Source organism: Mauremys reevesii, linkage group 2 (assembly GCF_016161935.1).
Source record: "Mauremys reevesii isolate NIE-2019 linkage group 2, ASM1616193v1, whole genome shotgun sequence".
Taxonomy (NCBI): domain Eukaryota; kingdom Metazoa; phylum Chordata; order Testudines; family Geoemydidae; genus Mauremys; species Mauremys reevesii.
In genome coordinates, this window is record NC_052624.1 from 190,201,625 (window position 1) to 190,273,713 (window position 72,089).

The 72,089-nt window shown below is 42.1% G+C and overlaps 1 long non-coding RNA gene across 2 annotated transcripts; it reads left to right on the forward strand.

The window, feature by feature from the left end:
- The first annotated feature begins 937 nt into the window (after positions 1-937).
- On the forward strand, positions 938-25,416 carry LOC120399164. Of its 2 annotated transcripts, none has more exons than XR_005595000.1 (3): positions 938-1,060; positions 1,285-1,393; positions 25,236-25,416. It is a non-coding gene; the product is annotated as an uncharacterized LOC120399164 (long non-coding RNA). The 2 variants fall into 2 exon arrangements; XR_005594999.1 differs by lacking the exon at positions 25,236-25,416 and adding an exon at positions 7,271-7,456.
- The last annotated feature ends 46,673 nt before the right edge of the window (positions 25,417-72,089 follow it).

The window sequence follows — 72,089 nt, forward strand, 5'->3', positions numbered from 1 at the left end:
ATATTTAGTGGAAATAAAAGAGGAAATTACAGCCATAAATTTAGCCATGGATTGATTTTTATGGAGAAATAATCCTTCTGTTTGTTCTCCATATATATCAGGGCTTACTTCTAATCTTGGAACCCAAAGCCTTTAAAATTGCTTTAGATTTATTTTTTAATTTTCTTTTGCAGATTGGCGTGGCTATCCAATATCCAACTCAATGTTACTAGAACTGTAATTTTATCGCTAAACATCTGAGAAAGATGAAATGAGATGTTCAGGTTCATATTTTCTTTAAAAATTGCAGTGGCAACATTCCCATTCTTTGTATTAGTTCTTTTGTCCTAATTTGCAGATTATTTGTTACAATATGGGACAAGCAGAAACTTGTAGTGGATAAGAAGCCAGATATTTAACATTTTGCCATCTGTGTGTGTGTTTTAATAAAGATGGAAATTACTTAGATAGTATTTTCATGACTACAGAATTGTAGTTGGTAGAAATTAGGACATTGTCTCCAGTTTAAATCCCAGATTATATATTTTTTTCAGAGTTGACTAGGGGATTTGGCCCCACACTCGCATTGTTTTTGTCCTATATTTAAAATGGACAACACATAGCAAACTCATCTCTTTTCCTAAACTAGCATCTGTTGCCTTCCTTTTCTCAGTTCAGTCAGGCAACTAAAATGGTGGAACTTTTGATTTTGAGACATAAACAAATCCCCGGATTATAGGTTGCCTTTTGTTACAGCACTTTCTTCCCCACTGTTCCCTCCTAAAGAGATTTTTTGAACTATAAGTACCACAAATTACAGAGCAGCCTATCCTTGGCTTCATTTCCATGGCAGCGGGGTGTGTACAAGAACCTCAGATTAGGCCCCACCAGGCTATTATTTGCCCAAATAGTGCATGTGTTAGAATAACTGACATAATTCTACTTCAGTACTTTTAAACTGTCATTTCAGCCTCCCTGACTGTTAGTCATTAGAGCAAGAGTGAAAAAGAATTAATCTCCTGTCATGTGTTTTACACAGCTTGTGATTAAAAGCCATAAAACCATTATATCTACACTTTGAGTAAGTACATCTGGCCCTTCCTTCAGTGTATTTATTTTACCGTGTGTTGGGAACATCTAATGATTGTTCAGTAACTACCTTATCAGTGTTAATAGTATTAAAACTATAGTAAGTGTATCAGTGTATAACCAATCTTTCTCCTAAAATAATTATATCCTAATGTGAATGTGTCCATTTCATGTCCAGTGTGAATTACTACTTTCCTTCTGTTTCCTTTCCTCTAGACATTTACATAGAGTTATATTTCATGCAGAAGGGTGAAGGTTATTGGAATAACAGGCATACCTTCAAGCACAAACAAATGTATTTACAAAACCAAGAAGAAAGGAACAGGTTTGAATCTCTAATTTGGGTTCATTTTAGGCAATATATTCTCTGAAGTCCCTTAGGGAATATCAAGAGACATCCATGTTGGATGCTTCTTTCAGGATTTGAGTTTCACAACAAATAAAGTAATGTTGTGTCGGGTGGTTCACAGCTGATCAGAAGGATATGCCATCTATGGAGTGGGATGAATGTGGCATAATGTGTTTATATATAAAAAATATGGGATTTGGGCAATATGAGGGAAGTGAGGGATGATGTGGAATTTCAATTCTTGTCTCTTGCCTCCTTGACAAGCAATTGACACTTCCTATGCATTTCTTATGTGTCCATGGAAGATTACTAGGACCAGTTCTGCTTAGCAATTTTGGTGTAAATCTCCATGACCCTTGTACCCACCCCTTTTCTGTTCTCTCTGCCAATCTCAGTTCCTTGGCCCCAGAACTCAGCCCAATTGCCCAGTCACATGCCACTCTCTATCCCTTCAACAGGATGACCACCTCCTTACACACTTAGCTCTAATGTGTAGGGAAAAAACATCTGCATGATCATGTGGGACTTCAGTTTGAGTGGCAGATGCTGGAGGTCTCATGCTGCCAACACTAAGCATCCTTAGAGTTTCTAAATATTAAAGATGACAATTTCCTAACTCAAAAAGTGCTGCAGCCTACACGGGGTGGGCGATACTTTAGTGGACCTTGTTGTAACAGATAGAGAAACTGATCACAGGCCTAAAAATTAATGGTAGTTTTTGGTATAAGTGATCATGACTTGATCATATTTATAATGTGCCAGCAAAATAAAGTAAAAACCAGCAATTCTATGTGTGCTTTCAATAGCCCCCTGAGGTGGCTTCTTGGAGCCACCTGAGGTAAGCACTGCCTGCACCGCAAACCCCCTCCTGCACCACAATCCCCAGCCCTAAGCCCCCTCTAGCACCCAAACTCCCTCCCAGAGCCTGCACTCCAACCCCCTTCCACACCCCAACCATCTGCCCCAGTCCTGAGACCCGTCCTGCACCCAAACTCCCTGCCGGATCCCGCAGTCCCTCCCGCACTCCAAACCCCTTGGCCCCAGCCCAGAGCCTCCTCCTGCACACCAAACCCCTCATGCCAGGCCCTGCACCACAGCCTGCACCCCCAGCCGGAGTTCTCACCCCCCATGCCCCAACCCCCTGCCCCAGCCTGGAAAAACCCCACACATACCCTGAACCCCTTATTTGTGGTGCCACCCCAGAGCCTGCATCCCCAGCCAGAGCCCTCACCTCCTCCTGCACCCCAACCCCCAGCCCAGCCCAGTAAAAATGAGCAAGGGTTTGGGGGAGAGGGGGATGGAGTGAGCAGAGGTAGAGCCTCAGAGAAGGAGCGGGGAAAGGGTGTTTGGTTTTCTGCACTCGGAAAGTTGGCAACCCTATCACCAACAGAAGTTGGTCCAATAAAAGAGATTACTTCATCCATCTTGTCATTCTAATATCCTGAGACCAACATGGCTACAACCATACTTCCCTAAGAGTCCTTTTGAGCTCTTAAGCATGGTATGTTTTATTCATTGCAACTGATTTTGGGAAGACTATACAACTTTTTATATTAACAAAGCCAACACTAAGGTCTATAGATTAATCAATGGACCATGTGTCTCTGTGTGCATGCATCTGCACATTTGTGTGTGTTTAATTTCACAGTTTAAATGAAATAATGCAATGTGTGATACTCAAAATATTTTCAATCCCTAGAAATCAGATTTGAATCTCTCCTGATTAGATTTGAAAGAAATATTTCTTTACTTGAATAGACTGAGTTTCAAATTTTGGCCTGTGCCAACTCATTTGCTTCCTGCCTTTTTAAAGACACCGCCAGTAATAGCGATAATTTAGCAGGCATCCATTTCCAGATTTTAACTATAGTTTAGCTTTTTTTCTCACACCAGAATTATTTATTGTGCTTCATTACCAAAAGGCACTGAATAATCAGCGTCACTTTTACAAGATGTTTGCACATGAAAGGGAGATGATAGTAGCAATCTAAGATAATAGAGTAGGTCCTACTCTCTCTCAGTAATTTTGAAGCAGTCGTCCTTGAATAAAATGATTGTTGTTCTTAAACTGGCCTGCAGAGTCTTATAGTGACTTTGAATTTAATTATTTAGCACACAAAGTAGGAATTGTAATTGTTAACCTATTCAATAATAAATGAACAACAAGAATCAGTGCAGAGATAGAGGTGGTTCCTTGTATTGGACTAACTAGAAAAGCTGATAAAGGCTACCAGCTTTAAAGAATACCATTCTCTCCATCAGGCCATAGGTATGTAGCAAAACAGAGCAGTGGATACAAAGATTCTATAGCTAGATGCTGCACTCATAAATGAAATGAGAGGAAGTTGATCAAAGGGAGTATGTATTCAGGAATAAATGCAAGTCTTAAGTGTAGCATTTCCTGAGCTACTCTGATTTGCAGTGGGAGGGGGAAGGCTAGACTCAAATCAAAATGAAACCACAGGTTAAAACAAGAGCCCAGATTCTGAATTCGTTACTGGGAATATTGAGGTCAGAAGGAATGGAAGATAGGGCCCTAGATTAGAATTTGATGGGCAAACCCTGCAAAGTTGGGGGATTCCTTTCATTTCAGGTAGGTTCCCAGAAGTTGGGGCCAACTTCTGTTGGTGAGAGAGTCAGGCTTTCAAGCTACACAGAGCTCTTCCTCAGGTCTGGGAAAGGTAGTTAGTGTCACAGCTAAATACAAGATTGCACAGATAGTTTATCATAAGTAGTTACTGCATTTTCTAAGGGAACTTTCAAGGTGAAGTGGCCTAACACCCCTCCAGTCATAGGACAAAAAGGGGAGTTAGTGGGTAACAGATTGTTGTAATAAGCCATAAATCCAGTGTCTTTATTATCACCATGATTTTTAGTGTCAAATAAAGTTATGAATTTAAATCCCCAAGCTCATCTTTTGAAAGTGTTGTGCAGCTTTTATTTGGGGATGAGGACTGATAGATCAGATATAGAGTGATCTCTTTGTGAAAAGTGTTCACGCACGGGTGACATGCAGACATGCCAAACCTGTGGGAAAAAACACAGAAATTAGGTTTGTTTTTGGCTTAATTGGCTTGTGAGTTGCTTGTTGGCTAGTTGTTTGGCTTGTAGCTTACTCCTTGTTGCTTTTTTTTTATCAGCTCCCAGCAAGCAGGGGCAAGTGGGGGAGAGAGTCAGGGGTACACAGCAGGCCCACCACAGTCCCAGACTACATGCCGGGGGGATCTAGTCACATAGATTGTTGGGGTTCTTAGGGGTTGGCTTGTTTTGGCCTTGTTTTGAAATGGAATCAGCTTGATTTTTAGCTTATTGTGAAAGTCGGGGTGCTTATTTACCATGTGAAAGTTTGCAGCTGTGGTGACATGTAGTTTTTTGTCTTTTATAATTTTCCTGTGTGAAGTCATTGAGAGCATAGTGGTCGTCTGGTTTCACCCACCTAGTTGATACTGGGGCACTTAGTGCACTGGGTGGGACATAAGATTTTGTGATAGGCATGTGTTGGACCCATGGATTTTGGAAGGTGTGGGGTTTTTTGGGGGGGGAGGGGAGGGGTGTTATTGATCATTTCAGCAGTGGAGATGTGTCTGCAACAATCCCTGACAAAATAGTCGGTCCCAATTGTTTCCACAGTTCCTCTGTAATAAAACACACAATTGCATTAGGAAAAATAAGACATGATTAATAATACTATAATAATAAAAGAGAGTATATTTCATCCAGAGAATGCATGGTAACATTCCTGCCCTTGATCAAATAATGCTGGTTGTGTATTTAAGGAAAAAATCTAGGCCATTATAAGGGATCCCTTTTCACTCTCATCTGAAGCACAAAGTAATAATTAAATTGCCTGATTGTGGATCTGAAAATTCTCCAGTCATGAGGGAATTCTCAGTGACCTAGTATCAGCAATGGGCGCATATAAAGTAGGATTAGAGGAATATTTCACTTTGATGGTCATTGGCTGATGTAACAGCCATTCAGAGCAAGTTAGAGCACCAATCAGGTTGCTCTAACTTGTGCTAGAGGCTGAACTCAGGATTGGAGAGGTATGAAGGTCATGTCCTGCACAAGCCCAGATTGTCTGGAACCAAGACCAAGATTCTTACCCTTAGGTCTTGTCTATATAGGAAAGAAATTCAGTATAACCTAAGGTGTGTGTTTAAATACTTATAATTATGTCCCTTTGTACATACTGATTCCATTATAAGAGTGTCTTTTTCAGTTTACAGAGTAGCAGCCATGTAGTCTGTAGCAGCTCAAATAAATGTGTTAGTCTCTAAGGTGCCACCAGTACTCCTGTTCTTTTTTCAGTTTAGTTTATGATGCTTGGAAAAAGTTTAAGCTAAACCAAAAATTCCCACGCATACTGGAATGAGTGTCCACATGGGGAGTAGGAGCGGGGCAGTTCATGCTTGTATAACTATACTTACTCAACTGTATCAGTAAACCTGGAAAGTTTTTTCCATGTAGACAAACCTTTAGTCTTCCTAATCAAAGGAATGAGATGTATACAAACCAATTCCTACTACCAAAACAAGAAAACGCCTTCTGTCTTGAGCCCTGACTAATGAAGAGGTTTTTCCTTCCCCCCACCCTCTTTCCCCCAGTTTGCAACCGAAAAAAGGAAAAAAAATATAGAGAGAAAGGAAAATAACATGGGGGAAAAAGAAAAGCCCTTCCCCCAAACAAAAGTATTTTCCATAAAAACAGAAAAATTTGAAATGTTATTTTTTCAAAATTTCATAATTTTGCTGCACAAAGGTTTTTACTCCTTCCACTTACAAGAGAACCCATTCAGCAAAGCACTTAAGCATGTGCTTAAATTCCACTGACATAAATAGAGTCAAAGTTAAGCAGATGCAATTATCTGTGCTGTCTGGCTGAAATGAGCATTTATCTTGAGGAGCATCCCATCAATAAAATCAGGTAGAATCTGTCTTCTACACTGGTTTGAAAGAGCCATGTTTAAATGTGATTTTGGCTAAGAACCTAAGTCTGCCTACTTGTTTTCTCTATCTATGAGTAAGTGAGTGTGGACCAGTATGTTCCATGGTGAGGTCAATGAGGTCCAAGAGAGAAGCACTTTACTGAGCTCCAGCAGTACTACATCACACTTCTCTGTTTATTATCCCACTATATGTGCTGAAGGTGCCTTTTGCTTGTTAAATTATACTGCAAGTTTCTAAAGAAGATACATACAATCATTCCTGGTGGCTTATCCAAACAGTTCAGACAAACTCCCTGAAGCCTTTTATATTGTACCGTCCTCTCCCTTTTGTTCTGCTAGCCATATATCACCTGATCCTTGAAGTAATTGTTCTATGAAGACTTGGCCTTATGATTCATGAAGCCCCAGGAAATAATTTAGATTGGCTGTTAGAGGGGAAATGTTTAATTTCCCTTAAATTCTGATATTGAAGGGAGAATACAGACCGCGAATTGCCAGCCTTGTGCTTCAGCTTGGCCTTGTTTCCACAAACTTGTCTCATGTCCTCTGTCTGTGTTGTCTATTTAGATTGCAACTCATTGGGACATTTACTGTCTCTTACTCTGTGGCCAAGATTTTCAAAAGTTGTTAAGGATTCTTGGTGTCCAATTTGAGATGTCCCAAAAGAGCGTGATTTTCAGAAAGTGCTGAGAATCTGCTTCTTGAAAATCAGTCCAGGACAACTGAGATACCCCAAACCACTAGTTCTTTTTGAAAATCTTGGTGTATATTTGCACTTTGCCTAGCACAGGGGGACCTTGATCTTGATTGGGCTCCTAGGTACTACTGAAATACAAATAACAATGTACTGCAAATAGTAATATAAGGAGCCTCACTCTTCTCATGTGGTCTCTGCTTCCATGTAGATTACCAGTGATGGGGAAAGAGTACGTAGGCAATTGCTGCCCCAGTACTTTGATACTTGTCTGCAAGCATCACATCCACCAAAAAAATGAAAATTGTGAAAGAAGATTACTTTAAACAAGAGAAGATAAACTGTAAAAACCATAAAGTGAAGTGGTGTGGTTAGTGTGTGTGATAATAGATTTAAATAGTCCCATGTGATAATTCAAAGTTCTTAGACAGCCCCAAATCAAGGCTTCCTTTTCTCTTTAATTGTCCTGTGCATCATATTTAGAGCTAATCAGCAACCTATAGTGCAATGTTTCATAAATCCTTGTTCTTTAATAATAATAATAACAATAATGATGTACTTATGTTAATTGTATTGATTTAAAAAAAAATATTCCCCAAATAAGTAGCAATCTAAAGGTGAAAAGGGGGCTATACTGACAAGCATGAGAGATGGGCAATTGCTGGTTAGAAAGTAATGGAGATATAAAAGCTTCCCTGTTTATACTGTTGATGGAGTTTTACAGGCTATTAAACCTGATGAAGGGAATGAGGCCAGACATCTTTGGTTTATGTTGTTTTTACTTGATTATGAACTCTGTTAATGAATTGGAAACCCTAGGGATCGTTTTTCTGCATAACACTGATCTCCTGTAAACTTTCCTCCAATGTTGGCCCTTCCAGAAAATTGAACATACGCAAGCAGAGGTTGAAAGGAATGGGGACAGAAAGTAATCAGTATCACTTTTTGATTTTCAACCCTCATTGACATGCCCCCAATCCAGCCTGGTAATCTATAATGTTCTGCCATTGAATGTGTGCTCGTCCTCCTCTCCTTGTTTTCTCTCCTGTTTCATCCCTTTGCACAGTCTTCCCCCTAAACTCCATGGGCAAACTCTTGGACTCATGGAAGTCTATGACAAAACTCCCACTGGCTTTAGAGGGGTAAGGATTTCATCCTCTGTCCCTCCCTCCAAACTTCCTGCAATACCTGAGTGTGCCTCTATCCATTCATGTCTGTTGTACATAGTGAGGACAACTTTCTCATGTTGCTAAACAGCAGAATGTCGGTCTCCACATTTTCTACTGATTCATATTCCAATTAGATTTGGATTTGGGTCTGGTTATCCTTCACCAAAAATTCAGGAGCAGAGCCCCATTTAAAGCCCTGCCATAATATATAGCAGTAAAGAAAGTAAGTGTGCAACCATTATTTTCCCCATTATTGCTATAACAGTATTTATTTCCTTTTCCGCACCGCTTTCTATTATGTAGCATGAGTGTACATAGCTGTTCATTGATAGTGACAGTGAGCTTTTTATTGGTAGCATCTCTGTTGGTCAAACACAAATAAACATTTATACAACTGAGAGTCAGATCTTACTTAAGCAGGGCAAACTTTTTGGGCCAAGGGCGACATCTGGGTGGGGAAATTGTATGCAGGGCCGGGGCAGGGGGTTCGGGTGCAGAAGGGAGTGCGGGGTGTGGGAAGGGGGTGCAGTGTATGGTGCACAGGAAGGGGCTCAGGGAAAGGGATTGGGGTAGAGGAGGGGTGTGGAGTGTATGAGGGGGCTCAGGGCAGGGGTGGTGTGGACTGTGGGAGGGGGCTCAGGGCAGGGGCTTGGGGTGCACAGGGGTGCAGCAGGAAGCTCAGGGCAGGGGCTTGGGGTGCAGGAGGGATGTGGGGTGTACGAGGGGGCTCAGGGCAGGGAGTTGGGGGGCAGGGTGCAGGAGGGGTTTGGGCTCTGGCCCCGAGCCGCTCCAGTGCTGCGGCCCCTGGGGGAGGAGGAGGGGAGAGGGCTCCACGTGTGCTGCCCTTGCCGCGCCTCCAGGTACCTCTCCCGAAGCTCCCATTGGCCACATTTCCCTGTTCCCGGCCAATGGGAGCTGCGGGAGGCGGTGCCTGGAGGCAAGGGCAACGCACAGAGAGCAAAGGCAACACTTCTGAGGGCGGGGCCCACGGCGCCACGGGGGCAATCCCACGGGCTGTGGTTTGCCCCCCCCCATACTAAAGGATGCTGCTGCATGCTGCTTTGATTTCAGTTTTAAGCTTTTCCCCAGTGCAAATACAGTGTCTTTCAGTATCCAGGGGCTCCTTTTGTATTTTGTGACTTCAATTACAATACATCAGCTGAAGGCTATAGGCTCCTGGGAATTTGCTGGTATATTGCAAGATTGTAGATTTAGTTCTAAAGTGGCTTTTTGATACTAGCAATGCCCTCAACATGATTGTTTAACTTACTTTAGCTGTAAATAAAAATCATGTTTGGGAAATTGTTTATCTGACATTTGAATGAAATGGCCATTGGCCAATTCCTCTCAACTGTGCTTTTCACTCTGTAACTTTGGGTATGGAACAAGTCCTTAATGCTGACAGTCTCTCTTGCCACTTGGTGTGCGGCATGAATGATTCCAGACAAAGCTGGGAAATGCAATTTTTCTTGTTGTTTGGAATGCATGTAGTGTCTTACATAGCCATAAGTTTCATATCCATGCAGGAGAGATGTCACAGTGGTTACCAGATATACTTTATTCTTAATATGGGATTTGATATCATGTTTATTCTATACACTTTCTTAGGATTTCACAAAAGCTCTGCATAGCTACAACTTCATAATTAATTATTATTTTGTTGGCAAATGTGGTGTTATTTCAGTGCTGAAATGCTATAAGCTCTGTGACATCTATGTCAATTGTAAGGATGACAAATTGCAGCAAATTAGCAAGTTAGCAGCAATGTACAAATGCTTTATATTATGGTACCCAGCTTTATCTGTGGTGCAAAGTCCATGGGAGTGTCTTGCCTACTTAAGCAATGAAGTGGTGACGGTCAGTTCCTGAAAGGGCCGGACAACTGAGGTGTCTATCCCTACCCCCAATATCTATGACTATGCCTAGCTTAATTGCCAGAAATAGTAGTCAAGTAATTGGGAATGACATAATGGTAAGCAGTGCTGATGTGCAGTGCTAGCTTTTTCCAACATCTCTGTTCACGAGAAACCTCATTGTGAGGGCCAAAAATTTGAGCTGGCAGCCAAGAGTAAGAGACAAGGCCAAACTTCCAGCTTCTGCATACAAGGTAAGAGTAAGGGACTTACATATCCACTCTTTTTCCTCACCATGAGAAGTTGCAAGAGCGCTTACTGCAGCTTAGTGCTCCAGTAAGAGAAGAAAGTGCGTTGGGAATCCATGGAGGGCTGCTTGGGGAAAAATGCTATTTACATGTATTTTCCGCTAACCCTTACCCATAGAATACTTCTCATTGGGTCTGGCCATCCTCAGGATCATATGACCAAATGTACAGTCAGTTTACTTAGCCTTTTGGGGCTTACATGCCCACAAGGTGCCTTATAAACCAGTCATGATTTGGCCCTGGCATTACACAGTGCTTTGCAGTTGTAGAGAAATGTTTAAGAACCTTCTGTCTATGGATAAGCTGTGTGCACTTCCACAGTCATTAGCAAAACATTCTTGGTAGATGCCTTTGTGTTGGCTTTGGCTTGCCCTTTCCAAAATTCACATAGCTCGGCATCTGAGTCACAGACAGCAGATGCACCAAGGTCTGATTTCCCTGCTATTTGCCAAAACTGGAGATATAGTAAACACAGGGCAATGCACAGTTGTGCTTGACACCACTGAGGATGAGTGTTGCCATTTAGATTTTTTCCTCTCAAAGATTACCTTCTCAAATATGCCATTGTAAAAATGAAAGACAAAACATATTGGGCCAGGAGTGTCCATGATCCTCTTCTGCTCAGTCTATCGAAAGCTTTTTGTCATACTGATAAATACCAAATATAGATTTGTGTTTCATTCTTGGCACTCTTCTTGAATTTGTCAAGTTTAATAGCTCTTTTCAATGCTGTTTCATTTATCTTGGAATCCATAATCATTTCCATGTGAAATGGCATGATTGAAGAATAACTTTAGCATTTACTCTGTATAAAATGTTGTCTGCTATTGATTAAGGAGAAGTGCCTCTATAATTACAGCAATCAGATCTATCAGCCCTCTTTTTTTAAAAGAGGCATCGGTCATAATCCTGAGGAGTAGTTTGTTCTGCCTGTTGGGGAGGGGACCTGGGTGTCTCAGAGAACTGATAATATGAAATAAAACCTTTTAGCGCTCCAACACTGGTTTGTTTGGCTCTAATTTAATGGTAAGCCAAGTCATTTTCCTTATAGGTGGTTATGTAAAATGAATCGGTAATCTCATTCTAGGCTAAGGGAACCCCTCATGAAAACCACCATGACCACATTTGATTACTTAGCACCTTGTTGGCAGTCTCCGTAGTGGGGTTGAATAAGCATGAAGATGAAGATCGCTTTTGTGCTGAGAAGCTGTCCCCACACCTCTCCCAGCTCATCATCCATAAGAGCAGGGATGCAATGTCACTCCATGGATTACCTATTCCCTCTATCTACAATGCAAAAATAAATAAATACATAAATAACCCACAGCTGCAAGTCTCAGAGCCTGGGTTAACTGACCCGGGCTTGCAGGGCTCCCGCTATAAGGCTATAAATAGCTATGTGGACATTCCCACTTGGGCTGGAGCCTGGGCTCTGAGACCCAACCACATTGCTGGGCTTCAGATCCCAGGTTCCAGCTTGAGTGGGAATATCTAGACAGCTATTTTTAGCCCTGTCGTGAGGGTCCTGGAAGCCCGAGTCAGTTAATCCGGCTTCTGAGACTTGCTGCCACTGGTTCCTTTTTTTTGAAGAGTAGACATACCTTATGCCTGTCCACATCACATCTTTCCTGTCGTATTTCATGCCCCCCTCTTCCTCATATCTCACCCACTCCGCATCTTGCTGGCCAACCCCAAATGGCTCAGGACTTGCTGCCTGCCAGGTAGCAAAGGCATCTACAGCAATAGAGTGGCCAGGCCTGCTAGGGACAACGAACCATTTTGGAGGGAGGGGAAGGAAAGCAAAGATAACAAAATGACAGGCACTTTAATCAAAATCAGCAGAATTTCCATAGCTGTGCAGCTGGGAGGAGATTTCTGTGGCATCAAGACCACAGCTGGCCAATTTTATGATCAGAGTTGGTGGAGGCCTGTTTTTTAATGATGATGGAGGATATAAAACTCTAATCTCCGGAAGGTGGAAAAGAGTAAAAAACTAAATGCTTTTCAGACTTATCTAAGCATTAATTAAAGATGGAGAATTTTAATTCTGTCATCTAAGGAAGCTATATTCTAAAAGTAACCTAATGCTGAATTTAATACATATAGTATTCCCACTAATAATAATCTCTTAATAGGGCATCTGTGTAGTACCCATAATTTTAATGTAATGGGAAAAATCTAATGAAGTATGTAACTTTATGAACTTCAACAGATGGCCTAATTTGATATCATTAAAGAGATTGTTAAATGGGTTAAATTGGAACCTTTCATTTACTACAAGAAACATGCCAATCAATTTAATAGGAAGCAGTTTTACATAGGAACAGAGACCTGCCCAGCAGGTAGAAAACTGAATCCACTTGTATCTGCACAGGTGCATCGTCTGCTCATAAAATATCCATCAAAAATTGGATCCAGTGCACATTCCTTTATGGGAGACCCATCTGCTTTTCTGAACACTTCTTTTAAAAAAATCCACGCCGTAGTGATCTCATGAGTGCTCATAATGACCATTCAGTGATAGTGGAAAAAGAAATTTCAAATAATATAATGACTAGTCCGAGCCCCCCACATGACCTTTTTTGGTACATGCTGACTGTGGCTCATGCACTATGCACTCACTATGTTGAAATGCCAGCAGTTGTACGATATGATCCACCATAAATAAGAGTCAGTATCGCTACATTTCATTTTCTGTTTCCTTAGCAATAAGAAACTCCGAGGCATCCCACGTCTAGAAAGTTGAGAAGGAGAAACACAGTTCAGGAACATTTTAGGATTTATTTACAGGAAGATGGGCTAGAGCTAAATCCTGCCTTATACTGTGACACAAACCCATAAATTGGTGCAGGTTTGGTTGAGACTTGGCCCATTAGCCTTAATTAATCTGTCAATGAACCTGGCTTGAGTGCTGAGTTTGTAATGAAACATGAATCCAGGTTTTCTTTTGAGTGGCAGTAGGTGTCACTGAGAACCCATTTATTTCTATTGCATATGCATTCCTCTGTACAAACTGTTAGAGCAAGAATATCATGCCAGATTGGGGGGAGGGGGAAAATATAAAGTACCCCATGAAACGTTGAAGTTGGGATGGTGGTGAAAATAGTGAGAACATATCTGGAAGGGATACATATTGGAAACATACAGTGGTTGATAGGAACCCAAGAAAGAAATGTGATAACTCTCCACCACCCATCAGTCTCTCTACTTCCCTCATAAACCCCCTGCTCCTGCCACCCCGCAACAAACCCAACGAAACCTTTGACTCCTGAATAATTGTTAAACATTCAAAATAGCAGAAGCATTTTAGTTCAGATCTAAATTGGCAATACTGGTGAATGAATCTTGCACAGGATTTTCCAGGTATCAGTTTATTTTAATACAGTATCAGAGTTTGAACCTCTTTCTCTATTCAGGTATATTACATTTAAAAAAACCAAATCAACCTTATTTTGATCTCCTATTATATTGGCCATTCTAAAATATGTATCTGCAATTTTCTTCTTTTTCTAAACAGCTGGCAGACTTTTGTTGAAAATTATGTCCATAAATATCAAACATTCACTGATTTCATAAAACATTATTTGTTTTATTACACATTTACAGAAGTTTGGGGTGGTGCTGGAGGAATATGTTTTTCCCTGACCAGCACATAATTTTGACTAACAATTAAGTAGCAAAGAATCCTGTGGCACCTTATAGACTAACAGACGTTTTGCAGTATGAGCTTTCGTGGGTGAATTCGGATGCAAGAATACCCACTTGCATCTGAAGAAGTGGGTATTCACCCACGAAAGCTCATGCTGCAAAACGTCTGTTAGTCTATAAGGTGCCACAGGATTCTTTGCTGCTTTTACAGAACCAGACTAACACGGCTACCCCTCTGATACTTAACAATTAAGTGTGTCTTCCCTATTTATCTAGAATTCCACAAACCTATACAATATACCACTACAATACAAACAAAAACCAACAACTCAGCCCAGTGTTTTATATAAAGCTAGAGAATGTTTTGGCTACTTTCATATTATTAATGATAACAAGAAACAATAAAATGTCTTCTGAACCTTTTCCATTTTTTTTCTGGATCTCAAAGTGTGACTCGAAGATAATAATCAATGTCAAAATATGCCTTCAACAAGACCTTAAACTCCAAGAACGCCTTTACAAATTCTAGCAGCACTGAATAAGAAAGTTGACAATAAATATGCAAGAACTTTTTTAAATGGTAGTTTTTAACCTGAGACTAGGAGCAGTTTTGATCAGAGCAATGTATGTTGTGTGGCCAACAATGCAGACATGCTGAAAGAAATTTGAAAGCTAGTAACTTGGAATATTATAGAAGAAAGGAGCCCTTGAGGGATGCTAATGGACCCATATTCCATCATGAAAGATTACTCTATTCTGAAGAGGGTGAGAGGCTTCTTGAAAACTTTCATCTGAGTGTTAAAATAAGGAGGTTTCTCATCCTGGGGATATATATCTTACTTCCTAGCAGGGTCAGAGTAAGTGTGCCAAAGAAGCATTGCTAATCTCCACTCATTTCCACTTCTCACTTGAGTAAGTGCAGGAAGGATGAGTTTAGGGATCCAGAGGAAGTTTGCAAAACATTGATGAATGCCTGCACTCTTAAACTCCTAGTGACTGCCTGGGATGCTTCCCGGAGCACCCAGGATTGTGAGGCACCTCACTACTAGCTGCCCTGAATGTGAGGAATCCTCTTTTGGGACTGCTGGGGGTCAGCTCCTCAACTCCACTGGCCACAAGTGAGACAAGCACTCCTCCTTCAGCCTATGCAGGCTCTTCTGTGCTTCTGCAGGGTAGCGATAGTTAAACTCCTGTTATTTTTTTGGTTGTGTTTTGTTTGTTTTTGTTGGCTGTTGGAGCTCTCTCTGTTTTGGGGCGCTTGATGGCTTTCTGTGTTGTGGCTCTCTCTCTGTTTTCTGGCTTGCTAGCTCTGTTCTCTGGCTGCTGCTTCTGGTTGCTCTCCCCACTGATAAAGGTGGAAAAGCTTGCTGGATCCTAAAATGGAGAGTGGTAAACTGCTAACAAAAAAAAGCTGAAACAAAACAAAAAAAAAAAAAACTGACAAGGCTGACTGAGCAAAAAAAAAAACTGTAAAAGCTGAGCTGCCCTGGAGCCAAGAGATGATGAATACAGAGAGCACAGGCATGTGCATAGTGAAATGTTGAGCTTTTATATTTGAACTGAAGAAGCTTATTGAGAATTTGAAGAGGCTGTTTAGTCTCTCTTACATGCTAGGCAATTAACTTAAACCTGTTACTTTCTCCCTGCACCCCTTAAGCCTTGGAACCTGTCCTACCACCCTCTGGGGTCTCTCTTCTCCCCTGAAACAAACCAAACTGAAGATTGCTGAAAAATATAAAAAAACCAAAAGGAAGATGAAAAATAAAGAAGAAACATTAAATATTAAAAAAGATAAAAAAAAGTGTAGATTTAAAACAATGTTAAGAGATGTTAAATGATGCAGCCCTGAGTGTGAGCCATTTTGCAAACTGCCTAGAACTGTTCGCCCACTAGGCTGCTGGCATTGTTGATATATGGACAGGCATAGCTGTGGCTACAGAACACTCTGACACAAGTCCAGCACAATACATGCAAACATCCCCTGACCCACAAACAGTGTTACAGTGCAGGCAGGACAGCTGCAGCAAAGTCACTGGTGTGTGGCTGGTGCAGCTGGCTCAGCTGCGGTTGTGAGCTGCAAGTGTGTGGTGTAACATGCTGGTGTGGGACAAAACAAAAAAAAAGAAAAACAAAAACTGGCAACAAAAGAAAAGGAAAAAAAAGGACCCTGGCCGACAACAAGAGGAAAAGAGAGGACACCTCAGCAGACCAAAAGGTGCTCAGGTGTGACACTGCACCACAGTCTCACATGGCACTGCATTTTTCTGCTTTCTAGACACCACTATTGGTGTACTGCCTTTGGGCGCACTGCAACTATGACCTGTATCTGGCTGCTGCTAGACGGCTGTGCAGCTGTCTGAAGACTCTGAGCATCTGCAAAAAAAGGCAGCAAAAGTTGTTCTGAAGGCGGCTACAGGTGAAGCTGTGAAGCTGTTGGTGAAGCTGTGCCCATGTTTGTATGGACAGAGCTCTAAATTGCCACTGTTTGTGGGCAGAGGTGACTGCCACTGAACCAGGTGTGCTTGTTGGTGGTATTGACTAAAAGGGGAACTCAAAAGAACTGGAAAGACTGAACTGGGCAGAAAGAATAGAGAAAACTACCTAAAGAAAGAACTGTAACATGCTACTAATTTGAACATTATTTTTGAAAGATGATGAAAAACTGAAGAAACATGAAACTGTACTGAAGCACATAAAAAAAACAATGACAGTCCATGGAAATATCTGCAAGCCCATGACATATAATACCAGTTACCCATAGCTCATGGGCCATGGACCCCCACCCAACCCACCAATGGAGCCATACTCCAAGATTTGTGGTCATTCCAACTCCTGGTCGTTCAATCGTGAAGAAAGATGGCTCTCTCAGATTTCAGCCCAGTTTTAAACCCACTATCATACATCGTTGTGTGCCTGACTGGATGACCTCGCTTCGCATCGATGACTGATCTGAGCAGAGCAAGATGAACAGATGCAAAGAAGATTGAGCATGCAGAAGACAAGATTTGCAAGACTATGAGGCAGAGAAAAGAGCTGATAACGGCCCTCTCGCCTCTCCTCTCGATCCTGTTCCTGTGCCCTTTCAGTCCAGATCCAACCAGATCTTCCAGATCTCCTGGATGGCAGTCTGGTTGATATGGATTCCAATCTGGTATCTGGAATGAATGACAAAGACTGGAACTGGATGAAAGAGGAAACTTATGGCAAAAAGAAGAGAGCTTAAAGACTGGCAAAGAGTATGAATATTTCAAGTGAAAATTTGATAAATTCTTGAAAGCCTGGGACCTTCAAGCAAATAAGCTCATGTCTCATTGATTCAAATAAAAATGTAAAAAGGCTGGGCTCTCCCTCTATGTGGGAAAGTCCCCCTGAATGTGAGCCAGCTGCAGCTGCCACACTTAACTAACCACTAAAGACTATCTCACGAAAAACCAAAGCCAACCACTATTGGGAACACCAAAGGACTGAGAAAGGACTGAACTGCACTTAGCCACTTAAAAAAGCTAGAAACAACTGCTCTGGCACTGCTTCTACTAGCACCTGATGCACCCTCCTCAATCTGAACCACTGCAATTGATGCTCCCCTCCCTGAGCATGGAGTCACATGTTGCTTCCATGCCTGAAGAGGAAGAGAGACCTATTGCTTTTATGCCTTACTCTAAAGCACTATAAACTAAGCTAACTCCTGCTCTGCTATGAGGCATTAGGACTTGCTCAATTTAACTGAGTTTTCATCAGTACCTGTTTGTGAATTGTTTCTTTTCAAATTGAGACCCCTACTCAGACATCACCCTTCTGACACATCAATTTTAGCATACATAGGGCATTCCATGCAACATTGGGCATCACATGTTCAGCATCACAATCTAGCATATGAATATGAATCTGGCAATCACAAAAATCCAATTTCGCAAATGCAGATGGCTTTGCCAGATGGCCTGGCCTCTGCGAAGTGCCTTTGCGGTCAAATATCAAGATAAACAATAAGAGAATACCCTATAACACACTCAAAGAAAATCAGATAAAGAAGCCTACTCGCCAAAACTGCATGACTGACTGGTGATGGGAAAAATATGGAAAAAACCCTCTCCGACCTCATCGACCTTCTCTCATCTCCATGTCCAAGGGAGTTTCTTGTTTTCCATGTTGTTTGTGTGTTGTTGGGGTGTTATGTTTCCACCACTGAGATCATCACATTACCAGTGACACCAACACAGTCAGACACTGGGAATAGACTTATTTGTGGAACTGTGGCTACTTTTTTATTTTGGAAATTGCTTTAAGCTATTGAAGAGAGAAAAAGCTGCAAAGTGTGAAATGTCAGTGGAGGGTGTCTTGGATGTGGAGGCACCCCTACACCCCACCCCATGGGCTGATGACCCACTGGCCTGAATTCACGTTGACTTTGCTGGCCCCCTGCGCCGCATGTTCTTGGTGGCAGCAGATTCTTGGTCATGGCAATGCCATGTTCTTATAATGTATCCCAAATCTACGAGGACTCAGAAGCAACTAAAGAGACATCACGGACTGGTGTCTGTCTTTGAACTGAACAGAAAAACAGAGCGACAACGGATGGTTCAGGTTTTTCTTCGCTTTTTCAAAATTTTATTTTATGAATGATACACCACATCCGCCCAGCTCCATATCATCCGTCCACCACGGATTAGCTGAAAGAGATGTGCAGACGCTTGAAAAAACGCAAGGAAAAAACAAAAGGACAAACAACCCATTCAATTTTTTACTACTTTTTTTTACCTTTCCTCATGCTACACACCTCGCCTTCCTACTGATGGGGGCCATGCTGCGACATGGGCTGATCTGCTTTGCTGCTGCCCTCTGCTGGAAACCCTGCTAACATCCAACATCAGCAGCAATATCAATCACAGGGCAAATATCACCAGATCAGCCCAGAGCAAAAGACATTTAGCCCAGTTTTGGCAGCAATGGTTTTGGCTTTTGCTGAATGTTACCCGCCACCGTCCTCACTCAAACAGGACCACATCCTACAAACACTGTTCAAACAGGCAGCAGGACTGCTAGAACAGCAGAATCAGCGACATCAGCTCATGCCAGATCACAGTCTGCCAGGTCAGGCCACAGCATCTGCAGGTCTTCTGAGGTCTCTGGACACTCTTCAAGTCACCTGTCACTTCTTGTCTCTGTCCTGTTTCTTTCTGACCTGCCGCCGGGCCTCTGCATGCCAGCACCCCACCCCACACTGGATACCACCACCTCACCTGACCCCCCCCCCCCCCCCGGTGGTGCCTGAGGGTGCAAACACCAATATAACACCTGCAAGAAGAGACAGAGGAGACAGAAGGCCTCCTCGGCTGATCTTCTTTAGCGCGGCCACCACGGTTATGGGGCAAAAAAATCCAAAGGTTTAGCCGGGGAGGGAAATGGAGGCCCTCCTCCTCCCTCTCCTTCTAGTGTTGTTTGTGGGATGTTCTTATTAGGGGGGGAGTATGTTTGTTATTTTTTTGTCATGGTTTTTTTTTTTTGGCAACTTGTTAGATTATATTGGGTTTTATCAACCAGTTTCCCCCGTTGAGAGAGCTCTCTCTGTCTCTGTAAAAAAAAAATGGAGGTTTTGGTTAGCTGCCTGCTCTCTGGCTTCAAGTGATTGCTTCCTACGCCGGCTGCCCCAAGGATTTAACAACTCCAACCTCTGAGCCTTCCAAGTGTCCCCCTGGAGTATCCAGCTCCTGTTCCCCTGGACACACACACAGTTTTGCTGCTCCCAAAGGAATAGTAAACCCTTGCTCCACAGTTCCTCTTCAGATCACTGCTCATTTATATCTCACCCCCATTTATAACTTCCAACGATCCATTGTCTTTACTTGTAAACAGGATCCCCGCCTGCTGTTTTCTATTCCTAATCTACTCATGAAGATTCTGCAATCTCTTGATTAGCATCAGTTTCAGTATGGAAATAGACTTCCATTGTGAAGTGGACAATACACAATGACCAGACATAGAAATACATGTGTGGTGTCGGAGAGAAGGCTTTGGATTCTTTGACCATGGGATGGTGCTCCAAGAAGGAGGAGTACTAGGCAGAGATGGGCTCCACCTAACGGTGAGAGGGAAGAACATCTTCGCAAGCAGGCTAACTAACCTAGTGAGGAGGGCTTTAAACTAGGGTCACCGGGGGAAGGAGACCAAAGCCCAGAGGTAAGTGGGGAAATGGGATACTGGGAGGAAGCACGATCAGGAGAGCACAAGAGGGGATGACGGCTGTCTCATACTGAGAAAGTGGGGTGATCAGCAAGTTATCTTAAGTGCCTATACACAAATGCAAGAAGCCTGGGAAACAAGCAGGGAGAACTGGAAGTTCTGGCACAGTCAAGGAATTATGATGTAGTTGGAATAACAGAGACCTGGTGGGATAAATCACATGACTGGAGTACTGTCATGGATGGATATAAACTGTTCAGGAAAGACAGGCAGGGCAGGAATGGTGGGGGAGTTGCATTGTATGTAAGAGAGCAATATGACTGCTCAGAGCTCTGGTACGAAACTGCAGAAAAACCTGAGAGTCTCTGGGTTAAGTTTAGAAGTGTGAGCAACAAGGATGATGTCGTGGTGGGAGTCTGCTATAGACCACCAGACCAGGGGGATGAGGTGGACAAGGCTTTCTTTCGGCAACTAACACAAGTTACTAGATCACAGGCCCTGGTTCTCGTGGGAGACTTCAATCACCCTGATATCTGCTGGGAGAGCAATAGAGAAGTGCACAGACAATCCGGGACGTTTTTGGAAAGTGTAGGGGACAATTTCCTGGTGCAAGTGCTGGAGGAACCAACTAGGGGCAGAACTATTCTTGACCTGCTGCTCACAAACAGCAAAGCATTAGTAGGGGAAGTGAAAGTGGATGGGAACCTGGGAGGCAGTGACCATGAGATGGTCAAGTTCAGGATCCTGACACAAGGAAGAAAGGAGAGCAGCAGAATACGGACTCTGGACTTCAGAAAAGCAGACTTTGACTCCCTCAGGGAACTGATGGGCAGAATCCCCTGGGAGAATAACATGAAGGGGAAAGGAGTCCAGGAGAGCTGCCTGTATTTTAAAGAATACTTATTGAGGTTGCAGGAAAAATCCATCCCCATGTGTAGAAAGAATAGTAAATATGGCAGGTGGCCAGCTTGGGTCCCACACTACAAGAAGGATGTGGAAAAATTGGAAAGAGTCCCGCGGAGGACAACAAAAATGATTAGAGGGCTGGAGCACATGATTTATGAAGAGAGGCTGAGGTAACTGGGATTGTTTAGTCTGCAGAAGAGAAGAATGAGGGGGGATTTGATAGCTGCTTTCAACTACCTGAAAGGAGGTTCCAGAGAGGATGGATCTAGACCAGTGTTTACCAAACTTGGGATGCTGCTTGTGCAGGGAAAACCCCTGGCGGGCCGGGGCAGTTTGTTTACCTTCTGCGTCCGCAGGTCTGGCCAATCGTGGCTTCCACTGGCTGCAGTTCATTGCTCCAGGCCAATAGGAGCTGCTGGAAGCGGCGTGGGCCGAGGGACATACTGGCCGCCACTAATCAATTTGTCAGTAGGCTCTAGGATAACCATTTCAACCACTGTACCTGCGGCTCTTTAATGACTGGCAATTTATGTGCTGATCAGAAAAATCCAATTTATTTGAGGAATCTTTTTAAAAATCCTGTGAAGTTTGATTTGGATAATAGGCATTTAATTGTTGTTTGGAAATCAGAGGCTAGGTTTTTAGATTTTTTTTTTCCTTCAGAAATGCAATGCCTGATAGAGACTCGGAAGGATTATTAATTTTGTTTGATAGATAGCAATTTTACAGCATGCCATGCACTATTAATCTTTAAAGTGCCCAGCAGCAAAAGGCAATGTTGTTGGACATCTCTGGAGGCTGCTGCATTAGCAATCAGAGGTATGAATGCTTTCAAAAATGACAAACCAGGAAAAAAAAAGAATGATGGTATCTGTGTCTTGGGCAATCAATGACAATCTGCTCTGCAATTGAGTATTTAGAAATACCAAATGTTTGTAGTTAAATGGGTAACTGATTGTTACCTTTACAGGGACTGTGGCTCACCCTGGTAGGGGGGAAAAAAGGGGGAAATGGTTATCCTAGAGCCCACTGACAAATTGATTAGCATGCAGCGCATCTTCCTGAGTCACCACAACCTGCTCTACAATTTCTACTTGACATTTAGGAGGAGGGAGAAAAAAGCAGCTTGTAAATGAACACTCATGTATTTATTTATTTATTGGAGTCCATGAAGAGACTGTTTTCAATTTGCTTTCTTTGTGCTTCTTGTCAGGCCCTAAGAAAGACTGACGAGGCCTCTGTGGGAGGTTCATGTTGATTAAGCTTTCAGTTTATCCACATGGCTCTACAGGAATGTATCTGTCTCATTTCTTCCCTGCAAGTAATTAACACCTGCCCTAAGACTGATAATGGCAAATCCAGAGTGGAGAATTAAGCAGGTGGTTTTATTATCCATTCCTGTGTTCTTGTTCACCTTTCTCTACATTTAGTGTCACAAAAAGATGTTCGAAATCATGGAACCAACAGCTGTGCTCTGCCACCCTATCCCAACTGTTTTCCACCTGTTCCAGTTGCAGGGAGACTGAGTTGAAAGAAGAGTGTATCATAATGTACAGACAAGAACCATTTCTATTCTACCTCTGAGTAGCAGAAGCTGATGCAGGAGAGCCTTTTTTCGGCAGAAAAGGCCTGGAAAAGATCTTCTGACAATTAGAGCCACTTTACCAACTCTTCCGTCTGCAGTAGACAGCTACCAGACAGCAACTATCTGCTTGAACTGTTGTGACCAAGTCAGCTGTGGAACCTACAAATGTGGGTGCCTCCGTCTCGCAAATATGCAGGCTCCCCTCCAACTTCTAACAGGAGCCACAGCAAAAACAAAGTAAAATCTGTGTTGGCTACTTCTTATTCTTTTGTCACCAGGGGTGTCTCCCAGAAAAACTGACACCATTCCACTCTGAAGTAGACCTAGCTATAGTGACTCACAACTTTGTAACCTCCAGGCTAAATTACTGTAACAGGACTTCAATTAGAACTACTGTTGAAAAGGTAGAGAATGTGGCATGGCATGCAGATTCTGAGAGCTCACTCCAGACTGAGGAGCAGCCTGGAAAGCATAGGGACACTTGTGGGAGAAGGACACAGGAGGAGAATGATGGGAGGTGGAATTTCCAGAATATAGGACCTGAAAAGGGCAGAGCTGTGCAGACAATTAAAAGTGAGGGAAGGCGGTTTGAATTTTTCTAATTAGAAGGGATTTATTCACTACTAAAATAGAGATACTTTGCATGCATTTTTTTTAAACATGAGAACAAATATACTAATGTTCATCACACCATCCTGTTTGTTTACTTTGAATTACCCATATATGCGCTTATGAGCTTCAGTTCTGTTCTAACTGATTAAGTCTGCTTGCAAAAAAGAGTAAATGAAAGTGGACAGTACATTTTACTATGGCCAACAGCTTGATACGCCCACTGCACATACTGGAACTGGTATGAGGTGCAACAAGCCTTCTGCACTTGACAGGCATAATATCAGTTTAATACTGCGTAGGAGACAGAGGGAGAAAAAAGTTCCTGTAACATCCTGTTTTCTATCACTCTGCTTTTTGCCAATTCAGATTTTAAGAGCTATAAAATAGCAGAAGTTGTTTTTCCTACGTTGGACCATAATGATTAAATTTTGGATCTATGTGAATGAAATTGGATTGCTGTTATAAATAAATAATGGAAGAACTTTGGTACACAAATAGAAACAAATTTTGCCCTCATGTATGGTGTGTAATTCTGATTGCTTTTAATGGAAGTTGTGTATGTATGTTTGAAGGAAAAATTGTCTGAAATAGCCATTATTGCTATTCATGTGTATATGACTGGAAGGCAGATTCTCAGTTGTAAACAAAATATTAAAGGCTGGATTGTTGCCCAGCCTATGTGCCTGTGCAGGGGCATAAGGGAAAGTAAGACTTGCTGTGTGCCTGATGGTCCCTCCCTAGAACTGACAGAGTAGAATTGGGGTGGTGGTGGGGAGGCGTGTGTATGTGGGTATATGCATGTGTAGTATGGACCAGTAGACTACTTCCCACTTTCACTCTCCAAGCTCTAAACGAATGGGGGAGGAGGGAGAGGTACAGTTCCTTCCCAGCACTGCTTCTGGGGCAATGCACCAATGAATCACCCCACACACAGGACTTGTGGCAGAACCACTATTTAGCCCTGAAACAAAACCTAGACTAGATTTTTATGAGACTAAAGGTCATTTATTCTCTTGTCCTCCATTCCTGAACTGCAATGCTTAAGGGAAAAAGTGGTTAACAACATTTTGTTAAAAGAGCTGGAAAAAACGGAAAGTGAAATTGATGAATCACCTAAACATTATTGCTTCTGAAATACATTTATCCTAAAAATATAATGTTTTGGCATTATTGTCTGCCCGGGCTTAAAACAAGAATGAAGCATGAAGACTGAAAGCATACAGAGGTACTGTATTATCCTGAATGTTTGGAATGTAATCAAATTAATCACAATGTTTCTGATTCCTCACTATGTCCAAGTGGTTTCCTATGCTATGTCCCATGTTCTCTGTGTTCCACCCCTATGCCCATACAGTAATGCCTGATCCTGCAGTGTATTGAGAACTCACTGACTTCCTTATTCATTCAGTGGGAGATAAGGATGCTCAGTACCCTTCAGGAAATGGCCCATTTCCTGATTATCTTCTTCATACCCGCTCTGGTTTGAGCAGCACCGGTGGTGCAAAGCAGCTGTAAAGACAGTTTAACAGACATTGGGTAGCGTAGAGTCACAATAGCAGCTCCTACATCCTCCTCTCCATTCCTTGCCCCAACACAGAGGATGTATTTGAAGGAAAGGGGGCACCCTGGGACGACTTTCTGGCCTTGTGAGCCCCAAATGACAGATTAGTCCCTTGGGGGCAGTTGGCAACCAGGGCAAGTTAGAACAGTCCAGAAGCTGCTCTGATTTTCAGCAAGGATTAGTCTGCTGTCAGATGGCCTCAGGATTAGAGATTATAGAAGTGGCTTAAAAAATTCTTTGCACGAACCCTTATGTGCATGACACGTTTGGTTCTTCCATTGCATCTCCTTTTCAGCCAGCTGGTCTTAGTGAATGTCTACAACTCTGACATCCCCTCTTCTTCACTTTCCTCTTCAGGCATTTATACAGCTAAACCTGTGGGATGATCCCAAGCCCAAGACTCCCATGCATATGGGCAACTCATGTTTGGGCCTGTCAGGCACGTGTGTATTCTACTCTCATGGTGTATTCTACTCTCTTTTCAAATGTAAGAGAATCAAATCGAATCAAAACCTGCCTTAAAATTGTTCTTTAGTGTTTATACCCTGTACATATTTCCCTCAATTAAAATGGTTACAAAAATATTGTATATTTTGTATATTTCCTTGTCAGTTACATATATGTTCATGAACTATACTGCTAAATACTTTATATCTATCTATCTATCTATCTATCTATCTATCTATCTATCTAAATGATTCTCAATTTATCTGACTTTGATTTATTTTACATTTTTGTTTGCATTCTGAGTTTGTATTTTCTAAAAACCTGATACAATCTTTTTAAATGCCCATTGGTCCTGAATTAAAAAGCCTGATTCTCTAGTTCTTCATGGTGAAACACTTAATTGAAACCAATGAAAGATCTGTTTGATTAAGGAATGTAGAATTTAGCCCAGTGCCATTGATTTTAAAGCATTAAAACCAGACTATTTGGGGCCTGATTTGGCCATCCTTGCTCACATTATTTTACCTTACTCTGAAAGTAGTATATTGAGTCAGTGAGACTACTCACAGAGTAAGTACTATGCAGTGTGGGTAAGGTTGGAAAAACCTAGTTCTTAAAATGGAAGATAATTACAGCTGCCTGCATATTGCCTATATGTCACTCCACAAGAATGGAGCCCAGTTCTCCAGTCTACATAAGCAGTCTCCACTGACTTTAAGCATGACTAAAGCTTAAACATTCAGGACTCTAAATATGTCTCTTTTTCCTTAAGTTCAACTTCACTTAGTCAAAATCAATGACAGTTCTTTTATAATAAAAGGTAAGCTTTATAATAAAAGGTAGGCTTATTATAACTATAACACCTCAACTCTGTTGTGTGTTCCTCTACTATGCTTGTCACCTCATCTATCTCTTAAGCAAGAAAATAACTTGTACTATTAACAATTGTTATCTTTAACCAAAAAATTAATATCTAAATATACAAATATATCTAAATATCAAAGGCAACTAAATATAAAAACAGACTTCAAAAAGAAAAGTTTTGTTTCAGTTGATTGAATTTTAATTTGACCTTTTCCATTCTATGATTGCTGCATATGGGGAATCCATGAAAAAAAAGTGGCATAAAACATAGTAAAATTCTCTTTTAATCTAGCTATTAAGAACTGTTGGTGGTATTCACCATTTCTGCCTAAACTTATGGAACAGGTGTCTGTTACCCAAGGTTTTCAGAACCCCCAACAGGAGCAACTTAACTATTTCACTCCAGGTGGTGTCAGGAATAAATCAATAGGAACACAGCTATTCCATCTGATAAGAATCATGCAAGTAAGGTGCTCTATCTGAAACTTCAGTTTATTAGATTTAAGCACACACAAACATAGGTTTAGAACATCCTAGATATTTACCTAACATCTGGAATGGTATTGAATAATTAACAGACAGTCCACTTGAACATTCTGAGATATTTTCCACCCAGGCAAGCTTGACTCTGTAGATGATCATTTTACATCAAAGATAACAAAATAGTCAGGTTACTCCAAGTCCCAAAGGACAAGTCACTTATCCCAGGTTAATTTATGCCTTCAGTCTCACACCAAAGACAATACTTGTAGTCAGCCCTGTAAAAAACGAATTAAGGATTTATTAACTAGGAAAAATAAATGAGAAAATTATTTACAAGGTTACAGCAGGTAACTTAGGTATCAAAAAATGTATTAGTAAGCAGACTCTGTATGTCCTTTAGGGTTAACCTAGGCAAAACAGCTGGGAACTCCTTGCATATGCTTAGAAATTCTTCCTCTTCCTCCCTCTCCCCAGAGTTCTAGCAGCAAAGGAATAATAAAATCTCCTTAACAGCATTTTTATTCTCTTCCCCCAGTGTTCAAGGTGTGTTGGGATGATGACTTGGGCATGTACCCCACGCTGTTTGGAATGGCTCACAACTGTGAGTGCCAATCTCAGGTCAGACTGTCAGAAAACAGGGCAGACACCTCAAACTGGTGGTATATTCTATAATTAAATTTCACCAAGATAGTAACAAATGGATCACTATATTAGTCTTACCATGGAGTCACAGGCAGTCCCCTTAAGGTCTCCAACCTCTCTTACTACCCCGACAAATGGACTTTGTGATCCAAGTTGCTATACCAAATATCATATTGCATTAGGTTATACCCAATCCCAAAGGGTCAGACTCTTACCTCAGGTTAATGGATACTCTCGATCTCACACCAAAGACAATTCTGGCAACCAATTTCTCTAATAAACTAACTAAAGGTTTATTAGCTAAGAAAAATAAATGAGAGTTACTGAGAGGTTAAAGCAGGTAAAATGCATTAACTGGTGAGTCTAAGTTTGTAAGTCCGAAATGATAGCAGAGATGTAGCAATCTGCTAGTTTTCCATAAGTCCCTCAGGGTTACTCAGAATAACTTTGGGGATCTCTGTCTTGCATCCGAAATGCTTCCCTGTGCATGTCCAAATAATTCAGAGATACAGAATCATTCCCTCAGTCCATTCTTACAGCAATCCACTGAAAGCAATCTGGCAAGTGTTTTCATTCACAGTATGGGCTTTTCCTTTGTTGACTAAATGCATTCTGAGACTGTGAATTTCCATTATTGAGCACAATGACCCATGCTTTGAAGTTAGCAACCTTCTTCATTTACATTTCCAAGGCTCTAATCATGTTTGAGGGTAAACGCAATTACCAGGATATACACTATGTAAATTGTAATGTAATTGCACACAACAATCCTTCATTAGTTTTCATGAAGTTTACAGATCAAGTAGATTCTCACCTTAATATTAGAGTTAATTAAGTACAGTAAGTGTAATGCGATAACAAACATCAGGTTATTGATAAGTGAAGACAATATCATGCAAATTTCTATTGAACTAAATTAATACTCGAGTGAATTAGTACACTTAACATTTATTTGATATTCACACACAAGTGAATTGTCCTGAGACTCTGGCATGCCCTGGCATCTGGCCTGTCAGAATCACAGAACACTCTCCAGGGCTGTGGGGGGAAGCAATCACCAAAGTCTTTGTTCCAGAATGGCCCAGCACTCATGTGCTTTGTCCTAAGCTCCGTGATATGCAGTCCCAGAGGACCACAGCCTTCTCAGCATTTCACAGATCAAAACTCCGTCTTAATCCTTCCCGATGGGCAGGAAATACATGTTGTGTGGTGAACAAGTATTTCACACTTGGTAATACTTCTCCCCTGACTGAGGGATTGACGGTCTTAGCAAACATTTTTATAGTTACAGAGAAAACATATAAACATTGCCTTATAACATGGGACGCAGCTATAAGTAGGATTAATACACACAGCATCCTACAAGCATTCCATAAAGTATAGACATTAAACACATTCTTATAACACTAATATCTATTTTAATTATATGAACCCACATATAAGCCAGACTGGTTTCCAACTATGCATTTGTCAGTGTTCAGTGAGACCTGAGGCACCTGGTCTGTCAGCATCACACTCATTCTTCCTCCTTTGCTATTCCCTGTATTCCTCTAGTATATATTCTATTTGTACCTTTTTATTTTTTTCTCTTGATTTCTACACAGTTTCAGATGCCAGTTTAGGGCCTAGCCTAGATCTAGTTTTGAAAGCAATTAGTGGATTGAGTCACAAGTGGTTTAAGACTGAGTTCTGGTCTATGAAATGCTGAGAGAGTTGTGATCCTCTGGGACTGCATATCACAAAGCCTAGTTCAAACTACATGACTGATGAGGAGAAAATGTTCTTGATCAGGGAGATTCTGGCTATGGAACAACCTTCCAAAGGAGATTAGATCAACCTGGAGTCTTCCCATCTTTGGGAAATGCTGTAATTTTTTCCCCCAAAAATCCTTTCCACCACAGCAAGAATGACATTCCCATCCCAGCTCAGCAGTGACATTCCCATCTATGCAAGTCAACCAGACATTGACCCTCCCATCTATGCAAATACATGTCCACCTCCCCCCAAAAAAACCAGTAAAAAGTAAACCAACCAGAACCAAACAGAACCCCAGGTCATCAGCAGCCTTTTTATATCAAAGTTAAGAGCAAGAAATTTTTTGAAGACCATGAGGTACTTCCTTACTGCTATCAATTTTTTGGTACTCAGATATTACAGTAAGTAATATAAGCAGTAAGCAGCAATATAGATGTAAGCAGAATCAGAATGAGCTCTACCCTGACATCTGGTGGTGAGCTGTAGAGAAGGACTTCAGGGGCTGATCTCGGTTGCATAGGCACACCCACCTTGCCTAGTGTGATGGACTGCTTGCCCAAATGGTCACTTTGGCTGCTGTGGGATCCCCAGTCTCTTTGTTATTGAGGCAGGAGTAATAAGTGTTGTTAACCTGGTTATGTGAATCAAGGTTAGTAGAACTGTACTTGGCATTTTATGACGGAGGGACTTGGCCTCAACTAAGTAGCACTCGCTAGGCAAGGAACATGAGTTCCAAAGCCCAGTGAATGGAGAGAAGCTGGGGACAGGTATGTGTATCTGGTAGTGTGTCTCCCCCCACCCCCCAGGCTCTAAACACCACTTTGACCTCTCCACGGTGTAATAACAGAGCTAATTTTGACTCTGTTGGGAGTCTTGTTACGTGCTGCAGAGCTGAAATCACTGATTCCTAGGTCTAAGCGTTAGACCTACTCTGGGTTAGTGGTTCTGAGTGTGCCCCCACTGAGGCTCCCCTACTAACAGCTGAAATCACTGAGACCTGTGTTAAGTAGGGGTGGGGTCTGAAGATCTGTTGGTGAGCGGCAAGCAGGATGGCTGGCAGAGAGGTACGGCTGGTGGTGAAGACTGCAGCAGAATCCCACGGAGAGGCATGGCAATTGGCCATCGATCCGAGCAGCGAAGCATGTAAGTTGCCCCCATATGCCCCCCACTTCCACTCAGGCTGGGAGGCAAACTCTGCAGATGAACTTCTGAACTCTGGGGCTCCAGCGACCCAGGACAGAAATTGTGGGGTGGGGTGACTATTGGGTTGCTGGACTTAAGACCCTGAGGGGAAAAGGAAACTGCCAAACTTACTTGGGGGTGGGTCTTTTGATCGTGGTTTGTGTTATGAGTCCTGTTTGTGGTGTTTCCCCTCATAATTCCGCATTGTTTCCCTCCCTTATTAAAAGGCTTTTGCTACACTCAGACTCTGTGCTTGTGAGAGGGGAAGTATTGCCTCTTAGAGGCACCCAGGGGGTGGTATGTAATTGTCCCAGGTCACTGGGTGGGGGCTCGAGCCGGTTTTGCATTATGTTATTGAAAAGGAGCCCCTAGATACTGAACCCAGCCATCGTTGCTACTAACTCTGACAGGCAGAAGGGTTACATAAAACCATTAGCTATCCCCCATGATCTATGGTATACTGGTATATTGGGATTGGGTTGGGACTATGAATTATCTATATCAGCTGATTAATAACAGTCCTTCATGGTTTCAGCTACTTAAAATAATCAGAGCTGGACTTAAAAAAAATTTTTTTTTAGATGCTTAAAATGGTGCCTACTTATTAATCCAATTTAATATTTAAGACAACTTGGTTTTCACAGATGCTGAAGAGAAGAACTGACAGCAATAATGATTGCATAGATTCAATATATTGTAGGCAATAGTCTATAATAACTACTGCTATGCAAATAATTATTAAGAAAATTAAACATCAAGTGAAATTAATCTTTGGTGAGCAAACTGTCTGTTGTGATTTTCTCACATTTACTCCTTTGCAAATTATTCTTGGTGGGAGACTTTCAAATGTGCCTATGGGGTTTTGAAGCACAAATCCAACTGAAAATCAATGAGACTGACATTCAGAGGGTTTTAAAATTTTTGATTTGTAGATAGTTTACAATTAATTGTGCCTATTCAAAATTTGAACTGTATTGATTAGTTTTGATTAGACTGACAGTGTCACATGCTACGTTTTCATTGCCTGATTGTATGAATGTGACTCTTCATATCAGGTTATCTTTGTGAAAACTTGCATTTACAAATTCCAAACTTGTCTTCTGGAAATATTCTCCAACCAGGCTTAAAATTCTTTTTTCTGTGCCCATTCCTGCCAGCACAGGTGTTTGATAGAATATTTGTACGACGTGCACATAAAAAGGGCAATAACTCAAAGAAGATTTTCAATTCACAGTTGGTTTGCAATATTATCCCAAGGCTAATAAGTAGTGACAATTAAAACCTTTATAAACTTTATTTGCTGACATGCTTCCTGGATACTGATTGCATTGAAAATAGGGGGCTGCAGTTGTCTTATCTTTGGGGAAAAAGTCCAGCTAAAGATTAACTCTTTAAAACAATTATTACTACTTGACAGTACAACTCATGCTAGGTAAGAGTCCCACCCCTAAATTGGTTCACATAGTAGAAGGTATTGTACATTTGCAGTCAACATTAGGAAGCTGGAATGGTCCCTATACACTCTCACATTCCTATACAGAGACACAAGATTTCCTGGGAGTCCCTTCTGTGTGTCAGTAGATGGCATTTTATGTAATTACATAACGAATAGACTGTTGACATACATGTGAATCTTAAGAGTATGCTAAGACTAGGGTTTTATTGCAATCAACTCTGAGAGAAGTATTAATGAACTGAAGGCTATTTTAGAGCTATCCCACATACTTTTAACTACAGTAAATTGATTCTGTTCATAAGTCTTTCATCAGGTATCCATTTAGGATCAATTTATCATACAGCCTAAAAGAGTGTTTGCATAACTAGGAAGCAGTAGAAGTAATCATTTAATAGTTCTTAATCTATCAACAAAATAAGATGATCAATATTTTTGACCACCTGCTGTTCAGTCTTCTTTTAATCTTTAACAAATATTCCCTTTATTGCTTCACTGGAACAAAGCCTTTTTTAAACTAATTAATTTGCATTTAAATGTATACTGCTGACATTTTGAAGACAGCTTTCTGGGCTGAATGATTAAAATTAGACACAGAATCTGGCAAAAGACTACAGAAATGTATACCTAGGACCTTGAATGTTAACAGTGAAGTGGTTTCAAAGAATTGTACAACTATGGTAAGAAGGGGGCTGCATTCACTCTTGAAATGCATCACCTCAGCTTTGTCACAGGTACATTGGCCAGGAAAATTCATTTGTGCTGTCCTAGTTGTGTGTTGGATTAAGCAGTTGACTCCACATTATGAACCTTAATTAATGATCTGGAGGATGGCATGGACTGCACTCTCAGCAAGTTTGCAGATGACACTAAACTGGGAGGAGTAGTAGATACGTTAGACGGTAGGGACAGGATACAGAGAGACCTAGACAAATTAGAGGATTAGGCCAAAAGAAACCTGATGAGGTTCAACAATGACAAGTGCAGAGTCCTGCACTTAGGATGGAAGAATCCCATGCACTATTATGGAGTAGGGACCGAATGGCTAGGAAGCAGTTCTGCAGAAAAGGACCTGGGGTTACAGTGGGCGAGAAGCTGCATATGAGTCAACAGTGTGCCCTTGTTGCCAAGAAAGCTAATGGCATTTTGGTCTGTATAGGTAGGGGCATTGCGAGCAGATCGAGGGACATGATCATTCCCCTCTATTCGACATTGCTGAGGCCTCATCTGGAGTACTGTGTCCAGTTTTGGGCCCCACACTACAAGAAGGATGTTGAAAAATTGGAAAGAGGGCAACAAAAATGATTAGGGGGCTGGAGCACATGACTTATGAGGAGAGGCTGAGGGAACTGGGATTGTTTAGTCTGCAGAAGAGAAGAATGAGGGGGGATTTGATAGCTGCTTTCAACTACCTGAAAGGGAGTTCCAAAGAGGATAGATCTAGACTGTTCTCAGTGGTACCTGGTGACAGAACAAAGAGTCCTAGTCTCAAGTTGCAGTGGGGGAGGTTTAGGTTCGATATTAGGAAAAACTTTTTCACTAGGAGGGTGATGAAGCACTGGAATGGGTTACCTAGGGACGTGGTAGAATCTACTTCCTTAGAGGTTTTTAAGGTCAGGCTTGACAAAGCCCTGGCTGGGATGATTTAGTTGGGAATTGGTCCTGCTTTGAGCAGGGGGTTGGACTAGATGACCTCCTGAGGTCCCTTCCAACCCTGATATTCTATGATTCTATGAACCTTAAAAGGATCCTATGAAATGGATTACATGGAGGTAAATTTGCCCTTTTGAAGACCATTTTGTATCTCTTGCCTATCTTAATTAGATATTAGGGTTGTTTTTTGACAGTGCTACTCTAGTTAGTTTTTAGGCAGGAACAAGGGCCTGATTCCCTCTAAAGTTGGTGGGAAAACTCATTGGCTTCATCATAAGCAGGTTCAGGCCCAAGAGCTATTGCTGGGATGTTTTGCTGAGAAAGAATATATATGTCTCATTACAACACATGCATTATAACAGTATCATAATCCAGAACAAAACCCCATCTATTGTCTTAATTTCTGAATCAGGATAAAAAATGTTTCCCATGGATTTGGCTCACTGATGCAATGTGTAGTGGGGGCATGATGCGATAGCTTAGAAAATGTGGAATGGAATTCACTAGTGATAATCAATGCTCTGTGAGTTCCTTGATTTTTATGGCTATAGAAATAGTCACAGCCGTAGAAATTTCCTTCAGCTGTTGAATGCACGAGGCTGTAAGGAGACAGCTTTATTTACTGTGCTCTTAGCATCTTCAGTGTGTCAGCAGGAAGAGCTGGTAAAGCAGGTAGACTGATACACTCATCTACCATGCTGTGGAAAGGAATGGCTGACAAGAGGGAAAGGAGAAGCACCAGCTGTGTGCCAACCTTGTTTTTACCCTATGAAAGAAAGAAAGCAACAGGGACAAGGGGACAGTTATGTTCCTTCCCATCCTGGAGATGCTTGTAGGAATGGGAAGAGGGAGCGCAATCATGTTAGAACCCTCCACCTGCAAGGAAGATGCCGGGGGGGAAGTGGGGGAGGGGAACATATATTCCAAGAACAGAGGGAGGAAAAGAAACCCAGGTTTCTCTAATTATTAATATTTAAATGGTTGGTGACATTCAGTCACCTGGTTCCTCTTCAAAAACACATGCGTCATCCACGGTTGGAAAGTAAGCATGCTCCAGTATACAACTTCCACTCCAAGAAGACCAGGGTGGGGAGAAGGAAGCAAAATAGAAAGAAATAGGATAAAGGGTAGGTAGACATTGAGAGGAGAGAGGACAAATAATGAATTGAGATGGAGGAGAAAGAAAGAACAGAAAAGATGCAGAAAGAACACTGAGTGTAAAAAGACATGAGAGAGAGAACAGATGAAAAAGAAATGTCTTGGAAAAACAGATAAGCCCACTGTCCCACTTAAATCTGTAAAATAGTGTTTAAGTAGGACTTAAATGGTATATACGTCATGTGGTGGTTTTCTGCACAGGGACACATTTCTTCTATTATCTGTAGAAATAGCTGATCCTTTTAGAATCGTCATCATCTCAAACATGTACCGTGGCAATGAGCTCAAATGTTTGTTAAAATTTAGGCATGGTGTAAAATAAGTCATTTGCTTGAATCAGCTTCATAATTGTTGCCTTTTGGTGCCACTGACTGTCCTCTGGTTCTTGTTTCATGAAATGGGGAAAGTAGAACCAAAGCAAAAATACCATAAGAAATAAAAGAATAGGAAGAGAAAAGGGAAAGAAGTGGGTTGCAGGAACAAGGAAGAAAGAGCATTGCATTTTTTAACTCCATTTGCTTTATACAGTATTTTGAATCTGAGATGTAATGGTGATTTGTCTCTTTCTAAATGCCAACAAAATCAGATTTTTTTTCTTTGTCTTTCGTAGGTTGGAGAGAGTAAAACACTATCTCTAAATCTGGATCCCTTTTGAGTGCTATAGCTTATCCTCAGTTGTTTTGTTAACAGATATGACAAGCTTTATGACATGGGAAAGCGGCCATGACTGCTACTCCCCAGCCAAGAAGTGGGGTATAAATAATAAGAACCAGGAGGAAATACTTCTTTCTCCTTCCACATAAAATCCCTAATTGCCCCTGATCCCAGGTCCTTAATTTGAGCTGCGAAATTCTCCCTTGTAACAATGCTATATTTCATCCCACTCCCACCTGCTGTTTAGGTTAGCTATTTATTTGGCCTTCATTCCCATAATGACATACTGTACCATTGTACCTGATTACCAGATTACTTTCCCACTCCAGTGATGAAAAAAGACTAAACAAATCCTAATCTTATGTCCCACAAACTCTCCAGTTCCCTCCCCTAGCTCTGAAACCCTTTGGTTTTCCCAGGTCCTAATAGATGAGTGCTGCAGTGTAATTAAGTATGGTCCAGGCTGATTTTTTCTATTCATTGAAATTCCCATGGCAGGGTGAATACATTTACAAAACTATGACCAGTTTTGGTGCTGAATTAAATGCTAAAGCAAGTAACACAATGCTGCAGATTGTATTAATTCTAATCCATAAAGAATCTTTGATTCATTCTGCACTGTTGCAGAACTAAAATGTAAAATCAAGCATTAACATGCTGCAGAAATTGTGGATAACAACTTGGTGCAGAATTTCTATCAAACTTCTTGTAAAATACTTGCAACCGTTCCTCTTTTTTGGGGCCTCTCTCTGAATGAATCAGTAAAATAACAAAGTCTCAGTTGTTAAATTTTAATTTTTTTCCCTTTAATAGTTGCTGTCTCCAGATATTTTTTGTAAATCACTCCAAGGTGTTTTTAAATGAGAAGAGTGATAAAGTGCTGTGTATGAACCAGGTGGAATTACAGTTTTAGTAGCTCTGTAGCTGATTAAAAATATATTTAAAAAATTGTATTTGTAAATGCTGAGACAATTAAGGGGAAAAATACTAACATTTTCAAGTACATCATGGAAAAAACTATTCAGTTCAGACTGAGTGTTTGCTGAGCAAATTGAAATTAGAGAATATATTAAATACAAAGTTTGTTATTTAAGTTGCAAACGTCAAGTACTCAAAAAAATTCAGGGATGCCAGTTGCAACCTTAATTCTGCCACCTTAGTGGTCCTTCCTGTGCATTTAGGGAAGGAGGGGCCTTTGAAAAAATTGTATGTGATCATTTAATTAAAGACTCTACTGTAGTGCACACATGCAAGGGGCAGAAAATCTAGGAGAGCATAAAGAATTCTGGAAATACAGAATTAATGTTATCCAAGCCCCAGTTCTTCAATGACTTCTCTAGAACCCATGAGTTTACTACAGAATCAGAGTAATAGTTAAATAATGCAAAACAGGAAACTTTTTAAGGGCAACTTCTGAAGGTGAATTTCATGGAATGGAATAACCACCAGATGATGCTGATTAGAATGATATAGACCAACTTTTCACCTGGGGACTAATTGCATCTTCACCAACATTATTCTTGGCCTGAATCTGTTCGGGACTAGCCACATATCCAGCTGTTTTCTTTAGAGGACAATGTATTGTCAATAAACTAGGTTTGTGAGAATTTACCTGCTCTAGAAATATGCAGGTTTTAGAGTATTGGGAAGGAGTTTAACGGAGAGTTTTAGTTAGCTAGCCTCCAGTATATTAAATGTACATTTTTTTCTCTAAAGCCTTTGTAGGGCTTACTAAGTCAAAATCTAGAAGGAAAATGATTTCATATGGATGTCACCTACATTCTATTGATTCTTTATGCCTTTTTTCTTATCTGTATGCAAAGAAAACATTCAGTAAGGATAGATAATCAATAACTTTTTTTTACAAATGTAATGCAGGCTACATTTACTCAGGGTTCCTTGATAATTATATCCTGTTTGGAACCACTGTAGCATTGTCTCCCTTCTCCTCCTCCCCAGTATATATAATGTGTTCATGATCATCTTCAGCTGAGACTATGCCTTTGAGCAAATGGCATTGCTTTTTATCCCAGCTTATAATGAATGAAAAAGAAGATTTTCCATTCAAAGAGTCAAACGCTGCCATCATTTACTCCAGTGTAAACCCTAAAAACTCCACTGTGTAGATTTGGAGTTACTCAGGATTTGCACTGGAGTAAAAGGTGGGAGAATTTGACCCAAAGAAAATTGGATGGGTACAGTGGAAACAGAAACCTTTTCAAGCTGGGCAGGAAAAGTAAATGCCAAACACTAACTTTATTATCTTTTCTGACCTTATGGCTGTTAACATGCTATTTTGACAGGGTGTCAGGTGATCTGATTGTACAGAGATGCAGTTGTTCTGCTGATGCACCCTCAGGGCCAGTCTAGGTGGGTCCTATTAGCTCCAGTTCAGGAGCATAAAAGTATTTGAGCCTCTCTCTGATAGAGAAGAATCCAGGGGCATAGGAATCCTTCAGGGAAAAACCTTAGAGGCAGCAAAGCTCAGGAGGAAGATGAGCTGAGGTTTCGTTTTGTTGTTCAAGTAGAAAAATCCCAGTGCATGTACAAGACTCAGTGGGAGTGAACTGTTTTGGGAGCAGGGTGGAAACTGCATCAGCTTACGCATACAATACTAGAATGTCTTCCCTGTATTCTAAAGCCTTTTAGCTCAAGAAGAAAAATGGCACTTTCCTCTGCTGTTGCCATGTCTGGTTTTATGGAGGAAAGTAAAGTTTTGGGCTCAGTGGGATTATGAAAATCTTTTTGCTTTAAGAGTGTAAAGGTCAAGAAATAAAAGCATCTCATTACGAGTGATGAGGCAAAAAGTCAGATGTCCCATAAACTGCAGTGGTGAAATCAGAAGGCGTACATCTTCCTTTCCTCACTAAAGTCAGACAAAAAACCAATCTATGAAGGCAGCGTACTTTTACTAATGATAACAAATTATAATAGATACATGATAATTATACCATTACAGGCCATTAAACATTCCATGTATATATCAAAAGTTTGGTAAGTAGTAACATTTTTAATTTGAGGAGGTATATATTATAATTAATATAATTAATATTATATTTTAACTTTTTATCATTTACATTCAATAGCTCTTGGGCTTTCTGCAGATGCTTGGCTGCTGACTCCCAGCCAACCTGGAAGCAATTCCCTCATCAATAGCATACGTGTGATAGAGGGGAAAAACCAGCCAAGAAACTGTAGCTCTACAGTGTGCAGGTAAAAAGATAGCCACAAAGATAGATTGGGATCTTGTCAAATGAATCCAAAGGAGCACTTAATGTAGAAGCAAAGTGACTGACTTTGGACAAGTCACTCTGCCTCTCGGTTCCTTTCCTTCTCCTCCCTCTTTTTGTCTATCTAAGCTTTTTCAAGTTAGTGATGATCTCATTGTGTGTTTGCCCAGTGCCTGGCCCAATGAGACACCAATCACAGCTGAAGATTCTAGCTGCTTTGTAATATAAAAATTGTGGCTCTCAAAATTTAGTTGCCTTAATTTTCTTCTAAAAATATATTGCTGACACCTGAAGATTGCTTACGTAACCAGATTCTGTATGAGTTTGTGTGTAGGCAGTGGGAGGGCGCTTGTGTGAGAGAGATTTTTCTTTTCTTTTTGTTTGTTGCTTTCTGTTTGGTTTCAGACAGTTGATTTCAACATGCTTACAATGGTGAGTTATAAAACCTACTGACCTAGGGTATGTCTACACTACAAAATTAGGTCGATTTTATAGAAGTCGATTTTTAGAAATTGATTTTATACAGTCAATTGCATATGTCCACACTAAGCACATTAAGTTGGCAGAGTGCATCCTCACTACCTTGCCTAGCATCGATTTACAGAGCGGTGCATTGTGGGTAGCTATTCCACAGTTCCCGCAGTCTCTGCCACTCATTGAAATTCTGGGTTAAGCTCCCAATGCCTGATAGGACAAAAAACATTGTCATGAGTGGTTTGGGGTACATTTTGTCAGTCGCCTCTTCCGCCATGAAAGCAACGGCAGACAATTGTTTTGCGCCAGACACCAGAGCAATTAGAAGAGCACAGCAAGGCGTGCTGCGCATCAGAGAGGCTTTGAAAACCAGTTTCATGACTGGCCAGGCTTCAGTGTGACAACTGTGTGTGTTTCTCCTTGATGCAAACCCACCCCCTTTGTTGATTTTAATTCCCTGTAAGCCAACCAACCTCCCCCCCTTCGAAATAAAGTAACTATTATTTTGAAACCATGCATTCTTTCTTGATTAATTAAAAGAAGAGATAACGGACAAGGTAGCCTGGGTTTGAATGACAGCCTTCTGTTGTTTTGGCCATCCTCTGCAGAGCAGTGGCTGGGTGCCCGGAGCCTCCCTCCCTCCTCTCTCTGCCCCCCCGCCACGTTCTTGGGCGTCTGGGTGAGGAGGCTATGAAACATGGGGATGAGAGTAGGCGGTTATACAGTGGATACAGCGGGGGTCTGTGCTCTTGTTGGCTTTCCTGCAGCTCCAACAGATGCTTCATCATCATGTCCGTTTGCTCCCCCAACAGACGCTTCATCATGTCCTTTCCTGGCCTCTGCCACTGAATGCCTCCATGCATTAAGCTGTGCCCTATCCATGCGGGAGGACTGCATGAGCTCGGAAAACATGTAATTGCAAGTGCGTTTTTTTCGCCTTCTAATCTGCGATAACCTCAGGGACAGAGATGATAGGGGGAGCATAGAAACATTCTACGCTCTATGATTCTGGGGGGACTGCATGGTCACCTGTGCTGCTGAGTTTGCCACGCTGACCAAACAGGCAATTAAATTCAAAAGTTCCCGGAGCTTTTCCTGTATAGCTGGCTAGTGCATCGGAATTCAAAGTGCTGTCCAGAGCGGTCACAATGGAGCACTCTGGGATAGCTCCCGGAGGCCAATACCGTCAATTTGCATCCTCACTACCCCAAATTCGACCCAGCAAAATCAATTTTAGCGCTACTCCCTCGCTGGGGAGGAGTACAGAAGTTGATTTTAAGAGCCCTTTAGGTCGACGGAACGGGGTTGGTTGTGTGGTTAAATCGACCTAACGCGGCTAAATTTGACCAAACCCCGTAGTGTATACCAGGCCCGAGTGATGAACAGAGGGAACCTCCCATTTGAATTAAATTCAAATCAGTTCACGCACCATGTCTCCATTAAAAGAAATTCCTGTGCAGCCACGAAGACCAGCCACTGACGAGAACTTAGATGTTATAGATGGCAGCCTCTCCATAGGCCGTACTTTTACATAGTGCTAAAGACTATTAGAGTGCTGAAATATGGAGGAGGGGGGCAGAGAGAGAGAGAGAGTGAGAGAAGTTGGACTCCTGCAGCCTCCACACACAGATCTGTAACCCAAGTAACAACTAAACACATTAGCATCTGGCACATGGTGAGAGGCCAGCTTCCTGATTGCCGCAAAGCAACACATTTATATTTTAAATTGTTTAGTCACAACTCAGACATAGAAGAAAGCAAAACCAAAGCTAAACTGGGCAAGGTAAAATGAGGAGCAGGCTAACAGCATGCTTGTTGCCTTGAGCAATATAGCTAATGGATGGGGACAGATGAAGTTTCATTACCATTCGGAATTCAGTGTTTTAAATATCCCGTCAATATCCTCTTGACTTCATTTACTTTGCACAGCGGCAGCACTTCTGGTTCTCCTCTTTTTGGATTTGTTTACATGCTGTGTGCCAGGGGCAGAGAGGAGGAATGGAGGAAATCAGCAGTGGTGACTTCAGAACCATGACTAGACTTTTAATGATCACTTCTGGTCACTAATGGGAGGACATACTCCTTATAGTGCTGCCAGTCTCATGCTCCCCACCCGCATCTTGATCTGAAAATGTATTTGAGATTATTTTCCCCTGCCCTTCTCAGTTCTGTAGGCTTGTTCGGTTCCTTATTCTGTCTTCGCCATCACTCCAAAATCAGTACTGCTTATTTTACCATCAAAGGCCCCAGGGATTCTGTAATTCCAGGGCCACGAGATTGGACTCAGAATTCATGTTTTGCAATGGCTGCTCCAGAAATCCTTCACAGCCTAACTCGGCTACTTAAATGCTTATTAGGAAATTTATTTTAAATGTAAGAACTTGGAAATAAAATGTTGTGAAGTAATAAAAGAGAACTTGATTGCACTGCTATAATTCTATCCCTGATCATGCACTAATCCTAATACACCTATTCAAGAGTAAATTAAGAGCACTCAGTGTGTCTATTTTCAAGGCTGGAGAGCTTCTGTTGAGCATTTGGTTTTCCATATAAAACTTTTTTTTTTTTTTTGGACTAGCAAAATTTCCATCGGAATTTGGAGATTGCTATCTGGATGGATGTGAATATTCTGACGTACCTTTTATGGTACATAAAGATCTGGGTCTAGTTAGTCATTAAGGAAGGTTGGCAGAAACCACATTGACTCATTTTCTGTGATGGGGTAGCCGCATCATCTTGGACTTTCTCTACCACTCACAAAAAAACCAAAATAACAAAACTTGTTTTTACCAGGATCCAAGTCCTTAGATTTCTCAGGTGATCACTTGCAAGGACCTGTGACCTGGCAGCAACGGGGAACGGCTTTATAGATTCTCTGTTGTAATATAGTAGAGATGGGGGGTGGGGGGAGAGACCACAGATGAAAACTTACTGGGATTGATGTTCTTTGATACAGTATTAGAGAAGGGAGTTATGATAACCTGGGCCTTGTTTCTTCAAAACTTTAACAGGTGGGTAGGCAGGCAGGGGTCTGGATAAGATTCTAGGCATAACCTCTGCAGTAAAGCAGCAGGAAGCAGTAGCTTTTAGCTTTCCTTGTTCCTGGAAATTCCTATAGTGGAACTTCCATGTTTGTTTAGTGTTAGAAGTGATTCTTTTGAACACACACACACACATAAATAGGAGGAAAATAATGTATTGAGAAAACATTATAAAAAATAGTCTGCCATTATATAAACTGATGGTACATGTTTACCTTTGATGCAATTTTGGTCACCTTACTCAAAAAAGGCATAGCAGAGGAGGAAAAACTGCAAACTAAGAAAGTGTAAAGGAAAAAATAATACTCAGGGCCTAAATATTATCCCAATGACCCAGATCTAACTATCCAAAATGTGTCCTTTTCTAATGTACCAAGTGTGTGAATAGACTAGAGTCAGGCAAAACTTTTTGTACAAATATTTTATTTGCCAAAAAATGCAGTTTTGATAGACCCGGAACTATTCACGTGTTCAACACAAATTAACTGAATAGTTTTGTCCACATTTTTTTTTTTTTTGGTGGGAGGGCTAGATTCACAAAGGTGGTGGTGATCTCCTCCCCTTATAACCTTTAGCCCAGGGATTAGATGCTCACCAGGGATGGGGTGGACTCAGGTTTTAATCCATGCTCTGGAGAGGGACTGAAACCCAGGTCTCCCCCTTTCCAGCTGAGTGCTCTAATCTCTGGCCTACATGTTATAAGGCACAACCAACTTCTCCTCCTCCGCTTCCTCTGACTGTTTTGTGAATCTAGCCCTTCATTTTCTTTTCTTTTCTTCTTTTTTTTAAAATAAATCTGGAAACAACATTTTCTTCAGCCCAAAACAAAACTTTTCCAATTCACCAAAAATTCTGAAAAATGTTGGTTTTGGTTTGACTCAAACTCATTCCTCCCCCCACACCCCCCCAAAAAAAATTCCTCTGAACCACTAGTGAACCACAGTTATTCACACAGCTGCATTTTAACTTGGAGGTAACAGAAGTATCATTATCTGGGGTATCAACAGATACTATGCCATACAAACCAAATGATCCATCTTCTCCAGTTCCTCTATAGCCGATAGAGGCCTGCAGGTTCATTTAAGGAGAAAAGCAACTAAAAAATTATTAATAGTAGCCCTTGCTGACCATAAGAAAATCTCTTACAAGTGGACCAAGAGCAGAGCCTATTGGATAAATTTACATAAATCAAAAAGGAGGTGAGGAAGAAGGCAGCAAAAATGATTTGCTAAGTCAAGTAAGATAACCCAGCTTAAGCACCAGTAAATGGAAGAAATATTCATTTTTAAGGCAGCTTTACATGACATCTCTGTGAAGCTGGGTATATTTAATACAGAAAAGGCACAGATGGAGGATGTGTTCAGTATTAGGTGTAGTATAATAACTCACGGTGAAATGAAAATGTCAGAATGATTTGAGAGTGCTCCCCCCAGAAAGCTGCCGTTTATAATAGTTAAGTGAATTATAGCACAATAGAACAGAAAAGCATCAAAGTAATGTTCTTTATCTTTTTTAAATACTTCTGAGAGACAAATGTGATTCAGCAAGTAGCAATATCTTGGAATAGATTTGACTTGAGCAAATTTGAGAGTTTACAGTAGCCAGCTGAACAAGGACAGAGGAGCTGCCAGGAGCAGCCAAGCGGATTACATCATTTTAGAGCAACATCTTCGGTACATAAAAAGCTGATCATTTGACATCTAACTAGGGTTTATGTGAAGTACACAGAAATAAGTGAGTACATCATGAGTCACTAAGGAAGTGCACAAAGTTGAATAATGTATATGGTGTCTGCCTCAGAATCCTTAGATTCCATGATATTTGCAGACATATCAAGTCTCACTTATTGGGTGTGAGACTCATGAGCAAGCTATCTCACTCTCAAACACATTCCTAAGCTCATCTCACTCCTTTTCAGTAAATATATAAAGATTTAAAATATTTTTTACTAAGGGGCTGAAAGAGACAGCAAACAATGTTTTTTAGGTTTGGTCACTAACAGGTTGTACAGAAGTTGGAAGAGCAAGCGGATCTTAATCCTCTTGCAAAATGGAAGTTCTAAAAATTAGCATACCCAAGTATGCTTGTGAGAAACTACCTTTGAATGATGAAATATTAATGATGGCAGCATTTGTGAACTTTGCCATTAGGGGAAACTGCACTTTTGAACAGGTTGAGCACTTTGTTGGCAGATACCAGCATATGTTCCCTATCTCGACCTGAGATAGGGAATCTGCAAGAGGAGATTGTCGATTAACCAGTTGATGCAGAAATCAGATGTCCCTCAGTGTGTATGGGATGAGGCAACACTACAGACTGACACGGATAACACTACTTTGCAGTAAAGGCTAGACACTGTGGGTATATCTTAGCAATTTCAAAAGCCCCAGTGGGCTTCTCAAGTTCCCATTTACTGTCCAGGGTTACCAGGCTTCTCTTAGTTTTACCCCATTCAAATTATAGGAAAAAAGAATGTGTTCAGTCCTGTTTGAAAGACTAAGACACCATTCAGACCAAACCTTAGTCTGGATGGGACACCGTCCTCTATAACCCAAGTAAAGCTGGCAAATCCTGAGCCATGTTTCAAGCTGAGCCATCAAAAGAAGTTATAAAAACAGCAAAGGGGGCCACATGGTAATATAACAAAGCATGTGACTAAAATGTGAAACCAAATTAGATATTAAAAGAAATGTGAAATCTGAATCCTTTATCTAGGGTTTCTTAGCTTTAAATTAATTAAATTCAACTTATTTACATTATTTTACATTCATTTAATGCATTGTTTCATTGCATTTTAATTATTTTTGAATCATTCTGCATTTATTCTGAATCTGATTGCTTTTTTTTAGGTTGCTGTAAATATAATCTGAGCAATAATATACAATCCAAATAATATTTGCACCGTAAAGTGTTTTACAAAAGCATGATCATTATGATAAGGTGATGTGCAAAATAAACCTATGATTGAATTGATAAAACAGTTTTCTCTTTTTTATATCAAAACCTGTAATTTTAATATTTCTCTTAATCTGTTCACTGACTGTGTACCTAGACCACGGGTTATTAACTCTGGTCCTCAGGGATCTCCAGCCATCCAGGTTTTTGTTCCAACCAGCAAATAATTATTATTAAAATCCACTGGTTTACACTGCATATAGAATTCTCACATGCCCTAGTCTTTGGTATGAATTAAAACATGTAAGTGTTTCATAAGCAATATTAAGCAGTGCACGTTTTAAAACAAACTCTAACATTCTGGTTGGATTAAAAATCTGAACTATTGGATGTTGCCAAGGACCAAAAATGAGAGTCCCTATTTAAAATAATGACTTAACACTCTGTCTTTAGCATTGAATCTCACTCTTTGGGGCTGTAAATATCACTCTTAAGGACAGCTAACCGTTGGCATCTCTGTAATTTAGTTTGTCCACTTGCTCTGGTTCAATGCTTAAGCCTTTCTCTAGCTCCCAATGATCTCTCTCACCTTTTCCAGGTAAACTCCTGTGGCTGTCAGCTCTTTTTCCTACCATACTTTTGTACTTCCCACCTTTGATCCTTTTTTTTTTAAAAAAAAGATTGGATTATCCATGAGCCCTAGCTACATTTAGAGGCCCTACATTACAGTTGTAAAACCATTGGATTTTGCTTCTAAATACAATATTTGACAAATTGAAATAGTTCAGATTTTTAATCCAACCGTATTAATTAATTTCCATTTTAGAGCTCTTCTCAGGCAGCATTGTAATGGGTCGATGCCAATATCATGATGCACTGTCACACAATGCTTTGGGGACTGAACCCAAACTCATATATATATACATATATATATATATAAAAATTCAATTTGGTAGGCTAGCATAGGACTGGGTCTTATTTCCAATAAAACTCTTCACCCATCCTTTCTATGAATGGACTTCATATAAATAACTATTTTGTACCTATTTTCTACGTATTCCTCACCACATGTGATCACACTGCCACCACCAAAGTTGGCCAGTGCATGGATGAGATTAGCTCATGGATGTAAAGCAGCTGGCTCAAGCTGAATCCCAGCAAGACAGAGGTGATGCTGATGAGCAGAGGAAAGTATTTTGAAAAGATTGCAGCTGTGGTGCAGTCTCCCATGGTTGATGGTTCAAACTTCAATTAGTCAGGCTGGTCCATAGTTTGAGTACTTGTGGGATCCTCACTGATGCTAAGTTCTCACATAGCAGCATTCTTAGAAATGATATAAAGCATTACTTGGTTGGCTAGGTGACTCCATCCCATCCTGGTGGATGATCACCTGGCCTCAGTTATTCACACCTTTGTTACTTCTCAGGTGGACTGCATCAATATGATATACCTGACCATGAAGCCTTTATCACTTAGGAAACTAACTAGTACACAAAAATCTCCTCAGCAACACAGACTACTATGAGCACATCACACCTGTTCTCTGCTCCTTACACCCCATAAAATATTGAGTCAAGTTCAAGGTCTGATCCTCAAGTTAATTTATGGGCTAGACCCAGGATATCTAAGGGCTTGTCTACGTTATCCGCTGGATCGATGGGCAGTGATCGATCCAGCAGGGGTCGTTTTATTGCATCTAGTCTAGTTCTCCTGTCGACTCCAGTACTCCACCAGGGTGAGAAGCACAAGTGGAGCTGATGGGAGAGCATCAGCAGTCGACTTATCACAGTGAAGACACCATGGTAAGTAGATCTAAGTACGTCGACTTCAGCTACATTATTCACGTAGCTGAAGTTGCGTAACTTAGATCAATCCCTCCGTCCCCCAGTGTAGACCAGGCCTCACAGATCACCTAAAGTTCTGGGATGAAGACCGTCAACTATTACCCTCCTCTGGCACAATGGAACTCACTATATTAAGGGTAAAGCATGTCTGTGCAGGAGATGGAACTTTCTCAGGGACCACTCTGAGATGGTGGATTGAAATCCCACAGGAAGTAAGGGCCATCACAAACCTTACCATTGTCCACTCCAAGAGTAAGGCACATTTGACCTTGCTTTTCTTGAACATAAATACATAGGGGGGTGTTTCTATCATTAAAACCCAAACCCCACCAAAACAAGACACTGCACATACTTCTCTTTCTGGGGAGAGGATGAGGGAACAAATGAGACAAATGTGCAGTGATGTTGCTTAATGCACTGCTGGAAGATGCTCATATAGTATGATGATGAGCTTAGTATAAGAACCTCTATAGAATAGAACAGAAAAAACTTTAGTTCAATTTATTAAGGAGTTGACATGTAGAACCCATTATTTGCTGACAGAATTGCTTCTGTATAACAGTATAACAAAATACATTTGTGACCTTTTAAGAGAAAGAAGATGTCTTTTTCCATTTCTTTTTTCTTATTCTATCCAATATTTTTTCTTATTCTGTTCATTTGATCGAATCTATGTCCTTAAAAATATCCTAGCAAATTGCATATAAAAATATACAATCATAACACTAGGAGCAACTCATATCCTACTTTTCTTTTTGAAGTCTGTTTTCAAATCTTTTTTATTCCATTATCCCTGTGAGTTGTATTTGGAAAATGTTTGCTGTTGGTACTTTATGAATTAAGTCAGTAGTCAATTTCACAGTTTCAAGAGGAAAAAAAACCTCCCTTTGTGCTTCCCCAGAAGCTTTCCTTCTGATCACTGCTGTGCCTTTTCACTGAATTATGCCTATTAGCTTTTAGCTATTACTTAAAAATTTTAAATAGGAATGATTTTTTTAAAAAAAAGATGAAATGTTAGCAAGGTATTGCAACAGTAGCAAAAATACCTCCAACAACCACAACAGAGAGAAGATGTTAGAGGGAATTAGATTGGATGATTTCAGGGATCTTTTCAGGCCCTGTGTTGAATGCTTGTAAGGTGAAAGAAATATGTGGTAGATTCACCTACTTCTCCTCAGCAGTATCTGCTCTGCTACTAGCATACCATAGAAATTAATGGAAAGTTAGGAACAGGAGCCTGCTGGGATTGCTCCTGGGTCTTCTTCCCTCTGCTAGTGTCCAGTGCAACAGCAGCAGGATGGGAATCTAGCAGTAGCTTTCTCTATCACCACTTCACATAACTGCCTGAGCCAGCAGCTGTCATCATGAATTCTTCCTAGGTCTTTTACAGCCCAGGAACCATATGACAACTGCATTTTTTTTCTTACCGGTGACATCATCTTACTACCATATTTAATTGTTATATTGTGTATTTTCATATTGCCAATGCTACCTCTAAATTGCTTGCAGTCTCACCTTCATTCTCCTTTCTCTCTTGTGTCTTCCAACTCTCACTATGCCTCTTGCACCATTCTTCTAGCTCCTAACCTCCATCTTCCTCATCCTCATCTTCCTCTTCCTCATCTCCTGCCTCTCCTCTCCAAGTGTTCTTCCCTTGTTCTTTCCACCTCCATTGTTATGTGTCTAAATGTCATCTCTTATGTTCCATCCCACCATCACTCACTTTCATCAGGCTGAGGCAGGGGGTTGGGCTGCAGGTGGCGAGGTGGGCTCTGGGCTGGGGCCAAGGGGTTTGGAGTGTGTGTGTGTGGGGCGGGCTCTAGGCTGATCCTGGGGCAGAGGGTGCAGGAGGGGGTGCAGGGTGCAAGTTCTGGGAGGGAGTTTGGGTGCTGGAAGTGGCTCAGGGCTGGGGAAGGGGGTTGGGGTGCAGCAGCAGGTGTGGGCTCCTAGAGGGGAGTTAGGGCCGATGCAGGGGATTGGAGTGCAGGAGAGGGTGAGGGGTATGAGCTCTGGGAGGAATTTGGATGCAGGAGGGGGCTCAGGGCTGAGGTGGGGGGTTGGGAGTGGGAGGAGAGCAAGCTCTGGGAGGGAGTTTGGGTGTGGGAGGGGGCTCAGGACTGGGGCAGGGGGTGGGGCTGTGCAAGGGGATCTGGGTTGCTGGTTCTGGGATGGGGCTCAGGACTGGAGCATGGGGTTGGGGTGCGGGAGGGGGTTTGGGTGCTATCTCCAGCCGGGCAGCACTTATCTTGGGCAACTCCTGGCCGGCAGTGCAGTGGGGCTAAGGCAGGCTCCCTACCTGCCCAGGCCCCATGCTGCTCACAGCAGCAGCTGGCCGCAGTTCCCGGCCAATGGGAGCTGTGGAGTTGGCACTCAGGCAGGAGAAGTGCGTGAAGACCCTCCGGTTGCCCCATCTCAGGGTCCTCAGGGATGTGCTGACTGCTTCTGGAGGTGCTGGGTCAGGGCAGGTAGGGAGCCCCACTGTGCCGTCAGACATTTAGTGGCCTAAAATCTCTGCTTTGGCTTCAGTAGCCTCTGGGAGAAAGAGTCCAATTCCGGGAGACTCCTGGCGAAACTGGGAGGGTTGGCAACTTTACATCTCAGTAATATCAAAGGTCCAAATTTAGGCCCTGATTCTGCAATGATCTCTGAGTGGCTGGAACCCCACATTCACATGGAGCACCACTGACATCAGAGAAGTTCTGTACAGATGTAGGAGCTCATTGCAGTATTGGGGCCTTAAATTGTAAGCTCTCTTAGACAGAGAGCAGTGTTTTTTCTCTGTTCTGTAAAGTGCTTAACTTACTTTAGATGCTGTGTAACAACTGCTACTGCTTATGCTAATACTCACTAACCTGGAACATGTGTTGTATCTGCATGTATCTGGAAAGACTGACAGAAAACTACAAATTAAATTAGCCTTAATGAGGAAATGAGATGCTTCTCCTTTGAGCCTGCTTCTAAGGCGAAAATCATGGCTCTAACTTTCCTGTTCTCCGACACCCAGGATGTAATAATGAGCCTTCTCTGCCTCAGGATTCAGCATGATGGCTGACTGCATAATCAGGAGTCTAAAACCTGACACAGTTCACAGCCCAGTCTCTCCTTCATATCTGTGGCTGGATCTTTGTTGAAACAACACAAAAGCTTCACAAGCTTGAGAACAAACACATAAAAAAACAAAGCTCAGCATGATTCATCACTAGGACTCAAAGTGAGACCTTTGTAAGATTGTTTCAATCTTAGGAGCTCAGTATTCATCAGCCTCTCTTTTGCTGGCATTTTGCACATACAATGTGCCATTTCCACTTTTATGGACATGTTCACTTTTTTGTATCTCCACAGTACTTGCCCATTTCTCAATATATTGTATCATTCTATCTATGAAAATAAATGCATAGCCATTGGCTTTCTAGATATGCAAACTTCATTTTGCTGGTAGGGATGGTATAGTTGTTACAAAGAGCCTGGTTCTCCATTGCCATGCACCATATGTAGTCATTTATGTCTGTGCAAAGTAGATGTACTCCCTGGAGTATTCCCATATCAGGCATTGGAGTAGTCCCATTGACGTCAAACGTGCTAGTCACCTGCTTAAAGTTACACACCAGATTATGTGCCTTGATGAATGAGCATGTAAATGTGAAAAGCAATGGAAAAACAGGCTTCAAGTTTGATTTGCCACATTTATACCACAATTGCCAACTTTCACACGGTAAATAAGCACCCCGACTTTTCACAATAAGCCAAAAATCAAGCTAATCCCAATTCAAAACAAGCCAATCCCTAAGAACCCCAACACTCTATGTGACTCGATCCCACCATCATACAGTCTGGAACTGTGGTGGGCCCGCTGTGCACCCCTGACTCTCCCCCACTCTTGCCCCTGCTTGCCCCCACCCTTGCCTCTGCCTTCTGGGAGCCAATCAAAAAAGGAAGCAACAAGCCAAACAAGCTACAATCAAAAACTAGCCAACAAGCAACTCACAAGCCAATTTAGCCAAAAACAAGCCCAATTTCTGCATTTTTTCATGGATTTGGCATGTCTGATTCATACCCATTTTGTATTCTATTTTGAATGTCCACCCATGAGTTACTGCTCTTTCTCCCTTCTCTCATCCTAGCATATCTTGAATTTAGATCATCCGTTGAAGCTGGGTAAATTATTTGACTACTTGCAATCAATTATTTTTTTCTGCTTCCAATCTGATCTTTTTCACAGATAGTTTCATTGTTTAACTCTTTGTAAAATCATTTTGTGAATAAATTGCAACCTAGGGACTATCTGCAAATTTTGCACTACAATTATTCATTATTTACTATGTGATTGGTCACATAGGCCTGTTCTGTACACACAGCTTTGTCAGTTTATCTAAATGATGTTAAACAGATTTAGTTAACCCAGTGGCAATTTTTGGGTATGGAAACTCTTATTCTTAAATAGATTTAAATCATGGTTTATATTGGTTTAGTTTTCACTCATTAGCTAAACTGATGAGTGTCCACACACACACACATCACAATGGGCTAGCTGTCTAACATCACACCCTTAGTTAAACTGGTGCAACTTCTATGTGTAGACCAGCCATAGGTCACATGGTATCGTTTTTGTTCCCTGACTAGATTATCTCTTTTTTAAAGGAAAGGCCTGCACAAATCATCAGGGCTTTAATCATCGGCAGGGAACTGTGACAGAATGTACCACTCTAAAAACTACTATAAAACTATTGTAATAATCTTTGTAAAAGTATACCTTGTTAGGTATCATCAGAAAACATACAAGTTGCTTGCTGGTCAATATTGTCCTGATAAAATGTGTGGCAACATTGTATGTGAAGTTATATGTATGTGGAGATTTCCCTATATTATGTTATTAACATATGTTCCAAACCACAGCAGAAGTTGGCAAACAGATCTGTCTCAAACAAAGGAATGTGTGCTCTGCTTAATTTGCATTTAAGCGGGAAACAGTCATCAAGCAGGAAGGATAGACAAAGACACCTCAAACAAGTGAGGAAAAGCAGCAGAGAATATTCTTCTCCATAGACTTTTTGTCTCCTGAATCTCAGCTGGAAATATTTTTAAGATGGGGACTGATACTATAAAAAGGAGGGACAAACATCCCAAAACACCTCCTCTCTGTCTCCCTGCTCATCCATTCACTGCACCAGAACGGACAAAGGAAGCAGCCGTTTGACTGGAGAAGGGGTCCTGACTGATGAAGTTTGGTCAGTGAGACTGCTGAAAGCATATGGTGAGAAAACTTTGTTTTCAATTTATCATAGTTTGTTAGGCACCAATAAGTGTTTTATCTTTATTTTTCTTGTAACTATTTCTGACTTTTATGCATTACTTTTACTTGCTTAAAATCTCTCTCTTTGTAGTTAATAAACTTGTTTCATTGTTTTATCTAATCTATTGTGTTTAAATTGAAGTGTTTTGAAAACTGCTTTTGGAGTAACAAGATGTGTATGTATTATTTCTACTGATGTAATGACAGACTTGTATTGTTTGGGAAAGGGCTGGGCAGTGGAAGATATACACTTCTGGGGAAAATCTAGGACTGGAGATGTGTTGGGGTCACTCTGCAGCATAACCAAGGCTGGTAAGAGCCCAGGTGTGCATGGCTGGCTGTAGCTTACACACAGACATAGCTGGGAATGACTTTCATGCTGCAGGCTGTTGGTGAGCAATCCAGACTGGAGCCTACAGCAGCAAAGCATTGAAAAGGGCATCCCAGGTTAAAGGGCACAGGTGACACAGCTACTCATTAGTCTGGATTGCACCCTGGTATGTCACAGGAACATAGGATTTCCTATTGTTAGTGGCTCGATTGCAAGGGGCTCTTCTAGCATACAGCTGGAGGCCTGCATGTGGGCCTTGAACACTTAAGGGATTGTAGCCACTGAATTAAAGTGGACTACAATGCTTAGTGGTTGTGGGCCAAATTCTGACCACACAAAATTCATTGCAGGATCAGAGTTTAAGATTGTAAGCTCAATGGGGCCAAGAAACAGTGTCTTTTTTATGTTCTGCAAAGTACCTTGTATGTTCTGGGTGCTATGTAATTCTTACTATTACTACTACTAACCTGGTATATGTGAGCTATCCACGTGGTTTGCTGTGTAGGATTGATTACCTGCTTTTCTTGGTTTTGTTGCATCAGTGCAACTTGTTTGGCCTCATAAAGACTGGGAATAAATAAAGGTACAGATGCATGAACTACTATTTGTAAAACACACTTTGCTGCAGTTCAGATTTAGGATACATTTTATCTGAACTCCCTGGTAACATAACTCCCACCGTTTGCTAAGTGGTTCTGGTTTTGCCTGTCTTTAATTGTGAAGAACATGCTGGTAGAGGTTCAGAATCCAGAATTCTTTCACCTCAGTGAATTTTGACATGTTTAACACTTAGTGCTTCATGTAATCTTAAAAGTAATAGATGTAGTTAAGCATCCCTCTCCTCCCCACACATAAATGGAAAAAGTATCAAAAGATTCTGAGCTGGCGTAGCAAGGGTAGTGAGGCGTGGACACCCAGAATAAAACTGAGCATATATGAGGTGTCTGAGACATCTCACACTCTGTCTATTGCAGATATTCAGCAACCGTAGATCAAGCTCACTCGACTTTGAGTATCAAAGTGAGTATGATATTTAGACATCGTTAATCTCTTGTAATTGGAGCATTGTCAAACAAGCAGTGAAAAATGATGACAAATATTTCCCTCACTATTTTCTTAGAGGATATGGGCCGATTTCATCCTTGGAGAAATAGTAGTGATTAATTTGGCCATTGGTAGAAAGTAAACAAGGATATGTGAGCAGTTGTTTCTATTGAGCTATATTCTCTCAGCCATGGGATTGAAATTATTTTAAAAAGTAATTGGTAATTTTAGCTGTACAGTTAATAAGTATTGATATATATTCCTGATGCTTTTTTTTTTGTTTTCATTTCATAGTAGAATCAACTTGTTTGCTTTTCATTTGTGAGACCTAACAGTGAAAGGTTAGATTATCCCCTCAACTTTTATTTCTGCATGCACTGAAGCCTCATAGAAACAGAAACAAATTGAGAAGATCAATTTTTATGGGCACTGATGCAAATGCATGTGCCGTGTTTGATAAATGTATCACCCCATCCCATGCAAGGAAGCAGAATTCACTGAAAAGCTGCTAAATTCTTTAAGTGAAGTCAGAACCATATGATTGTTTGAGGTATCTGCATTAAGGTTTATGCGTTCACTGCAAAAATAATTTTATATTAGCAAAAATGCCTAAATACTCATAAACTAGTTCAATGAATGCTTTACCAGGTGATCTGTTCAATTTCCCGACTGAATGTTTCCCACTAATATGTTTAAACAAATATTTTCCAAGACACAAACTTATTTATATTTTTTTATGAAGACTTCTGTAAACCCTTACAATTTATCTCAGGTGGTCCTATTGAGAACAAAATCACACTATCAGCTAAGCACTGAAAATGAAGTGTAGGGTTGTTGTTTTTTTCCCTTTCTTTTTAAAAATAAAGTTTTATTTCATATACATTAAAAAGACTTTAATTGGAGCTTGGCACAGTTAAAAACTACTAGGGTAAACCCATGTCTGACTACACACAGTTCATGGCAAGATTGGGGCCTTACACTATAATGGAGCCACAGAACAGAGTCTTTTTCTGTGTTCTGTGAAGAACCTGGGACATTTTGGGTGCTATGTAACTGCTACGAATAATAGCCTGGTACATGTGATCTACCTGCATGTTTTGCTATGTGGGACTGGTTACCTAAGTCACATGGAGTTGTTTCTGTTGTCCATAAAATCAAGGGGGAGGGTTTCTTTCCGAACAGCAAAGAACATTGTACACACAGGCTGAGATTTTCCAACCTGCCCTATGTGATTGGAGTTACAATACCCATTCATTTAAATAGGAATTAGGCATCTGAATCCCTGGGCAGCTTGGCAAACCTCAGCAATGATTTTTTTGAAATTTCTATACTCAAAAGCCCTATTTTCATATATCTTATACATAGAAATGCAGATAAGTTTTCTCACAATTTGCAGTCAGATGCACATCCGTAAGCCTGTGAGGAGCCTCACTTACTCTATTCAGGGGTGTAGTTTGTCTGAGAGCAGGTTTCCAGAGGTGAGGTCCCATTAATGAAGCTTATGTTTGTATTATCCCCACAATTTTTTTTCCGTAGCTGCCAGAATGAGCAAATAGCAGATAGCAGACCATAGGTCTACAGGCCACAGGTCACTGAAGGGGACAGTTCTATTGCTTGACAGCACAGACCTTAGCCTTCAAAAACAGGCCAGCAATTATATAGACACTGGTTCCATTTGCACTGCACACACAGGTTCATCCAGTGAGGGAAGGAGGAGAACCGTGCTAGACCAACAGCACTGAGGCAGCATAAGATGCTGAAATAGTACATTATTTATGGTGATATTCCTGTGAAGGTAATTAAAATATTGCAGTCACTATTCTAAAACTAAGGATCTTAATAACTTGTTCCTCTCTGTAATAGGTAACTGCCCCCTGTGACATACCAGGGTACAATTCAGACTAATGAGCAGTTATGTCACCCCTGCCTTGCAACCTCCCACCTGAGCTGCTCACAAACCGCCTTCCAGCAGGCAAACCACATCCTGAGTATCTGTGTCACTGCAGCCTGTAAGCCACACTCAGGTTACACTCTGGCTCTCATCAGCCTTGGTGATACTGCAGGGTGATCCAGAATACCGCCCAGAAATGCACGTTTTGTACTGCCCAGCCCTTTCCTGTACAAGTTATGTTAAGTCTGTTATTTCTTTAATAGGTATAATATGCACACACCTTGTCATCCCGTAAAACTCAGAAATGGTTACAAGAAAAATAAAGATAAAATGCTACTGGTGCCTAACCGAACAAACTATGTTAAATTGAAAGCAATGTTTTCTCATCACATGCTTTTAGCTACTGACCAAACTTCTTAGGTCAGGACCCCTTCTCCAGTCCAACGGCTGCTTCCTTTTTCTATTCTGGTGCAGTGAATCAATAGGTGTGGGGACTTGGGGTGTTGGTCTCTCCTTCTTATAGATTCGGTCCCCCTCTTAAAAAATATTTCTGGCTGGGTACCAGGAGACACAAAGTCTATGGAGAAGGATATGCCCTGCTGCTTTTTTTTGACCCGTTTGAGCTTCATTTGTGTCCCTTTCTGCTCGATGACTGTTTCCTACTTAAATGCAAATTAAGCAGAGCACACATGCCTTTGTTTGAGACAGATCTGTTTGTCAACATCTGTTTGGAACATGTGTTAATAACACCATAAAATGGAATCTTATAACTTCACAATGTTGCCACACATATTTTACCAGGACAATCATGACCAGCAAATTATGAGTTTTAAATGATACCTCACAAGACATACTTTGCACAAAGGTTATTACAATAGTATGTGAGGTGTGAATACAGAGTACATTGTCCAGTGGCATAGCCAGATTCTAAGAGCAGGGGCAGCAAACATAAAAAAGGCGCCCCCCCTCCCTTGGCTCCTCCTCCGGCTGCTCCATGTGCCGCCACCCCCCCCGCCCTCATGGGGTCCACTCCATGCTGGCCTCCCCTCTGCACTGCTATGGTGCCGAGCACCTACCTCGCCGGGCCCCCCAGGTGGGGGGTGAGGTGGCACCCCCACGTGCCCCGGGCTGGGCCAGGCCGAGCCGCAGTGGGGTCCATGTCCCTTTAAGAGCGGGGCTGGGCTGAGCCAAGCTGGCAGGGGGTTGGTCTGCTCCCCGCTGCAGGCTGATGCCAGAGCCTGGGCTGAGATCCAGGTTCGTCTCCTGCTCCAGTTCCGGGCAGGGCTTTGCTATGGCTCCCCCAGTGCCTCTGGGCCAGGCCGCCCCACGGTAGGGGCGGGTTGCATGAGGCAGGGCAGGACCCAGTGGGGCCGAGCTGAACAGGCCTGGAAGGGCAGTACGGGGGCTGCTGGAGGGGGAAGCTGGGGAGAGGTGGCACAGCCTCAACCCCCTGGGGCTGCCTGCCCCGTGGAGGAGGCAGAGGGGCACAAGCCGCAGCAGGATCCCAGCCCCCCAGGGGAGGGGATCTGGGGCCAGCCCGGGGAGGCAGGAGCAGCCCCGGGAGTGCTGGGCGCATGCAGAGCAGAGCCCCGGGAGAGCCCCAGCCCCGCGGTGGGCAGCGCTGCAGAGGAGGAGCCCATGCTCTGCAGTGGGCGAGGGGAGCCCCAGGCAGGGGGAGCCGGGCCGCCTGCATCCACCTCTTGCAGCCGCTCCATGCTGCTCCCAGTACCAGCCCCGCTGCTGCAGTAGCTAGCGCCACTGCTTTCCGCTTCCTGTGACCGGCGCCGCCCCGCCCCACCGCAGGGACCAGTCCCTACCCGCCCTTGCCTGCAGGAGTTCAGCCCAGTAACCCCAGAAAATGTGCTGAGGGGAAGCGGCTGCTTCCCCTGCACCCCACTAGCTGTGCTACTGACATTGTCATACTCCCAAAGGAGGAATTTGAGGTGGATTGGTCAGTGGGTGGGTAGCATCTCTGGCAGCAAGGCTTCAGTGGAGTCAGAGAAACTCAAGAGAGCTGGAGAAAGCCCTTTCCTCAAGCAGTTACCAGAAACAGCTGGTTTTGATAATTGATTCCTAGCTGGTGCAAACTCTGTCTCCTGTACCACAAGAAAAACTTCATAAGAGTATACTGCTGTTACGTATTCCTCCTTTGCTTAAGGAATGAAAGATCTGGTCCATTTTCAAGCAACTGTCAGCCTTTGCTGACAGATTCTGGTTATTTACATAACTGGAGGATTTTCCTTATTCTTCTTCTAAACTACCTTTGAGAAATTAAATGGAAAAAAGCCTATGTTAAGGCTACACACTTAAGTACTCCAAAACCCAGGAAATAGCAGAGTTCAGGTTAAAAGCATAACTATAACTCTGCCCACATAGATGTATGCAATACAATAATACCCGGTGCTTATGTAACGCTCTTCATCAGTAGATCTCAGCATACTTTACAGAGGATGTTGAGTATCATTATCCCCATTTTACAGATGTACATTAACTGAGGCACTGAGAGATGGGATGACTTTCCCAAGGTTGGCTAGCAGGCTAACAGCAGAGCCGGGAAACAGAGCTCAGATCTTTTGAGTTACAGTCCAGTGCTTTATCCATTAGGCCATACTGCCTCTTTGCTTAAATGACTTCTTAATTTTGCAACCTCAACTTTGCATTAACATAACTTTTGTGCATTTAATGCCATTTAAAGCCTGATCCTACCAACCGCTTTTGCATGAAATTAAATTTAAGCATGTGAGTAGACTCATTGAAGTAAATGAGAGTACTCAGATTGTTAAACATTTAACATACGCTTAACTTTAAGTAATTGGAATATAAATTGATATACTGTGTGAGTATGACATAATAAAAACTTTACTTTGAAGTAGTACAGGCATTGGTGATGGTATTTTTAAAAAAGGACAATTAAGTAGACCAAGCAATATGAAGCCGATTCCTCCAAAATGACAGTGGCTGCGTGTTTCTAAGTATAATCGTCCTTTTCAAAGCAAGCACTTATTTTGGTTGCGGCTCTAAGCTCAGTGCATTTTCAGAATATAAATGTGTCTAACTTTTTCTATCTTATCTTTTTATTTTAAGGAGTTATTTTTAAATAATGAAGAAAACACTGTATTAGAATGTGTATTTAAAAAAATCATCCAAGCATCCATAACTACTTTTTTAGAACTTTGTCCCCTGCAATATAATTATCAACTTGTAGGTGAATGGAGCATGTATAATAAAGCTATGATTGCCTGAGCACAATTCAACCTGCAAATTGTTTACTAATGAGAGACACCAGTAGGAGAAGACTTTTTGTTATGAATCATAAGCTTTTGTTTTCCACCATTCTGCTCTTGCTTCATAGTTCTAAGTCCCAGATGTATACAGGGAAACAGGTAAATATGAACAGGTGTTGAAATATCAGGTTTCCCAAACAAGTATTTACTGTACATGTAATTAGTTACTTTTTGTCATTTAATTAAGAAATATTTGATAACACCAATTAGTCAATATTTGCACAGCACTGAGCATATAAATGCTCAGCATTGTTATGCAACTAATTAGCCTAAAATATATTAAGAATGTGCTAATGATAATGGATAGTGAATATAAATCATATTAAATGTACTGATGGAACAGACTTCTTTCTTGATTTAAAAAAAAATGTTTCTCTTTGCACTGCAGTTACAATATCTGGTTACCTGAGAGTGTAGATTCACTCTCTCCATTCTATTCCTCTGATGTCCAAGGAATGATCAACATGATCTCCAGAAACAAAATTCCTAGAACGCCGTGGAAATTCACTGCATGTACTTGTTAAATTCCAATGGAAGAAACTTCGTAAGATATGATACTGCTCCAACATTACCGGAATGATTAGTGCATTGCTCTTTCTGCATTGACCACTCAAGGTGGTGAGCCCCTTTTCAGCAGTGTATTCCTGCTCAATAGAGCTCTTAAGTACATGCTTAACTTTAGGCATATGCTTAAATCCCATTGGGCTACATCCAGCAAGGGATTTAGGTACCTAACTGCTATTTTAGGCACCTAAATCTCAACCTCCCATGCTAGTTAACTCTATAGATTCCTAAATTTTTACCAGTAAAGTCCCCATAACTTCAGCTGGTTGGCATGCACAAAGCTACCTAAGTCACAGTTGGGTCCTCAAACAAGGCGGTCTCCACCTATCTCACCTGACCCAGTAGCTGTTCTCAGAAGCCATCTACCAGATGGGGCCCTGTACAATATAGAGGTGGAGCCCTCCCACACATATATACACCTGATAGTCCAGTGGTTGAGCATTCTCCTAGGATGTGGGAGACCCAGTTTCAAATCCTCATTTTGCTTGTTGTAGAGCAGGAACTTGAACTCACCTCTCCCATTTCTCAGTACCCCAACAACCAGGCTATAGAGTCATATTCTCTGTCCCAATAATTATTTCATACCACTATCACCACCTCATTTTTTTGTGAGAAAGGGCTAACCTGGTTTAGGCACCGATCCCAGGAGAGGGTTCACAGCTGTGAGTCAGCTCCCAGACTGCTGCACTGGGCAGCACAGTATGGGGAAGAACTGAGCAGCCCTCAGTGGTGAAAGAACTGGTTAAGGACAAATTAGAAAATTTGGACCTGCACAAGTCCATGGGGCTGGATCTAACCCATCTGAGAATGCTGATGGAGTTGGCTGATGTGATTGCAGAGCCATTGGCCATTATTTTTTAAAACTCATGGTGATCAGGGGAGGGCCTGGATGATTGGAAAAAGGCAAATATAGTGCCCATCTTTAAAAAAAGAGAAAAAGGAGAATCTGGGGAACTACAAACCTGGAAAAATCATGGAGCAGGTCCTCGAGGAATCCATTTTGAAGCACTTGGAGGAGAGGAAGGTGGTCAGGAACAATTAACATGGATTCCCCAAGGTCAAGTCATGCCTGATGAACCTGATTGCCTTCTATGATGAGATAACTAGCTTTGTGTGTATGGGGAAAGCAGTGGATGTGATATATCTTGACTTTAGCAAAGCCTTTGATATGGTATCCCAAAGTATTTTTGCCAGCAAGTTAAAAAAAGTATGGATTGGATGAATGGACTATAAGGTGGATAGATTGTCAGGCTCAATGGCTAGTTAGCATCAATTGGAGTGCCCCTGGGCTGATTTTGTTTAACATCTTCATAATGATCTGATGGATTGCACTTTAGCAAGTTTGTGGATGACATGAAGCTGTGGGGAGAAGTATCATAGAATATGAAGGGATCTCTGGAGGTCATCTAGTTGAACTGCCTGCTTGAAACAGGCCTAATCCCCAGTCAGATTTTTGCCTGAGATTAAGGACTGAACTCACAACTCTGAGTTTAACAGGCCAATGCTCAAACCACTTAGCTATCACTTCCCCTGCAATAAATATGCTGGAGGGTAGAGATAGGGTCCAGAGTGACCAAGACAAATTGGAGGATTGGGCCAAAAGAAATCTGATGAGGTTCAACAAGGACAAGCTGATAATTTGAACCAGGAGAAAGGATGGTTTTACAAATAAAGCACTAGTCTGGGCCTCAGGAGAACTAATTGCAATTCACAGCTCCCTCACCAAGGCTGTGTGATCTTGGGCAAGGAACTTGCCTCTCTGTGACTCAGAAATCTGACATCAGAAATCTGCCGAGATTCAACAAAGGCAAGTGCAGAATCCTTCACTTAGGATGGAAGAATCCCATGCACTGCTACAGGCTGGGGACCGACTGGCTAAGCAGCAGTTCTGCAGAAAAGGGCCTGGGGATTACAGTGGATGAGAAGCTGGATATGAGTCAACAGTGTTCCCTTGTTGCCAAGAAGGCTATTGGGCTGCATTAGCAGGAGCATTGCCAGCAGATCAAAGGAAGTGATTATTCTCCTTTATTCAGCACTGGTGAGGCCACAACTGGAGTACTGCATCCAGTTCCCCCCCGCCCCACCTCTACAGAAAGGATGTGGACAAATTGGAGAGAGTCCAGCGGAGGGCAACACAAATGATTAGGGTGCTGTGGCACATGACTTATGAGGAGAGGCTGAGGGAACTGGGATTATTTAGTCTGCAGAAGAGAAGAATGAGGGGGGATTTGACAGCAGCCTTCGACTACCTGAAGGGGGTTCCAAAGAGGCTGGAGCTCAGCTGTTCTCAGTGGTAGCAGATGACAGAACAAGGAGCAATGGTCTCAAGCTGCAGTGTGGGAGGTTTAGGTGGTTTGATATTAGGAAAAAATATTTCACTAGGAGGGTGGTGAAGCACTGGAATGGGTTACCTAGGGAGGTGGTAGAATCTCTATCCTTAGAGGTTTTTAAGGCCTGATTTGACAAAGCCCTGGCTGGGATGATTTAGTTGGGGTTGGTCCTGCTTTGAGCAGGGGGTTGGACTAGATGACCTCCTGAGGTCCGTTCCAACCCTGATATTCTATGATTTTATGAACCCCAAGGGGAGGGAGACATCTCCTTCTGGGCTGGAGTTCAGCACCTAACTCCCTGTGGAGGCAAAGCTTAGGCCACACCCATCTCATCAGGATTTCCTTCTGGCTAGTTTAAGTGGCTCCCTGCTGTAGATGCTGGCTGTTATGAATCCTTTTTTAGGCACCTCCTCACACATTCTAGTGGGATTCTGGGCCCTAACTAGGAGCTGTGGATTTCACTAAGTGGCTGGAGGCCTAAACATTAGGCATTGCAGCACTAAGTGCAAATCTCCTTTATAAATCTCGCCTGTGGAATTCAAGTCAAGCATGTGCTTAAGTACTTTGCTGAATAGGAATCGGCTTAAGCACAGGCTTAAATATAAGATTGGGATCCTAACTTCTGCAAAGAAACTGTAGTAGGGTAAGTAACGTGGTACCAATGTTACATTTTGTAATTAAAATAAAGTGATCTCAGGTGTTTAACCTACACTGTAAACAGACCAGAAAAAGGGGATACCGAACCCAACTGAGCATTACAGGCATTCCCCAAATACTATGTTTATACTTCAGGGCATGGGGAACATGTTCCCTCCCCCCGCATGAAAATGTCCAATAAGGCACATTAGATCTCAGATAAGTGGCAAAGAACCTGGAATTGTGCTTTGCTGCTTATGTATTCCTTAAACTGATCATACTCTGACTCCAAATTTCTGGTACTCCATACATTTCACCCTTTATTTTTTGTATTGGAAAAAAAGTAACTACATTTTTGGAGTAAGGCTGGAAGCTTTTGTGGCTGCATAGGAGATGGAGAGCAGGGTGGCTTTTGGCAGCTGGAACAATGTGGGAGATAATTTTGTTTTTTTAATGGCCAGGAAGCAACAGATCTTTTACTACTCATGATGGGCTGCTTATTTTCTTGCTCTTCTCTGAAATTTTGGGAAAAGGTGGGCTTGGATTCCTCCTGCCCTACCCCAGCAATCCTTGACAGCAACAACTTGTCTCACTACCCCCATGAGAATATCAATGAAAAGCACAACAGCCTCCATGTTTGTTTCTGAGCAGCCACAAATGAGCTAGGCACAAGACATTGTCTCTGTGCAGGAAGTGTACACAATCTTGATTTGATATGACTTTACAAGTTAAGGTAAATTGATGAGGGGAGAGGGAGGAGAAAGCTAATACACTACCTAGTTACTCAGTAAAGAATGTACTCATCTTAATGGTTTTGTACCCTCCCACCTTGTTTTTAAATTTTTGTTATTTATTTGCTACCTTCACTTCTTGCAGGCTTTGCGTATGAATTAAGTGAGTTACAAGACATTTTAATGATGTTTCTGCTAAAACGATACGCAGGGAAATAGTCAACAATTCTGACATTTAAATTGTCATCAGAACTTCTGGTTAACAACTCATTGAGAGGAATTGGGACAGTCCCTATCTCTGCCAGAACTATTGTTTCAAGCTGTCTGCAGTTTCAGCTAGACGTAATTGCATCAGTTACCCTTAGTTCACATTCGGATGCTAAGTAATGCACACTGGAAAACATAATCCCAACTATACATATAAAATGATGGGGTCAAAATTATCTGTTATCACTCAAGAAAGAGATCTTGGAGTCATTGTGAATAGTTCTCTGAAAACATTCACTCAAAGTGCAGCAGCAGTCAAAAAAGTGAACAGAATATTGGGAATCATTAAGAAAGGGATAGATAAGAAGACAGAAAATATCATGTTGCCTCTATATAAATCCATGGTATGCCGACATCTTGAATACTGCCTGCAGACATGGTCACCTCATCTCAAAAAAGATATATTGGAATTGGAAAAGGTTCAGAAAGGGGCAACAAAAATGATTAGGGGTATGAGATTAATAGAGATTAATAAAACTGGGACTTTTCAGCCTGGAAAAGAAACAACTAAAGGGGGATCTGATAGAGGTCTATAAAATCATGATGGGTGTGGAAAAAGTAAATAAGGAAGTGTTATTGACTCCTCATAACACACAAACTATGGGTCACCAAATGAAATTAATAGGCATCAAGTTTAAAACAAACAAAAGGAAGTATTTTTTTCACACAACACCCCATCAACCTGTGGAACTCCTTGCCAGAGGATGTTGTGAAAGCCAAGACTATAACAGATTCTTTGCTGCTTCTAAAGACTATAACAGGGTTCAGAAAAGATCTAGATAAGTTCATGGAGGATAGGTCCATCAATGGCTATTAGCCAGGATGAGTAGGGATGGTGCCCCTAGCCTCTGGTTGCCAGAAGCTGGGAATGGGCGACGGGATGGATTACTTGATGATGACCTGTTCTGTCATTCCCTCTGGGGAACCTTGCATTTGCCACTGTTGGAAGACAGGATATTGGGCTAGATGGACCTTTGGTCTGACCCAGTATGGCTGTTCTTATGGATGATTATGCTTGTAATATTAAGGGCTAGAGACGCAGTGGGATTTTCAAAAACACTCAGTATTGGCCTGACTTTATTCCCATTGATATCAAAATTGACTTCAATAGGAGAAGAGTTAGGCCAACACTGATTTTGAAAAATGCCATCATTTGTTGTTGTGAAATATTAGGTGAGATGAAGGAACACACATATGTGACAACAAAAAAAATTGATTATTGAGTTGCCAGTTTACATAGCCATGTTATTGTATTATATACAGTACCCTGACCTAAGTCATTCTTGCAGCAGGCTGCCATTCCTGGGAATGATTTGTTGTAGTAGTCAATTCAGAAATGGAACCCTGCAAAAAGTGAGCCTTACTTTTCTGTGAGCAACAGCTGCCCCCCAAACCAAGCTTTGCTTAGGTAGCACATCTGTCCAGTAAAGAGGACCTGTACTACAGAAATAGTTCAAAACCCTTTTGTTTCCCTGATTGAATTCCTTTACACATGATAAGTCCCCTTCTCTCATTTTGCTAGTCTTTCATAGTATTTCTTTTGTTGCACTCTTAACTGTCTATTTTTATGCATGATTTCATTCTTGGGCTGCTCTTTATTGATTCAGGGATGGCTTATAACCAATTTTCAGCCTATTAGAGGCTCTGCAGGAGACAATCTTCACCCTAGTGGTGCTGCACAATAAACCAATAAAGACAATTATGGATCTGAATTACTGCCTGTGTGTTTTTTGCACAAGATATTTAGAAATCTGCATCCCTTTAACTATTTTGGGAAAGTAGTGGCACAAGAGTGGCATTTTGCACTTCCTAGGTATCCCTGCTGAGCACACTATATCTTCTTTTGCAAGGACAGAGGCATCATCGTGCATCCATCTGCGTCCATTATTTATGGACTAGTGTAAGTTTATTCCTGAGTGGATAGTACTGTTTGCTAGTGCCACTGGGTCACCCTATGCTGTGAATCTGAAATTGCTTTTTGTAGAATTTAGGCATGTGTTGGCTTTTTCTCCAGCTATTTTGCTGGGACATGTACAGTAGAAATCATTATCAAGCCATTTGCCAACCTGTATCACATAGCTACCACAGATATTTCCTATCCTAAGTATTGAGGAGAAACTGTGGTAATCTCAAATAGCACCTTGTACAGATACAGACTGACATCATCTTCCTTTCCAAATGAAAACAGATGGATAAATATCTTCTTACTGCCTGTTCCATTCTATGCATCCGATGAAGTGGGATGTAGCCCATGAAAGCTTATGCTCAAATAAATTTGTTAGTCTCCAAGGTGCCACAAGTATTCCTGTTCTTTTTGCTGATACAGACTAATAAGGCTGCTACTTTGAAATCTGGTGAATGGTGACTTTTTATTTGCAACCAGTACAGTGTATCAAACCCTATTACAGTATTTTTTTAAATATATATATATATATATTTGCATTAGGGATGGGAAAACTCAAATTTGGACAAAATCAGAATTCAAACCATTTTTTTTTCAGAATTCTGAAAGTTTACTGCTTTCATTTCCCCATATTGTTAAGGTTTATTATGTCTGGAACTGGAATCAGAAGTACCAAGGACAATGAAAGAACTTACAGTAATTCCTCACTTAATGTTGTAGTTATGTTCCTGAAAAATGTGACTTTAAGCGAAACAATGTTAAGCAAATCCAATTTCCCCATAAGAATGAATGCAAATGGCAGGGGTTAGGTTCCAGGGAAATGTTTTTAACCAGACAAAAGATTATTATATATACACACACAGAGTATAAGTTTTAAACAAATAATTTAATACTGGTACATAGTGATGATGATTGTGAAGCTTGGTTGAAGTGGTGAAGTCAGAGGGTGGCATATTTCCCAGGGAATTCCTTACTGCTAAATGATGAACTAGCAATCAGCTTAGCCCTCAAGGGTTAATCCAGTGTTGTTAATGTAGCCTCACACTCTACAAGGCAGCACAAATGGAGGGAGGGGAGACAGCGTGGCAGACAGAGACACACACCGTGTGTGAGAGAGAGAGATGCGCATTGCTCCTTTATGTACACTGACCCCACTGTAAATGCATTGCCTTCTTAAATAGATCAACAAGTTGAGACAGCAGCTCCTGCTAGCAAGCTCTTTCTGTCCTGAGCCCTGTCGTGTCCCCCTCCTTGCTCTTTAGAAATGGGGTAAGCAGGGTGCAGAGAGAGGGGGACACCCTGACATTAGCCCTCCTCTTCCCTCCCCTGCACAGCAAGCAGGAGGCTCCCGAGAGCAGCTCCAAGGCAAAGGGCAGGAGCAGCACAAGGCAGTGGGGGGAGGGACAGCTGAACTGCTGGTAATTGATAGCCTGCTGGGAAGCTGCAGCACAGGGAATTTAGGGGAAGGGGGAGCTGATATGGGGGCTGCCAGTCCACCCTGTTCCAAGCCCCCACCAGCTAGCTCCAACGGGCTGCTCTTCCCGCAAACAGTGGACAAAGCTGGCAGCTGCCAAATGACATCATAAGGGAGCATTGTGCAACTTTAAAGGAGCATGTTCTCTAATTGATCAGCAACATAACAACAAAACAATGTTAACCAAGACAACTTTAAGTGAGGAGTTACTGTACCCTTTTGTTATTTCCAAACAAGGCAGAAGCACAAAGTATGAAAGGTTTTGTGGGAGATACTATTCTCATGAATGATCCAGACCAAAGTGTATTGAATAAGTTCAGATAAATATTTCATAAGCATTTGAGCTGGGCTTCTAAGCCATTATACGTAGAATGCATAGCTGTTCAGAATCGGATTCCATGCTGGTGTCTGGAATCTTAAGTTATTTTAACTAGCACAATATGTTCCAAAACTTGATCTCCTAACAGTGCATTTTCTAATAAACAGCAAATCACATTTATTACATTTTGTGATCTGTCTCATTTTTACACACTCCTGTTTCACTTCTTTGGAATTACTTAAGAGAAGGGATAACCCTTCTGTTTGCAACTTTTGCCCATGCTTCATGTTCCAAAAGGCATACATGCAAAATGAATTTGCCTTCACCCTTGGCATCTGATTAAAAGATTGTGTTTGCTCCAGTAACTTCTATTGGTAGCTCCATTAGTCATCTCTTATCGTGCAAATACTGTCACATGGATTTGCTGTGTAAAATCCTGGTCCTAGTGAAGTCAATGGGAGCTTTGCCATCAACTTAAGTTGAGCCAGTATTTCATTCACTCTTTTCAAAGTGCTCAGCATGTGTAGGTTGGGATATTACTTGATCAATAGCTATGAAACTACAGTATTGCATAGCAACTAAATGAAAGAAGCAAATTCTACAACAAGAGAACCTGAGCCTGGCTAGGACTGGTGGCTTTGTGATAGTGCAGAACGAGTTAGGTATTTTTAGATTTCTTTTGGATTACAATTGGCACTCCTATAACCTTTACAAATAGCCATGTCAGCTAAAACTACATAAAGGTCTTTGGTCTTTATACAAGAGAAAGACAATTATGTTCCAGCAATACTTCACTGCTGTTGCTCCTTGCAGCACATTTCAACATAGTATTACCAGTAGTCAGAATCACATTTGTTATTTTAAGGGAGGGAAATGAGGGAGGCTAGTACAGTAGTAGCTTCCCATTTCTAGAATTTCAGTAGTATTAGTACCATCATTCATTATTTATATGACGATAGCAGTAGCTTCCTAATTCGCTCCCAGCACAAAAGTAGATGCAGGACATTGAAATCAATGTGAGAGAGGTATGAGGTAAGTAGAATTTGGGCCCTCAACTCTAATCGGCTAACAATGGGCAAATATGTAGCTTTCCAAAAGGGCATATGGTTCCCCTTACGCATCTGTGCAGGCTAGGGTGACCTGATGTCCCGATTTTATAGGGACAGTCCCGATTTTTGGGTCTTTTTCTTATATAGGATCCTATTTCCCCCCACCCCCATCCCCGTTTTTCACACTTGATGTCTGGTCACCCTAGTGCAGGCTACCTGTATTGGGGGAAGCAAAGAGGGTGGGAAGAGTAGTCTCTACCAGTGGCACTGGAACATTTTTAATAGTGGGGGTGCTGAAAGCCAGCTCTCTTACCCCTGTCCACCCCATCCCCCCACAGAGCAGAGACCAGAGGCAAAGCCCCATGTGTGGGACGGCAGCAGATCCTCAGGCGCGAGATGGCCTCAGAGCCACGGGCGCAAGGCCGGCAGCCGGAACCTGGCAGCAGAGCCCCAGGTGCACGGGGCAGTGCTGCAGAAGAGTCCAAGGTGTGTGGGGCTGGCAGCTGGGAGCCAGGGGGTGCTGCAGCACCCCTCCAACCAGGGCCGGTGGAAGCACTAGGCAAGTTAGGCAGCCGCCTAGGGCGCCGAGATCTGGGGGCGCTGAAAAGCCGGTGCCTAAAAATAGACGAAGGCTGCAGATCGCAGATTGTAGGGAGGAAGTAGATAAGAAGTAGGCTCCCAATGAATTGCTCTCCTGCCATTTACAAAGCCAGTGATTAGGGAAGTCCTTTGATTAGATCCAGACTGTAGGGAGGTGATAAGAATCAGACTCCCAATGAATTGCTCTCCAACTACTGCCATTTAGAAAGCCAGCGAAGTCCTTTGGTTAGAGCGCAGACTATAGGGAGGAGGAGGTGATAACAACCACGCTCCCAGTGAACTGCTCTCCGACTCCTGTCTCCTGCCATTTACAAAACCAGAGAAGTCCCAGTTGCTCTCTGACTCCTGCCATGTGAAGTCCTTTGCTTGTGAATCACTAATTGTACAGATTGCTCTGTTGGTAGGTACATTATTACAGTACTAGCTCCTCTGTCTTGTAGTAGATTGCACAGCAGCAGCCAGAAGGAGAGTGGAGCAGCTTCAGGGGAAGGGGGTTGAAAGACCTCCCCGCTAGGGCTGAGCTGTGCTGTCAGTGTGGTGCAAGCGGGGCCGGCTTGCACATGGCATGCTCCTCGGAGAGCGGGCTGCAGGTTTTCCAGGGCAGAGGCTCTGCTCCCTGGGGAGAGAAGGGAGGGAGGCCAAGGCTGGCAGCTCTGCGGGCTCTCTTGCGTGGAGGGGCGGCTAAGCTGCTTTAACCCACCTCCCTGCGCCCCAGCTTTCTATCCTCCCGACCCTGCTTTAGCGTGAGGGCCGCACACTCTGCCTCATAGTCCTGCCTGCCCCACCCCCCGCCAGAGCGAGAGCCCAGCACTCAACTCCCCAGCCCGGGCGCAGGACGGACTCCTGAAGGCAAAGCAGGTGACAGGCTCCCATTGCCCTGTTGCAACTGCACTTGGCCCACTGCTGCTGCATGCCAGGGACTGGAGAGGAGATTGCCCATCTCACCTTGCGGCTCTTTGAATCCTACCCCCCCCACCCCCCTCCACACCCAAACCCGGTCTGCTCCCCTTGCACTCCCCAGCCAAAGCCAGTCCTCCCAGTAACCGAACCCAGCCTGCTTCCCTTCCCTATCAAACCCAATTCTCAGCCAAACTCGAACCATCACTGTCACTGACCAAACCCACTCTGCTCTCCTTGCACTCCCCAGCCAAACCTGAACCCCCACTGACCAAATCCGGTCTGCTTCCCTTCCCCACCAAACCCAATCCCCCAGTATGACAGAGTATCTGCCATTTTAATTTTATAAAAACAACAAGGAGTCTGGTGGCACCTTAAAGACTAACAGATTTATTTGGGCATAAGCTTTCCTGGGTAAAAACGCACTTCTTCAGATGCATGGAGTGAAAGTTACAGCTGCAGGCATTATATACTGACACATGAAGAGAAGGGAGTTACCTCACAAGTGAAGAACCAGTGTTGACAGGACCAATTCAATCAGGGTGGATGTGGTCCACTCCCGATGACAGATGAGGAGGTGTCAATTCCAGGAGAGGCAAAGCTGTTTTTGTAATGAGTCAGCCACTCCCAGTCCCTATTCAAACCCAAATTAATCATGTTAAATTGGCAAATTAATTTTAGTTCTGCTGTTTCTCTTTGAAGTCTGTTTCTGAAGTTTTTTTGTTCAAGAATAGTGACTTTTAAATCTGTTATAGAATGACCAGGGAGATTGAAGTGTTCACTTACTGTTTTATATGTTACCATTCCTGATGTCCGATTTGTGTCCATTTATTCTTTTACCTAGGGACTGTCTGGTTTGGCCAATGTACCTGGCAGAGGGGGATTGCTGGCACAGGATGGCATATATAACATTAGTAGACGTGCAGATGAATGAGCCCTTGATGGTGTGGCTGATGTGGTTGGGTCCTCTGATGGTGTCGCCAGAGTAGATCTGGGGACAGAGTAGGCAATGAGGTTTGCTACAGGGATTGGCTCCTGGGTTAGTGTTTCTGTGCTGTGGTGTGTAGTTGCTGGCGGACTTCTTGTTGTTTTTGTGGATACAGACTAACATGGCTACTCCCGATACTTGACACCAGGCAAGGCTCTAATTTTATAAATGTTATTAATAACAATAATTTGATATTATAAAGGTAGAATAAAATGTAGACTTTGATATGAAAGAATGAAGGAAGGAAGTGACAGTGTATTGTGTATAATGTATGTGGTTTATTTTAAGATCCAGGCTATGTTGTGCAAAGTGAAAACAATAACAGTGTCAACACTGTCAGGTTATTCATTTATTTTTATTAAATATGTAGACTAAATAATGAAATTAATACATTTTCAAGCCGAACGTGTATTAATTCTAATGAACAATGCCATATTATGTGGTATTCATTTTTGAAAGTTTATAATAAGTGATGTGCCGGGAGGAGGGGGTGGGGGGCGCAAGATGGAAGTTTCGCCTATGGCGCAAAATATCCTTGCACCGGCCCTGCCCCCAACCCTAGTACCTGCATCTATGGTCTCTATATGGCTGCCACTCCCTGTTGCAGGGTGATCCGTTGAGGGGTTGGGGCTCAGCTGAACTCTGTGCCAGACTCAACCCATATCCCCAGGTGTAGGGAATAAGTACTGAATTTGGATGTAGAAAACTGTGATTCAGAGCCAGACCTGCTGGGATATATAAGGCAGCCTGGGTCAGAGGGGGAGATTCAGGTATTAGGGAGGGTCCTCAGGAGACCCTGAGTGTCAGAGAAAGGACCTGGAAGGAGCCTTGGTGAAAGACTTGGCTGGGGATACCTGCTGTGTTGGCAGCAGCAGAAGTCCTCTGGGGCAGTGACATTAGGAGGGTCCAGGTGGCAGGGATTGGTTTACCTGTCTTAACTGATGCTGAACAGTTTCTGTGTGTTTTAACAATAAATGCATCCTTTGGAAAAGGGAATTAAATACTGACAATGCTTCATTAATGCAACTGGCTAGTGAGAAACTGAGGGCTTGGCTACACTTACAAGTTGCAGCGCTGGGAGTTACAGCGCTGGTCATGCAGCTGTGTAGGGCCAGCACTGGAGTGTGGCCACACTGACAGCTACCAGCGCTGCAGTGTGGCCACACTTGCAGCATTTCCAGCGCTGTATTGAGAGGTGCATTGTGGGCAGCTATCCCACAGAGCACCTCGTCCCATTTTGGCGCTGAGTATTGTGGGAAGGGGAAGGAAGTGTGTGGCTCATTCCGCTTCCTGTGCCAATGCCCCGTGGTGCATCGCTTCACATCCCAGCATTCACAGTCTTTCCGGCCACGTTTGGCGCCATTGTGAGTCTCTTTCTGTTTTTTACTCTCTGTCTGTGAATCGCGATTTCTATGGGAAATGGAGCCCGAGCTGCTGAGGACTGTGATGATGAGTGTCGTCAGCACAACACGTTTGGCAGTTGAGCTATTCCTTCAGCTCCAAAGTGACAGTGAGGAGTCCGACGATGATATCGATGATATCGAGTCGCCTGCTGCGTGTGACACTACAGTGCTTGTGGCATTCACGGAAATGCTCAGCACCGTTGAACGCCGCTTTTGGGCTCGGAAAACAAGCACTGAGTGGTGGGATCACATTGTCATGGAAGTCTGGGATGACGAGCAGTGGCTGCAGAACTTTCGTATGAGAAAAGCCACTTTCATGGGACTGTGTGCTGAGCTCGCCCCCACTCTGCGGCGCAAGGACACAAGATTGAGAGCTGCCCTGACGGTGGAAAAGCGGGTGGCTATTGCAATCTGGAAGCTGGCAACTCCAGACAG